Source organism: Microtus oregoni, unplaced genomic scaffold (assembly GCF_018167655.1).
Source record: "Microtus oregoni isolate MIOR12 unplaced genomic scaffold, Mior012 000138F_ref0000102, whole genome shotgun sequence".
Classification (NCBI taxonomy): Eukaryota; Metazoa; Chordata; class Mammalia; order Rodentia; family Cricetidae; genus Microtus; species Microtus oregoni.
Window position 1 is genome coordinate 1,247,644 of NW_024544788.1, and position 72,089 is coordinate 1,319,732.

At 42.1% G+C, this 72,089-nt stretch overlaps 1 protein-coding gene across 1 annotated transcript; it reads left to right on the forward strand.

Annotated features, from left to right (window-relative positions):
• Window positions 1-18,308: 18,308 nt before the first annotated feature.
• On the forward strand, window positions 18,309-26,411 carry LOC121444698 (paired mesoderm homeobox protein 1-like). Its single transcript, XM_041646603.1, has 3 exons — window positions 18,309-18,724; window positions 19,864-19,909; window positions 26,316-26,411. Exons 1-3 carry the CDS (start codon window positions 18,309-18,311, stop codon window positions 26,409-26,411), a joined length of 558 nt encoding a protein of 185 aa, XP_041502537.1.
• Window positions 26,412-72,089: the final 45,678 nt, after the last annotated feature.

The following is a 72,089-nucleotide window of genomic DNA, read 5'->3' on the forward strand; positions in this document are numbered from 1 at the left end:
TCCTCAGATGACCCACATTGGAGCACCGAACTGAGCTCCCAAGGTCCAAATGAGGAGCAGAAGGAGGGAGAACATGAGTAAGGAAGTCAGGACTGCGAGGGTTGTGCCCACCCACTGAGACATTGGGGGTGATCTATTGGGAGCTCACTAAGGCCAGCTGGACTGGGACTGAAAAAGCATGGGATAAAACTGGACTCTCTGAACATGGTGGACAATGAGGGCTGCTGAGAAGCCAAGGACAATGGCACTGGGTTTTGATCCTACTTCATGTTCTGGCTTTGTGGGAGCCTAGCCAGTTTGGATGCTCACCTTCCTAGACCTGGATGGAGAGGGGAGGACCTAGGACTTACCACAGTGCCTGGAACCCTGACTGCTTTTCGTACTGGAGAGGGAGGGAGAGAAGAGTGGGGGAGGGGGAGAGGAGTGGGAAGAGGCGGAGGGAAATGGGAGGCTGGGAGGACGCGGAAATTTTTTTCAATAAAAAAAATTTACTGAAGAGTCCTTGAGATCCATCCAAGTTGTCATATCCATCACTAATTTGTTTTTTTTTAGTTGCTGAGTAGTTTCCATGGTGTGTTCATATCATATTTACATTATTATATTTGAGTGAGTTCTTTATCAATAGTATATAGTTGGATCATATTTTAACAGATTCAATAGTTTATTTGTGTATTTGAGTATATTTTATACAATATCTTTTCTGTTGTTATTTTTATTTAAAAATTCTTTATAAATTGTATATTGTTTGAACAACTGTACAGTTCTACTTTATTATTTTGTATATTATATTCAATGTTTGTTTTATTTATGACATTACTCCACTGAGTGTAGAAGCTGTACTCCTACATTGAATAACTTCCAATTTTCAGTGATCTCATCCTCTGATTAATCTGTCAACATTATAACTTTCTTTATAGGTTCACATTTGTCATTTCACATAATATATGGTACTTCAGACTTTTATTTCTTCAGTTTGAACTTTGCTCAGTCACATAATTTTCAACTATTTGTGAATTATTTATGTACTTATTATTTTAATTTTCGTTAATTATTTTATGGTAAGACCATATTTAGAATTTCAGTCAAGGTGGAGAGATTATTTAGACTGGTGTAAATTCTATCTTGATGAAACTTTGTGTGTGCTCTAAAAGATATGACTTTTGAATTATTGAGTATTCCATAAAAGTCGATTTTATCATGTTTTTGAAAGATAGCTTTAAAAAAAGAAACTGAGCTATTGGTTTAATTTAACTCTCTAAGATTCTGCAACTGCAAGACGTACAGTAACAATCAGACCCCGCCTACATACAGTAGAATACATTGTAATCCCGTGGTTTGACTCTATAAGCCTTGGATACTCTGCCCAGGGACTACAACTAGGGAGGGCTCTCAGTTGTAGTCCTGAGGTCATGAGCATACAGCACTAGTATTTATTTGATAAACCCTTTTCTTATTAAAATTTATTCATGGTCACAGTGAATCTCTGAGTGATCCCAGACCCACAAACTTTTGTTCAATTTTAACATGGTAGCTTCTATTTAATTCATTATATTTTCTTTTATTATTACTCCTTAGACGCCTGTATGTTTGTATACATTATACATATAATATGTAATATATGCAATACTTTATTGATTCTTTGGGAATTTCATGACATGCATCCCAATTCTGCTCATTTTCAAGTCGCTCTATATCCTCCCTTTACCTGTGTGGTATCCTACCGGAAAAGAAAATCAAAAAAATACCAAACCAACCAATGAACAAACCAACCAAACAAAAAACCCAACATCACTCCTCTGACTTTCCTGCCACTCCAATTATTTTAGTGGCCTTGGGAGCCCTGGTGTGTCATGCAGGAAACCTTTTTGTCCAATCAGAACCACCCAAAAACATTCATTGTGATTAGTTATTGATATGATTAAAGGTCTCTGGTATCTGGACCCTCACTGAAACTTCTCTGCAATATCCCGCAGCTGCCCCATGTCGTGGAGATCCTTCAGAACCAGTCCCTTTACAATTTCCAGAAGGTCCTAGATGGGAAGATGCTAGGGTGGGCAACTCAAAGCCCTGATTTGGTCCAGGGTGGTAGGCAACCTGGTCGGTCCTGGAACCTGGAGCTGCCCCCTCAGGTGATCCTTGGAGCCAGCTCTCCTACACCCATTCCATCAGGGTCAGCTGTTGCATGCCTGTGGTGAGGGGTGGAGCCATATCTCCTGAGTGCAGGGACCAGCCCTCCATGTCTGGACCACTGGGACCAGCTTGCCTGTGAGTGTCAGGGTCAGCTGTCTTGCCACAGCAAGTTTCAGGGTCAAGTTTGCCAGGGCTAGTGAAGGGCAGGCCTGGCTCAGCATGGCCCTTGGCTTTCATCATGCATGACCTTCTGTGGTAACATAGACCAAAGACATCATGACAGAGCCCAGATGCAGCAGGACCATGGATCCAGACATGGCCTTCTGCATCGTCTCTGGCTCAGATGTCACCATGGCACCTGTGGCAGCTCAGGTCACCCAGAACAGTAAGGCCCCAGCAGCAACAGGGCTCTCAGACGCCAACATGGTTTTAGGTAGCTAACCAGATCCTAGGCATCGGTACAACCCTTGTTGCCAACAAAAGCCATGGGCATTGACTCAGACCCTGGCTGCTGTAGGACCATGGACAGAGAGATAGCCCTAGGCTGCAGCTTAGGCCTTGATATCACCAGAGCCCGAGATGGTGACACAGGTCACTCAGATCAGTCATTGGCAGCCGCTTCCCCCTGGGAAACCAGCATGGCCTCACGTCGCAGACCAGACCCCAGACAACTTCATGGCCCTTGGTGCTAACAGGAGCCATGGATATCAACTCAGACCCTGCCTGCCATAGGGACACAGACATACACATGGCACTAAGCAGATACTTGGACCTGTATGACACCAAGGCCCTGGGTGGCAGCACACATTACTCAGATCAGCATGGCTCTGGAAGCTTGCAAACCAACAAGGTCCCAGATTGCAGCCCAGGCCCTGAGCATCCATGTGGCCTTTGGTGACAACACAGGAAATGGACTTCAACACAGACCCTGGCTGCAGTTCTGACATGGACCCAAATGGTCCTTGGCAGGAGGCACAAGTGGATGCCACTAAGACCCTAGGTAGAGGCAGAGGTATTCAAATTGGCATGGTTCCATCAGCAGCATGACCCAGGGACACCAACATGGCCTCAGGTGGTAGCCCAGACGCCAGGCATACACATAGCCTTCAGTGGTAGCAGGAGCCATGGACATCAACACAGAGACCCTGGCCACTCTCTCAGACATGTCCTTCAGCAGATTCTCAGTCCCTGATGTCACAATGGCACCGGTGGCAGTGCAGGACACTCAGATCAGTACAGCCCGTGAAGTGGCATGTTCTACCAACAGGTGAAAACAAAGACACAGGGCATTCAGTGGTCTTTGATGATGGCACAACCCATGCATGTCCACACAGTCCCTGCCCACAGTAGGACCATGGACCCACAGAACCTTGGTAGCAGCCCGGCAAGGTCTGGGTACCACCTCAAACCTGGGTGGTTAGCAGGACGCCCACAGCAGCCTGCTCCTCACCCCCTTCGCTCCTTCTGTTCTCCCTCTTTCTACAGCACATGAATCATTCTGATATGTTCCCTCCAATTTCTCCACCACACATTTGCTCATCACAGTGACCGTCTCCTGCCCATGAATGTCTTCAGCAGGTCCAGGAAGGCCTATGGGCAGCTTCCACCCACCTGAGCTGTTTTCAAAGAGGGGCAGAAACGGGAATGTATCCAGATTGGAGGGTAAGTAGGGAGGAACTGGGAGGAAGGAAAACCATAAACAGGTGTGACAAAAAATCTAATTTCTTTAAGAAAAAAAAAGTATTGGTACAATCCCCCAAATAAAAGTTTTCATCACCATCAATATCGTCTGTGCCAACTTCTCCTTAGCTTTCTTGTTTGCAGGATTACTTCTGAATCACTTGCTCAGAGGATCTACTAAGCCTGAATCAAGAAGGCTTATGTGACCAACTTTCTCCCAATCACCATGTATTAGGAATATTCATCTATGCATGAAACACTCATGACTTAAAATATTAAACTATGTAACTAGACTTTGTCATTCTGTTTAAATGGAATTTCCTGAAAAGTGTACATCTTATCCTACAAAATACCAGAAAGCATGCGGAGCTTATGTGTTTATTGTTAACATGAGTGTTCAATTTTAGTTAATCTTGGCAATGGGCACATGGGTCACCAATTAGCCATTTGGCTCCTGAATGAAGGATGATGCCATTCTAGGAAGAATCTTCCTTAAAGTCCCTAAGTATGATGATGTCTTCAACAGGAGGTGTGTTTCCTAACAGTAGGAGTGTTTCCCTCCTCTCTTTGGCTCTTCGGTTGGCGAACCACACCTAAAATCAGAGGGAGACAAGATTGTTTTAGCATTGGCTTCCACCCCCAGAGCCGAGGAAGAGACATCACTTTAAGGCACCTAACATGGAACTTCCTACTCAGCTCACAAAAGCAAGCCCCGGCTGTGTGTCAACCTCTGCAAACAGGGCCATGATTTTGTCTTTTTCCAGCAGTATATACACTTCAGTGGGGACTTCCACCCATGGTAAATCTGACCAGCATATTCTTTCATGTTATACAAAGTTCTCCAGCATCAGGATGAAGAATACTATCTCTGCTTCAGCGAGATTTCCAGAATCCTGCCCTGCACAATATTAATCTCTGTGTTGTAAGTGTTGTTCCTCCATACCTATCACTCCATGCCTCCTCTCAACCCTAATATAACTATTTGGCAATGTTTGGCTAGCCACACACAGAATCCCAGAAAAATTAACATTAATGGTTGTCACTATTAATTACCATCGTCCCTATTTAGGATCATTTTTTTCTATATTCAGTGTAGCACTTTTATCCATGATATTCAAGACACAAAATAGAAAGACGGGGACAATTAAAGAGTTAGAGTGGCAAGGAGTATTTCCATAGGAGGCTAAGTGTGTGGCCAGCTGGGGGTCCAAAATTGCATCACAGTGAAAACCATGTGCTGTGAATGTTGTCCACCTAGAGATGATGTACCTTTTATGTAGTGCTGTTTCAATTAAGATTAAAATAGAGTTAAAGACCGCTCAGTTTGTCAAGTGCTGTAATCTCAGCACTTGCGGGGGGGGGGGGGGGTGGAGGTAAGAGAATCCTGAATTCAAGGACAGCAAGGGTTACACAGAGAAACCCTGTGCCAAAAAACCAACATTCAAACAGGGAAAAAAGGAAATGAAATCGATTCATTGAAAAGTGCCTAGGACAAGGCTAGCTAATGCCTAAGGAAGGCTATAGATTGTCTGTCCAATTGCTTTGTTTGGATTCACTGACCTTCAGTTTTGCTTCAGGCACTTTCAGAGCTCTTGCAAGTTCTTCCCTGTGTAAAGACAACCATGGATGTTTATCATGCAGGGTTTTACATGCAATACAATGACATACATGAATTCTATGCCTTTAAAATATCACCGTCCTCCCTCACACTTGGCATTAACATTTATTCTCAGAGGCAGTCTCATTTTGAAATGAATTCATCTCCTGCAAAAGTTTCTAAATGGTAGAGACAAACAATTTTAACTATTGAAAATTAAAAATAAATGTCAAAGTCTATGCTGAGCAAAGTATGCTAAATTAAAAACAGCACTAGGGGAGGGGAAAGTGAAACCAAAAGGAGTTGATGGCTAGGTACACAGTCCCTGAAAAGATGAGGCGGTCACACAACAAACTATAAACACCTAGCACTCGTGAACTTGATGCTAGTAAGATGTTTGCGTCCACAAACTCTGGTCTCTATATTTCACAGAAATTAAAATATGACTCGGAATGAGAGGTGTTGACTATGGACATTTGCTTCATGTCAGCAGTACATGTTGGTACTGAGCTCGGGCTCCACACGGGGCATCCTCCTGTGCCCACCACAAAAGGAGAAGGCCCCTGTGACTTGGAGAGGGACGATAAGGAATACAGTTCCTCAAAGAACCAAAGGCACCTCAACATGAGCCAGAGGCCAGGGAGGTTGGGGAGCTCTTGGTCCAAACCACATACCTGGCAGCCAAATCTGGGTCCCGGGATTTTTTAAAGACGCGTTCCATTTTTCTGATCTGGCGCGGTGTGAAATGGAAGAGGTTTTGATGACCCTGGTGCCGCTGAGGAATCCTTGCCACACCAGCCTCTGAGGTGTTCAGTTCTTTCGTGTCTAGCTCCAAAGAAGAATCCGGGTGGCTACTGTTTTCTCTCACTTTGGCATCACTTTCCTTACGGTCCCTCTCGCTATCCTGGCCCTGGTTACTCTCATTGATTCTGAAATATAGGTGGCCGATGTGGCCTCCACTATGGCCACCATCTGCCTCCGTGGCCGCAACTGACGTGGAGGCCACAACTTCGTTCTCACAAACTATTTCGTCCTCATAATCTTCCGAGTATAATATTTATGCTCATAATAAAACTTCTTGGCCATAACTACAACTGTGGACCTCAAACAGCACTCGGGTCCCGGGAATGACTGACCTCGAGGTCTAGAATCTCGGCAGGGCTACCGACCAAACAAAGAGAGGACAGGAGCAGAGGATGACGTCAATGCGTCAATGTGCAGGTCCCCACATGCTCCCGAGTTCTCCAGGGTCCTCATGCACGACGTCCAGGCGCTCGCTTGCAGGAAGAATCTGTACACTCGCGAGCCCGTCACTCACTGCTGTCCTGACTGACTGCACTGGCCCTTCTGCCCACTTGCTGAGGTAAGTGCTGTCCATTTTAGCTCAGAAATGATGGTTGTGGCCCAAATGAGGAGAACCTGAGGGAGACTGATGGGGTTGTGAAAAGGTAGCATGGAGTTAAATATTGCTCCTAGGGCATGCTTCCAGAATGAGCTTTAATGCGTGTCCACATGCTGCCTGTTCCTCCTAGGTTTTAGGGAGGAGATGACGGGTGGATTGTGTGGAAGTGCAAGAGCATTTGGAATGGAGCATGGGACAGAGGCACACGCTTGACTCCAGAATGCTCGAGTGAACATGAAAAAATTTCTGTGACCCTCACCCGCCACCCAGCACTAGCGGCTCAGAGAATGGGTTTAGAACTAAGTGGACATGGTCAGATTTAGTGGCTGCTAGTTCAGGAGTGCCTGTTAGCACACTGAATGCTAGCCAGACATTGGTTTTCAAGTACAACATCAAGGTTTTGGGACTGGGTTGGAATAGAATTCTAGCTAACAACACTGACCAAATAAAACAAACGATGTGCTCATCCAAAAGAAAAATGATCTGCTTAAGAAGTTATTACATGGCCAGGCCATAGTGGCTGAGACAAACAGATCTCTGTGACTTCTAGGCCAGCCTGGGCTACAAAAGCTAGTTCCAGGACAGGCTTCAAAGCTATGGAGAAACCCAGTGTCAAAAAAACAAAGCAATACAAAACAAAAACAAACAAACAAAAAAAAAAACAAATAGAAAATAGAAGAGCTAGTTCCAGGACCTCTAGGACTGTTACACAAAGAAATCATGTTTCAAAAAGCCAAAATAATAATAATGATAATAATCACCTCAGATATTTTTTAATTTCTGTTAAATTTCAGGTATAATATTTGCATCAGCTCTTAACACCGAGGGTATTGATTTGGTTAGTTCCTTACTCCTGTTTGACTGAAGGTAAACACACAAATATTCAGGCAATATTTAGAATAATACTTGGCCTATGACATATAGCATGTGACACGTTTTCAACAAAAGAATAGGTGTCAGAGTTATTCAAGGTTGGAAGTTGGGGAGGTTCATTCCAGTCTTCCTGACAGATTCCTTAGGGTTTTCCTTGCTCTTAGAATTTTTGGGATCAGTAGTCATATACGTTTACACTGTATACACAATATAGATATAAAATGAATGGCTAAATCTGTTTACAGTTATAGAAAAGGGAATCATTTAAATTTTTTTCTTTCTCTTTATTTTTTTAGCATTAATGTCTTTATTACAGCTTGCAGTCCTTTATACAGGGGAAGAGGCTAAAATCTCTTTTTAAGTTAACATTTCCCTTTATTTTACATAGGGATCACAGTTTTTTTTTACTTCCTCTCCTCTCAACCTCTCGCCCTCCCTGACTCCCATCTATCCCCCTTCCCTTCTACCCACTGTTCCTCGGTCTCCATCCAGAAAGGTCCGGGCCTCCTGTGGACTTGCACATAGCAGGGCACATCAAGTTGAGGGAGGACCAAGCTCTTCTCCCTGTATAAAGGCTGGGTAAGGTAATCCAGCATGGGGAATAGGTTCCAGAAAGTCAGCTAAGCACCATGGACAGTTCCTGATCTCATAGCTAGGAACCTTACAAACAGAGCAAGCTACACAATTGTCCCACACATGCAGAGGGCCTAGGTCGGGTCCATGCAAGCTCCCTAACTGTGGGTCCAGAGCCCATGTGGACCCACGAGCTTAGATCAGCTGTGCCTTTGGTTCCTCCATCATGACCTTGACCTGACCCCCCTGGCTCATACAATCCCTTCTCCCTTCCTCAGGGGAACTCCCAGAGCTCAGCCCAGTGCCTGGTTGCAGATGTCTTTGAATCATTTCATGTTTTTTTTTCTCTTGGGAATCTCTGTGAATCATTAGATTTTTGAAAGAGGTTTCTTTTGAGTAAGTGCAAAGATGGAAGTCTTTATATCAATTACACCAAAGTTTTGCTAAAAATGCACAATGGGGGACTGGATAGATAGATGGTTCAGTGATCAAGAGCCCTTGCTGCTCTAATAGAGGACCCGAGTTCGGCTCCCAGAGCCCACATAAGAAAACTGACAACCACCTATTACTCTAGCTCCAGGGTATCCAGTGTCCTTATCTGGACACTGCAGACACCCACACATATGTACAAATACTTACACATGAACACACACACACATACACATAAATAAAACCTAAAATATATCTAAAAATGAGCTCAATCTTCCAAGAACTGGGAAAACCCTAGGGAATCTGTTAGGAAGGGGAGTCGTGACCCTTCCCCATTTCCTCCCATGGTTAGCTCAGGCACCGATTATTTTCCCGGAAAGGTGTCACATGCCTTATTCTGTGTGTTTATACAAGTTGATTACTTGACTGTGGATTTGGCAGAGTAGATGAAGAGACAGGGACCCTGAGTCTGCAGTATGCCAGTGCAGGAAGCTGGGGTCTTTCTGATGACATGGAAACATGGGATGATACTTGACATTTATACTTGGGCCTCAGAACAGTTTCCCCCTCTCACTGACTACCAAGCACTTTCTAGGAGACCTCAGGATTATAACTTCAGAGGAAGAAGAGAGTAGACGGCAAAGAAAGAAGCAGCATAAGAAAAAGAAAATGGGATGGGCAGTGCCAGCTTTGTCTAATAGGCAGCTAAATCCCAAAGCCTGAGCTCTACATATCTTGGGACCCTGAATGAAATGCTTCATTCACAGCTTCCAAAACCATGAATGGGGATAACATCAATGGCACAGGACTGGGATACCGTCAGGGTTAATGAATTACTTGCAGAATTTTGGCATCCTTTTACTTCAGTTTCACAAACCAGTGTACCAGCAACTACAGTTTCCTTCCCCTGGGAAGCACATCCTCAAAGCTCTTGATGTCTTCCCCAAAGCCTAGTAACTCGCTACCTAGATAGATTTTATATTAGCTTCCGTTTTCTGGCTTGGACCTTTTCTTCCTTGCACCTCCTTCCATTCAACAGTGGTGGAGGATGGACCTATGGATTCAGCCCTGTTGCTGCATCTTATTACACCTTATGATGTTTCTCTTTGGCTTGTGCTCAGGAGAGGCACTTAATATATGCAACGGAGTTCGGCCTCATCATTTTCATGGATATAATAAAACATGTAGTAGGCCACAAAGCAACTGTACCAATTGTGTCCAAGAGATGAATTCCTGGCAGAGTTACTGGCAGTGCACACACCTAGATAGAAGGACAAGGCAGAGGAAGAGTTGAAAGTCAGCCAGTTCTGTTGCAGGAGCCCTGCTCAGGTAACACCCAAGCTTTGGGAGTCAGCCTGCAACGGGAAGTGCCCTAATGGAACACAGATCAGGTCATATGCTGTGGGACACAGAGCTCATGCAGTGTGGGTATTGGTGGATACATGAAGCACCATGCTGAGGTCCACACGTGCACTGCAGAGTGGCAGACATCGCTCCCAATCAGAGTACCTTACCTGAATGACAGTCTCAGCACTAGGATAATACTTTCAGAGCTCTCGTCAGCATGGAAGCTGCTGACTTCTGTAGGACTGTAAATAGCCCAATGAAAGTGCCTTTACCAATTCATTGTCCCTCATGCTCAGCACTAATGGGATGTCTCCACCAATTCCCTCCCGTCAGAGCTCAGGGAACCCCATGGAAGAGGAGGTAGGAGGGGTGTGAGAGCCAGAGTGGATGGAGGACACCAGGATAAGTCCCTCTAAGTGGACTGAGCACAGCTCATAGAAACTCTCATGAGCAATGGAACATAATGGAAAGAGGAAGTGGCCAGAAGCACAGGTAACCTGGGGTCAGTCTAGAAGCCCTGGGACTTCATGCTTTCAGCTTGTGATTCCAGAGCTGGGAGAATATTTCCCTAATATTCCTAATGTTCCTAGTCCTTATGTTTGTGGGATAAGCACCAAGCTCATGGCCTGAGCAAGGGCTGTGCTCAGACCTTATTTCCCACTCCTTGGCTCATTTCATGCTTCTGACATCACACTTCTGAGTCTTGATATTTGTGTCCCCCTGCCTCCTGCCACTTTCCTTACCTCCCTTCACTCCATGAGGGTGCAGCCCTTTCTCCACCCTTCTCCTGAACATTCTCAGCTTCCTCTCTCTCTCTCTCTCTCTCTCAGGATGTGTCCTGCTCCCCCTGCTCTCCCTCACAGTCCTGTCTGTGCAGCCATGTCTATCACCTCAGACTCACTGGCATGTTCCTCCAATTTTACGACACAGTGCTCTTTTGTCTCACTGCTATCAATCTTGAGGTCATTGATGAAAGAAGCCTGACATCCAGACTCTCCTGAGTTCTTTAAGACTGGGCGTGGACTCTGAACTTATGAGTTTGTGTTTGCCTGGTGCAGGTTTAGCAAAGCTCACACTCAGTCAGTTGAGCCGTCCCACATAGGCTAGCACTGCCGATGTCTGCTCTGCCTCCACATCCTTGTGCACACCCAGCAGAAGGCTGCACAGCCTGGCCTTACTTTGTCAAAGTCTTATTATCTTTAGTCAACCGAATTCTTCCTTATTGAAAGGATTTCTGTGAATAGAGTTTCCAGACACTACTCTAACCCTCTCTTAAACTGTGAATTTCCACATTCCCAGGTTGCCATTGTTCTTAGATCTATTTCTGTTAGTTTATGTGTGTGACTGTTTGGGCTGCCTGTATGTATGTGTACTACGTTCCTTTCTAATGTCCGTGGAGCTCAGAAGAAGTTAGTGGATACCCTGGAAATGGGGCTCTAGACAGCTGTGACCCACCATGTTGGTAACAGTAACTGAACCTGGGTCTTCTGCAAGAGCACCAAGTACTCTTAAGCACTGCATCATCTCTCTACTCCCAACCAGGCTTCATTGTAGTGACAGTGACATCAGTTATATCCCTAAATGCATGATATAACAGAAGAAGAAGCTAAACTTCTGTTTTTTTTTCCACCGTCGGTGTCAGAGCCCTGGTCGCTCAGTGTTTAGGCCAAAGAGGACAATTCGCTACAAGCTGTGTTGACTTTGTCCCACCCTGAACCTGATCTCAGCTCCTTTTCCTATTTCTGCCTGGATGACCCTCCCCCCCGCCCCGCCCGGGAAAAGCCTCTCTTTCTACCGCTGGAGAATTCAGTCAATGTTTTCCTTTCATAGTTGTGATGTTAGAACTTCACCATCCCTGAGGTCCTAGGCCTCTCCTCTGGGACCCCAGGTACTCATACTTCCACGATGAGCCTTCACTCCTGACCTATATACTTGACATCGATCATGAATCATATTCCAGAAACCTTGCTTCAGGCAGCTTCTGTGAAGCTGGTCAGGGTGGACTTAACTCTGGAGTCTTAAGACAACTGGGAGGCTGGCTCTCCGAGGATGGGTTAGAATACTTAGATTCTTTTGATAGACTTCTCCTGGGAGCAAACTTTTTCCTCTTGTACCTTTACCTTGTGTGGGCATCAGTACCAGATTCCTTGTTCTTGGAAGCCTTTTTGGTGAAAAAGGGGTATTTTTGTTCTATGACATTGTAGGAGCGATCTCATCTAAATGGAACCCTATTCTTGAGCCCCTACTGACACGGACATACTTTCTGGCAGGATTTGTTGAAGGCAACGTGAACATTCATTGCAGAAATTGAGATATAGAAGTCGCCACATTGTATATACCAGGTTCTGTTCTCTGTTTCTGTCCCCTTTCCCCAGCTGGTCATCCTCAATCCATTTCTTTTCCGTTCTTGAACCTGTCAATGCTTCTTGTAAAGCCTTCCCTTCTCCATCTGCTCTACTCTTCCATACTATTTCCTTACCACATCAGATCCTGTGCTGTCTACACTCACTGGCCACATAGGCCATCTTTTTCTAAAGGGATTCATATTGTCTACAGCACTAGCATGAACCACTAATGGAAGAAATCCCACTGGCCAAATACAGAGTGTTTCATACCCTCAGATGGGCTTAGAAGACATTCAAATACAGCCTTAGTCCCTCACCTAATATATAGTCTACAGATTACAGAAAATTTCATATCAGCATCCAAGGAAATCTGTGTAGGTTTTTTTTTACAGATATTCATTGTGTGTGTGTGTGTGTGTGTGTGTGTGTTTGTGTATGTGTGTGTAAAGGAATGCTAGTGAACCATTGGCTTTTGTGTATGTATTTATATATGATTTAACACTTAGAAGGACATGTTTACGATCTGTCTCTCCAGTTATTTGTTTGTTTAGTAGCACAAAAATAATACATACTAGATAGTTCCTAAATGTGACTGCAAGTACTTATTGAGTGCGCCAACTCTCTTAAAGCATTTCCACTTACATTGGGTTAGAAATAAATAAGCCCTTACATAAATTAAATATTCACACATCTCACAGAAACAAGGAAAGCAAACTATATTTTTCTCAAGTACACATTTTCACTGTGTCTTGCAATGAGAACTTAAGGGTAGCTAACTAGGTGGGTATCAGAAAATATTTGAACTGGAGACTGTTGGCAGTACCCAGAAAACTACTGGCTTTTTCTGAAACAACAATTGTACTTCTGGCTCCTAAAATTCGTTGTGAAGTTGCCATGAGCACAAATAGGCAGCATCAAATATGTATTTGATAAGGGATGTGGAACTTTGAAGTAGACTGTGATGTCGTAGGTGCCAGATGAACCCAAATTCCCTGAGGTTCTCTTGAGGAAAAGCAGGTACATACAACTCAGATGAAAGTCACCTTTGCTTAGAATAGTGGTTCTCAACAAGTTTGACCCACTTGGGGTTGCTTCTCAGATATCCTGCATGTCAGATATTTACATTATAATTAATCACAATAACAAATTATAGTCATGAAGTAGCAACAAACAATTTTATGGTTGTAGGTCACCACCACATGGGTAGCTGTATAAAGGGTTGAACCATCAGGAAGGTTGAGAACCACGGCTTTAGAATCATATAGAAAGCTGTTCTCTCTGTGCCAGGTCAGATGGACCCAGTGCCATTGCAGTCAATGTCTACAACAATTCTGCCTGCAAATTCCTCAAATGAAGTGCTTGGGACATTCTGGATCATTGGCCAACATTGGCCTTTCCACAAATTTAGGTGTTCTGTGGCCTGGGATCGTTTTGTGAACACGGGGAATTGTATCCCCACCCCTGTGCCTTCTTCTGCTCCCCAAATGTCTTGTTCTGTAAATATGACCTGATTAGTTGCCCGGGAAGAACAACATACTCTCTTATATCCAAAATGTGTCAGAAACATGTATGTTTAACAAAGATGACAGGAGTTCCTTTGTGGCTTGCTCTGCTCTGTCCCCAGGTACGTGAAAGGTATAAGGGCCTATGGATCTCCAAGTATCATGTGACGTCACGGGGAGAGTGTCATGAGGATCATGAGAGGCTAAAGTGCACATTTCTGTCATTGTCTCTTGTTACTACAGTTCCTTAGCAGTGTCCTCTCTGGTTAAAGCATTCACTCCAGCAGAAAAGCTCTTTAAGGAGTAACCCATTGTGAGTAACTTCAGGGAGAGCCCCACACTGAATGGATCCAGTAGTCTCCGTACTCCCAAGAGTAGATAAATCTTAGAGACTGCTGGGAGTCAGTCTCAAACCAGCAGAGCAGTCTGGAAGGGACCAGTAGAACAGCTGAGCAGGAGCAGAGACCAGGTGAGCTGCCTGGAAGAGGCTTAGAGTAGCTGATCTGTCTGGAAAGACTGCAGCCTGCTGTCCTGTCTGTGGACTGCACAGTGTGGCTCAGGTTTCCAGATTTGGAGAGCCATCAGTCCTACCGTGGTAGGCTTTGGTGACAAAGCTGACTTGGAGTCATTTCTCTCCTGTAAGCAACCCCTCACCCATATTCCTGTAAGGAAGTCTGATAAATGCAATTTGTTCTCCAGGTGGACTCTGGTATTATTGTTCCTTCTGTCTGGGGCAGAATTTCTTTCTGCAGTAGTAAATGTGTGTTGTTTCCTTAGAAAAAGTGTGTTTTGCAATAGGAGATGAGAGTAAGATGTTGCTAGAGGCAAAAGGAGTAGGTGAAGCAGCAATACAGGAGGCCAGTCTAACTGATAATCAGACAGTCGTCTAGGGTCCTAAGACACAAAGCTCAGGCTTTGGAGCTGGGCACCATGTGCCACCTCCCACTGTCAAGCATCTCCTTGCTTCACAGCAGCCTGCCCATTCCACTCCTTTTATGCCCATTTTTCTGTGCTCCGCCCTCTCTTCCTTCTCAGAGGTTAGAATCCAGTTATTACCTTGCAGTGAGTGAAAAGGGAAGGTGAGTGTGTCCTGTTCTGCTGATGCTCACACGATGCACATATTAGGGGCTTTTCTGTGTGAGGCATCACCCTTGAAGACCTCAGCTTCTGGCATTAGCAGGATGCAGGCTCAGAGACTCTGCATTTTATTTTTATAGTTCAAATCTACAAAAGAACTCTTCTTTATAAAAACACACAGTATATTAAAAAGGCTCTAATACAACTTCAGGAAGGATAGTATTGTCTTCAGAGTGGATATTCTACCCTTTCTCCTATTAGGGTGTTTAGGGGGAATTTTATGGGATATACTTAGGTCAAGAATTCTTGGGGGAAACTGCTCTAATTTACGAATCTCTATAGTGTATGTGTGGTGCAATATTCAGTAACCTGAATATTCAAAAAATATGTTTATTTTTGAGACATGGTTTCTCTGTAGTTTTTGGAGCTTTCTCTGTATCTTGCCCTTGCAGACTAGGCTGGCCTTTAATTCACAGATATTCACCTGCCTCTAACTTTCAAGTGCTGGTATTGAAGATGTTTGCCATCTTATCTGGGTAAAGGTATTCTTAATGTTGTTTGAAGATTTTGATCAAGCATACTGTTATTGGATCCGGACTGTACCTCACTCCTTATACATAAAAATAAAGCCATGGGGGTGTTTTTCTGCAACGATTCCGTGTTAAAGATGCTTGCTGGCAAGCCTGATTGTTGTAAGGGGGGATGCTTGTTCTTCTAGGCTGCCCAGCTTGCTTAGCCCGGAAATAACCACACAGAAACTGTATTAATTAAATCACTGATATGTACATTAACTCTAACTTCTCATTGGCTAACTCTTACATATTAATTTAACCCACTTCTATTGATCTGTGTATCACCATGAGGTCTTGGCCTACCAGCAAAGTTACAGCCCATCTATTTCTGGGGGCAGTTCCATGGCGTTTCTCTCACTCTGCATTCTCCCTCCCAGCATTCAGTTCTGTCTTCCCTGCCTACCTAAATACTGCACTATCAAAATGCCAAGGGAGTTTCTTTGTTTATTTACCAATGAAAGGAGCACATAAACAGAAGGATCTCCTGCACCACAGATGACCTGAACCTGATCTCTGGAAAGTGCATGATGGAAAGAGAGAACTGATTTTCCCAAGTTGTCTTCTGACATCCAAACATGTGCTGTGACATGCACAAAATGGTAAAGGTCCATACTCACATAACAAATAAATTCAACAATTAGGAGGAATCCTAATTTACTTAGCTACTAACTCTACGGGTATTTGACAATGATTTTGTGTTTACAGATGTTGATTTTCACATTTATAAGTCAAAATAATTGCACTACAACTTCCTTAGGAATCTTGCTAGCTGTCCTGATATCACAGCGCTCTAGGGTTCTACAATTAAAGGGAAGAAAGAAAAAGATTGCATTTGTGTGATTAGAGTGCACAGACAACTAAATGGCTAAGAGATTTTGTTGTTCTTTCAGAGGAGCAGAGTACAGTTCTCAGGACCAACCTTGGTAACCATCTATCTATAAGTTGAGCTTCAGGAGAGCCAATGCTCCCTGTAGGCACCCAAAGTACAAGCACACAAAATAATAATGATCTTTTATTTAAAAAAATAAATTAGATCAATTATAGGCACATTAGTTCTAATTTCTCATTTGCTAACTCTTACATACTAATTTAACCACTTCTATTGATCTGTGTATCACCATGAGGTCTTGCCCTACAAGCATTTCTTTAGATTTCTTAATCTGTACCTTTAATAAATTTAATATTAATTTTTAGATTTGTTTATTTATCACATGTACAGTGTTCTCCCTGCATGCATGCCTTCATGCCAGAAGAGGGCACCAGATCTCAATATAGACGGTTGTGATCCACCATGTGGTTCATGGGAATTGAACTCAGGACATCTAGAAGAACAGGCAGTGCCCTTAACCTTTAAGCCATCCCCTTAATATTAATTTTTAAAAGCAATGTTAAACTCTAGTTTTCTTTTTATTAATTAATTATTTTCCCAATCACATTTCCTCTCCATTCTTTCTCTCTTCCCAGACCCTTCTACTAACCTGCCTCTTCCCCCCCATCCACTTCTTCTCTTTTCAGAAAAGAGCGGGTCTCCCATGTATATCAGCCATCTGTGGCATATCAAGTTGCAGTAAGACTAGGCACCTCATTTCCTACTAAGTTTGCGTAAGGCAATACAGTAGGAGGATAAGGTTCCCAAAGCAGATCACAGGGTCAGAGACATCCCTACTGTTAGGAGTCCCACCAGAAGACCAAGACCATAATTTACACAACTGTAAAACATGGGTAGAGGGCCTAGGTCAGTCCCTTGCAAGCTCTCTGGATGGCAGCCGAGTCTCTGTGATCCCCTCTGGACTTGGTTAGTAAATTCTGTGGTTTCTCTTTTGGTGCCCTTGGCCTCTCTGTGTCCCACAATCCTTTCTCCACCTCTTCCACAGGATTTTCTGAGCTTCACCAGTGTTTATAGTTCTGCATCTGTTTCCATCAGTCTCTGGGTGAAGGACTACATTTTCTTATTGAGATCCTCTTGATATTTTCCAACATCTCAGCACACTGAGGAAATTTCTTTGAGAATATTAATTGTTTGAATGGAAGCTAGCCTGAGGTTATTTCACTTTTGTATACTTACTGTATATATGGTGCTTTCTCAGCTCAATACTGTTACAGAGCACTCTCAGCTTCAGGAGTTTGCTGGCACTGTGAAAAGGGCAGAGACCCACACAGTGTCAGCCTAGTCAGACATGAGAAGTACTGGGCAGGACATCGTACAGTGACTCTGATGGAGATTCCCAATCAACCATCTGGAGCATTTTCATTGTTTCAATGGTGACGTCAAGTGTTTTGCAGCGACTTGTCCCCCCAGAATGCTACATAAACTCCACTTCACAAGCATGACACTCCTGCAGGTAGAGGACAGTGTTGATGTGCCTTCAGTGTCCTCTCAAGGAAACTGGCACAAACACTAGCTGACATAACCATGTCCACTTAATTCCCAGATCTTGCAGTGTGCACCCAGTGAGATACAGAAGCTAGAGTTCTCCAGGGGTTCACCCAGAGGCCATGTGCTCGGTGTAAATGCATGTCCTCATCCCTACTTGTGCACCTGCAACAGCTTTCTTTCTCTTCCACTCCATTCCTCGAGGCTTTGGTGTACTTGGTTGGATCCATGTTAGATCCATTCTGCACATGCTCCCTAGAGCCACCTTCAGTGGGCACGTATCTCCTATAGGGTTTGTGTGATGGAAAGAGGACAGATGTGAATCTTGCTAAAACCCACATGCTGCAAAGTCATTTCAATCCACAAAGCATTTATGGAGATGACACTACTCTCTTTTAGGTCTCATCATGGCTTTCCAATCCCAACATGTGGAACCCAATGTCTACACACTGTATGAAAATGAAATTGAGGGGAGCCTTGATTTTGAACACGGGGCCACTGCAGCAACAGAAAGTGTCATCTATGGTGAAGGTTCTCTAAAAGGTTCCGACAAACCAAAGAACCAGGGCATCCCACACTACAAGGATGATGTGACCCACGTTGCTAATTTCAACTACGTTGGTGATGACATCAGGCATGAGAGCCATGGGAGCCACCAAGGTTACAGAAACCCACAGTTGAAGGAGCAAGAGAATGTGGCTGCTGGCAGAGTGCCCCAGGTCCGGCGCACAAGGCCAAGGATCCAGTTTGGTCTCACACCCAGGCAGCTGAATGAGTTGGAAGATGTTTTTGAAAAAACTAAGTACCCTGATGAGATCATAAGGTATGTCACTTGTTTCAATAGCTGTTCCAGCTCCCATCCATCAGCATCTCATTAGGAGGTGTGTTCTTCACACTATGAGCCCTGTCTGCTATGAGCCTCAAGCATGAAGTCTCTGTTTAGTTGCTGAGTATGGGAAGTATGTTTTAAGATGTCAAAGTCAACATCTATATCTGTATCTATATCTATATTTATCTATTTGTCTATCTATCTATCTATCTATCTATCTATCTATCTATCTATCTATCTATCTAGTGTTGGTTGATGCCTCTCAATTTCTTCTTTAAGTTTTCTTTTTGTTTTTTTTTCATCCTCCTTCTTATCCTCTTCTTCTTCATGGCCCCCGTTTTATAATGGGAATTGTACTCAAGATGTTCTATTGGGAACTCACCAAGGCCAGCTGGCCTTGGTCTGATAAAGCCTAGGATAAAACCGGACTCGCTGAACATAGCGGACAATGAGGACTACTGAGAACTCAAGAACAATGGCAATGGGTTTTTGATCCTACTGCACGTACTGGCTTTGTGGGAGCCTAGGCAGTTTGAATGCTCAACTTATTAGACCTGGATGGAGGTGGGTGGTCCTTGGACTTCCCACAGGTCAGGTAACCCTGATTGCTCGTTGGGCTGACGAAGGAGGGGGACTTGATTGGGGGAGGAGGAGGGAAATGGGAGGCGGTGGCGAAGAAGATACAGAAATCTTTAATAAATAAGTAAATTAATAAATAAAAAAGACCTAGTGGTTTCTAAGTAATCCCTCTACTACTATAGCATATCCACCTTATGTCAATTAATGTGGTTATTTATTTATTTCGTTTCTTGAGACAGGGTTTCTCTGTAGCTTTGGAGCCTGTCCTGGAGCTAGCTCTTGTAGAACAGGCTGGACTCGAACTCACAGAGATTTCCCTGCCTCTGCCTCCTGAGTGCTGGGATTAAAGGTGTGTGCCACCACCGCCCTGCTCAATGTGGTTATTTTTATAAAATAAAATAGAGATCATTGAAAAGCCGCTTTCATACTTTAGGTCTCACCTTCTCTACATAGTTTTGTGTTGGCCTGTGATGAATTTCCAGAAGTCTATTCATCTTGCCAAGCTGAAATGCTGTATTTCACTAACAGCTCCAATTTCCATCTTCTTCTCTCAGAAAGGACCTTGCAAAGCGCTTGTTCCTGGGAGAATCCAGAGTGCAGGTCAGTAAATCCGAAAAGACTTTGGGCAGGGCACTCTGCTTCAGGACATGGTCCATGTTCTTGTACCCAATATGAAAAGCATGCGTGGGTGAGAGGTGTCCTTGTCTGGGTTATGATAGTAACTGAGCACTGAGTGTTGAAGTTTTCCAGAGTTAAAATGGAACGGGCAGCCATTAAGTCTTTTCCCATTATTGGAGACATTGTAGTCTCTTAATTGAAAAAAAAAACTAAAAAATGCACACAATTTTTTAGCATTTTTATTTTATTTAATTGTCTTTATTGAGCTTTATATTTTTCTCTGCTCCCCTCCCTTTTCCCTTCTCCCAGTCTCTCTGTCCTGTGACCCCCACACTCCCAGTTTACTTACGAGATCTTGTCTTTTCCTACCTCCTAAGTAGATCCATTTATGCCTGTCTCAGGGTCCTCTTTGTTGTCTTGGTTTCCCGGTATTGCTGGTTTTCTTTGCTTTATGTGTTAAAACCACTTATGAGTGAGTAAATATTATATTTGTCTTTCTGTTTCTGAGTTACATCACCCAATATGGTGTTTTCTAGATCTATCCATTTGCCTGCAAATTTCAAGAAGTCATTTTTTTTTTACTGTTGTGCACATGTACTTTTTCTTCATCCATTCTTTGACTGAAGGCCATCTAGGTTGTTTCCAGGCTCTCGCTCTTATGAATAATGCTGCTATGAACATATTTGAGCTGGTGTTCTTGTGGTGTGATTGAGTGTTTGGGGGTATATAACCAACAGTAGTATTGCTGGGCGTGGAGGTGGATTGTTTCCTTGTTTTCAGTGAAATCGCCATACTTACTTCCAAAGTGGCTGTACAAGTTTACACTCCCACCACCAATGCAGGAGTGTTCCCTTTACCCCAAATACTCCCCAGAATAAGTTGTCATCTGTGTTTTGATCATGGCCATTCTTATAGGTGTAAGATGGGACACAGAGTTGTTTTGATTTGCATTTCTCAGATGACTAAAGATGTTGAACATTTCCTCAAATGTCTTTCAGCCATTTGAGATTCACAGAACACTTATAATCAGTATGGGAACATCATATATATAGAGAGCATTGAGTATTATATGGTCATGCATATAGGAAAACATAAATGTTTACTGGTATGTGTACAGTGATTAATACTGAAGTCCGGACACTCAGGTCATTTCAGGGTACTTATATGTACTGTTGTAGTAGGACTCTAAGTGACCTTGGGGACATTCTAATTGATGTAGCAAGCAGTAGGAGAAAAACAGGGCTCTGTTTCAACAAAGAAACACTTAGTTATAAGTGTGGATTAAGTAAGGCCAGAGAGATATTCAGTGTTTCATAACTTATCTGTGTTTAATTTGTCCAAGAGTCATGTGGGAAGACACTCACAAGTGCAAATGGTTGGCCCTCCACCTTTGTAAGTGTGTGGAAAGCCGATGTAGAAAGCAGCAAAGTTGAACCTTCATGTTCCCCCATGCTGTGTTTAGATTATCTAAAAACAATGCAAAATTGTCATGTCAGTGTTATGACATGTATGGGGCTGACAGCTTTAAAGAGTTAATTTTGTTACAATTAAACAAAAGAATAACATTGAGCTCATTTAAGTTAATCGAGTAAAGAGAACGGGATCAGGTGAAGTTATAGAATGTCAAAATGCAGGTTGGTAATGAGGAGAGGGCCCGAAGGATAAAGCTCTTGCCACATGAGTCTGAAGATCTGAGTTGGGACCCTCAGCATAAAGTTTAGCAGGTGTCAGCTCACACTGTAGTCAGAATCTCTTATTCAGGAGGCAGAGACTGCGGATCCTTAGGGAGACCTAGATTAGGTCCGTCGCTGAGCTGAGGTTCATGGACAACCCTGCCAGTGTAAATCAGGTGGGGAGCAAGCTAGGAAGATGCTTGACTCTGACCTTGGTCCTCTGCATGCACGAGTGTGCATTTGCACATAGATACACATGCAGATCAGACACCTTTGCAAATTTTTATGTGTTTGCAAATACATAAAAAGCAAAGGTGCCAAGCCACGGTCAAGTGTGTCTTCTGTTGACTAACTTGAAATCTGAAAGTATTCCTTTTCTTTAAAGGAGACTATGTTGAACATGTGGGTTTTTTGGAATGTGGAAAAAGATAGAGCTCACTTGAAGAAAGAGCTGTAGCTATCTTATTTTCAAATGAATTTCTTTCCTCCAGACATTAAAGACTAATGTTTAGATCATGGGATAAAAGCTGAGGCCATGAGCCCAGAGAAACTGACTGCTCCATAGCAAATGAGAAAGGGGAAAAGCAATGCAGAGTGCTATTCATGCTAACTTCCTTCAGCATGGATCAGGGCAGTCTTGATGTAAGCAAATTCCCTACCTGCAGCAGTAGCTTGTGCAGAATAGCATTCCTGCCTAGGAGCCCCTGATGACTGACATCCTAACACCACAACGTGTAAACTACAGTAGGACCAGGCTCAGGTTGGAGAAACTGGGAGAGAATAGGGAGATTCCCCCAGGATGGAGAGAAAGAGTGATTGGATAAGAAAAGCTGAAGGAGTGAGGAATTCTCCTGCTTTCAAGCTTACAGGACCCTGTACTTCCGCTCCAGAGAGACAGAGGTGCTGCAGCCCCAGAGACTGATGTGAGGCAGCTCTAGAGAGACTGATGATGCACTACATCTCTAGAGAGACTGATGGACTATCAGTCCAGAGCCATTTGTACTGCAGCTCTAGAGGGACTGATGATGCACTGCATCTCCAGAGAGGTCGATGAACTGCAAGTCCAGAGAGTCTGATCAAGTGCAGTTCTAGAGGCTGATGCACTCCTGCTCTAGAGAGGCAGATTCAATGCAGCTCCAGAAAAGCTGATGCACTGTAGCTCCAGAGAGGCTGATGCAATTCAGCTCCAGAAAGGCTGAAGCACTGCAGCTCTAGAGGCTGATTTCACTGCAGCTCCAGAGAAGCTTATGAACTGCAGCTATCTAGCCTGATTCACTGCTGCTCCAGAGAGGACAATTTACTGCCGCTCTAGGGGCTGATGCACTACAGCTCCAAAGAGGCTGATGCACTGTCATTAGAGAAACTGATGCACTGCAGGATTAGAGAGGCTGATGCATTGCAGCTCTAGAGGCTCATTCACTTCAGCTCTAGATGTCAAGCACTGCAGCTCTAGAGGTTGAAGCACTGCAGCTCCAGAAAGGCCAATATACTGAAACTCTGGAGGATGATGACCTGCAGATCCAGAGAGGCTAATGTACTGCAGCTCTAGAGGTTAATGCAGTGTAGCTACCGAGAGGCTGATGCATGGAAGTTCTAGAGGTGCTGATGCACTGTAGCTCTAGAGATGCTGATGTACTGCAGCTCCAGAGAGACTGATGTACTGAAGCTCTAGAGGCTGAAGCACTGAAGATCCAGAGAGTCTGATTCACTGCCATTCCAGAATCTGATGCATTGCAGGATTAAAGAGGCTGATGCACTGTAGCTCTAGAGGTTTATTCACTTAAGCTCTAGATGTCATGTATTAAGGAAGAGGCGGTTTTGTTAACTGCTCTCCACATTGTTACAGATCACATTCCTGACTGGAGGTTCAGCCTAAAAACGTTGGATGTCCTGGTATAAGAACAGAGCCCAGGATGCTCTTCATGTTGACAAGAAGTAGGGCATCACTATCAAGCTTCAACTCTTACTGAGACCACAGCTTTTGTTCTGAGCCCAGAAAAATTTAGAGGGCATGGAAGAGGGGGAGGGCAAAAGTCCATAGGTGACAGTAACCTACCCTTATTACCTACATGATGGAAGCAGGGAGTCCCAAGATATCTGAATGAATTGTCTGAATTGGCTCATTTCCCTAATCCTATAGATGACAACATCACATCTCTGTGCAGGCCTCCCTTGGAGTAGTGTTAGCTCTAATAACACTTTGGGAAGGATGTTTGTTTGTTTGTTTGTTTGAGCTGGGGATAGGCTGTGACTTTGCACACTCTTTTGGCAAGTGTGATACCTTGTAATCACCCCACCTCCTTAAGGTGCTGGAGCAATAAGAAGCCATCCATCTATAAATGGTGAGCTGAAATCATGAGAGTAAAGCAGTTCACCTGGGAGAAATTATGTGTTTAGATAAGAAAAATATGTCAGAGGAGATCCAGAAACACTGGAACAGAAGGAGAAGATGCTGGAAGGACAAAAAAGAGAAGGAATGAGGAGGAGGAAGAGCATGAGGCAAAGGAGGAGATAGGGAGAGAAGGAGACTGTTTTCTGACAGTGAGGGGAAGTAGGAAGCAGGTATCCCAGTATCCTAAGTGGTGAATCTCACAGCACCCCTTGTCCTTCCTGACATGGGCGTCTTGTGTGGAGCCCCACTGGGAGTTAGGATTGAGGTGTCTGTACAAGGCAGTACAATCAAGTATATTGTTGAAGTGTGTTGTGTTGACTTCATTTTGGTTTTTGACCTTTTGTACAGAAAATAGATTTTTGTTCCTTTAGAGTCATCCAGCACCTTTGGATATTCCAGTTTTTCTGCTTGTTCTTCTGCTTTGATTTCTGAGCCTTGAAGGGAGGAGGTTATGAACACATTCCAATTAGGATAGAGCACTCCATAGTTGTGAGCAGAGATGACCACTTAAACGGTCTATAGCTAATGGAAAGTCTTTATTCCAGCTGACTAGGATGACACCCATGCATCTGGGCACCGAGGCGTGGACACAGCTGTCCAGAACATGGGGGTTTTAGGGCATCTTAAAACCTAGATGTCCTAGCATCTAGCTCAGCAGATGCAGATGCCTTTGCAGAAGTAAGCAGTTTGAATCAAGCTGTTTACTGAAGCTAAGATTAACAGTAAGCTGGGGGAGGGGTTCATTCAAACAGGTAGTTTAACCACAGCTAAGTTTGCTGGAACATTCCTAATCTTTGGTCCCTAGAATAGACCTAATTAAGTTCCCGTGGGATTCTCCATCACAGAGATCAAATTCTATTTCTACCTGAAAAGGCCTCAACAAGAATAGAAGATGAAGGGACCTCTTCCCTGGCTTAACCTGTCACATTTCCCACTAGGTCGAGGGCATGAGTCAAATCATTGACTCATCCTGTTCTAGGAGGACATAGTTGTTTCTAGGGACCAGTAACTTAAATGAGTTTATTTTCTGTTTGAGGCAGTTGGCCATGCAGGTGAAGATGCAGGGTTCCACCGTTAGTCTGATAAGGACAAGAATCAATGGTCCAGTTAATGCTGACACTAAGCTATAGGGATCCAGTCACCAGAGGCTGATAACAATGTCCTGATATATGTCTTCTTTCTTTTCTTCCTTTGAGCTTTTCTCTCTCCCTTTCTTTTCCTCTTCCCTTTCTCTTATCTTCTGCTTTCTTTCTTCTTTCTATCGACTATTCTTTTCCCCTCACTTACCCTTTCCACCTTCTTTTCCTCATCATCTCCCAGTCCTTTTTCTTCTACTTATTTAAAATCAGTTACTCATGTATGCAATCCAGGGCAAGGGCAGACCATTCCCAACACCTCATCTTCCATCTTCACTCTCCTCTCTTAGACCAATAGGTTGCAGAATTTTAGGAAGCCTGCTGGAAACCAGACTTGGCCCAGGCATTGGCCCATCACTTCGCAGCAGCTTCCTTTCCTGTGCATAGGAGATAAGAGGCCTCTATGGGAAGACACAGAAACCTCCACAGTCACCCAGCAAGGGCCTTGCATTTTTGTAGATCTTTCATGGATAAAAGAGTACAGGGTCACAGTAAAAGAAATTAGTAATATATTCAGCTTTCTGGCTCTTCAACTTAGATCAGAAATCTTGGGATCATCTCAAACAATCAAATTTGAATAATCTATGGCAGTTGTTTCAGCTGTTCCTGCACCTATTTAAACAGAACCAGAAATGGAACGTGTTGTGCCTTTTTTAACATAGATTCAAGGCCAAATATGAGCTCTCCCATCTTCTCTATTATAGGCATATATCATGAGGATTACATAGACAAGAATTCATGCAGTGGGGTGTGACTTTCCAGAGAGTCAGAGGAGATATCATTATTCTAAGCAGTAGTTCAAGTAATCCAGATAATTCAAGGGCATGATGATGTACATTGTCCTTGGCAGAGAGTGTGTAGATAGTAATCCCTGAAAACCTTTTGGTATCTGGTCTTCTCCATAACCTGATTTACTGATCCCCGTTCTCTTTCTTAGAGCCATATTTCCCATTTCATTGAAAGGACATAAGACAGGAAAGGTACTAGCTAATGAATTTCCCATTTCCGGTTGTTCTGAATTCCGACTTCCAGGGCTGGGGTTGCATAGGATTTTGTGTGTCCTTGGTTAGAAAAGTCTGGTCAATCTAAAGCCTCACTGGCATTACTGTTACACAGAGTTGTGTTTTCCTCTTGTGATACTGACTGTTGAATACACTAAAGCCATCTCTTTCACCATGTTATTGCAGAGCTGGTTTAAGAAAAGAAGAGCCCAATACAGGAAACATCAGCAGTCTGAGATTCTCCAGTGTGCATCTGCTGATGGCCAGGACACCTTGCAGTAAAGCTTTTGTAGGAGTCCTGAAGCATCATCCTGTCCAGGCCCCAGATGAAGACAGGATCTTCAGGTTTCACTGACACCTTCTGATGGCTGTGACACCTTATCCCTTCAGCAATAAAGAGTTGTGTATTCAAAATATTTCATGTCCTTTTTGGGGGTCAGTAAGGTGTGTATGTCCATTATTGATAAAATATTTAACAGAAGATAAAAGGAAGGGATCAAACCCTGAGTCATCTTTACTACTCCACAAGTCACAAAAGTTTCTCAAGACCGACGGCAATCCTTGCTCAGACATATATTCTTCTCTCTTGTCACACTGTACCATCCTCACCTTAACTTGACCCTGTGGGAACAAACACCTAAGAACAGGAACAGGACAAGTCCCCAGTCAGTAGACTGTTCATGACAAAAACAGAGTTTCCCCCAAATCTACGAGTTAATTCTTGTACTGAAACAAATACAAAAAGACTACTTTCTGAGCATTCATCAGAGGGGAGTGTGACCAGTTACTTAGGCTGCCCCCAGGTCTGATCTCTGTCCCTCCTTTCTGGTATAGTTATGGTACTAGGAGTCCTCCTGAAACAGATCCAACTTTTTCATAGGAAACACAAGAGGCCATCCCATGCCCATTAGAAAGAGGCTTCCTCTGTGTTCCCACACCTAGCCCGAAATGCACAAGAGGTATATTGATCGATTCCTCCCAGGTCAGGCAGGAGAGGAGAAGGATTCTTAGTAGATGCACAAGGCCAGGTTAGGGGTAAACATAAGATGCAGGCTTCAGAGCATGCAGGGAGCAATGGGCTATGTTAGCCCAAGGGTGATTGGAGGAGAGGCAGTGTGGAGAGCCTATAGAGAGGGTTATGCCTGAGTTCCAGCAGGGAGGACACATCAGGGTGGCATTAATATGGTGGTGTATGTCGTGGAGTTAGAACACATGACCTGTGAGAAAGTGGCCAAGTCATGATCTGGTTTTGATGCTGTGACTACTTGTGACATATGACAGACTCTAGAAAAGGTGGTGTAGCAGGGTTTGTTAAAGTCTCTTTCTAAACTGAGTAATGGTAACGTGGGAATCTAGACTTTGCAATAGAAAAGATGGGTAAACAGGACTGTGTACTGAGGACAGACATACAGAAGTCTGGTGTGACAGAGGATGGGCAGATAGACTGGTTGTAGTACAGCCTTGTATTAGGAAAGTTGTGGATTGCAGAAACACTGTGGAAAGATGGAGGATGTGAATTCCCACAGAAAGAGTGTCCAGAGGACAGATACCGTGTGTACTGGGTGTTTTTGTGGGTCATTTTGACACAGGCTAGACTCATTAGAGAGAAAGGAGCCCCAGTTGAGGAAATGCCTTCATGATGTCCAACTCAAAGTCATTTTCTCAATTATTCATCAACAGGCAAGAGCCGAGCTTACAGTATAAGGTGCCCTTCTTGGACTGGTGGTTCTGGGTTCTATAAGAAAGCAGACTGAGTAAGCCATGGGAAGCAAGCCAGTAAGCAGCTCTCCTCCATAGCCTCCTCATAAGATCCTGTGTCTGTGAACCTTCCCTGTTTGAGTTCCTGTTCTGACTTCCTTGAGTGATGAACAGCAATGCTGAAGTGTACATAAAATAAAACCCTTCCTCCCCAACTTTCATTTTTCATGGTGTTTTGTCCCAGTGACAGAAACCCTGAGACAACATCCTTCTACTCAAAGAGGAACTGGGAACTCTGGTGCTGGGATTATAAGCACCCAGATGGATGCTTGATTAGGGACATGTACAGGACCTAGAAGAAAGGTAGATTCAGGCCAGAGGTGGGGTGTGTGTGAGGTTCAGTAGGTGACAAAGCCTCCCTGGGGTGTACTACCACAGAATGCAGTCAGGCTCTTATTATAGTCCTGAGAAACTGACAGTGCCTGGCCACACAAAGTAGGCCTGTGGATCAGAGCCCTACAAATGCAGAGGAAGATTCCTCTGTAGAGACCTTAGAACAGTGAGGAAGGGGCCCATTGCTCCTAACCAGGTCCTGGTGTGGGGCCAGGGAGAGCACCTGCAGCTTCACATTCCAGGAGAGGAGGGCACATATGTGTCTAATATACACATGAGGAGATGACCCCATTGGGATCTGTGTTCTTATCCCATGACTGTCATTCCCACAACAAAACATTCCAAACCAACACACATCTCTTGGGGCCAAACAAATCCCAGAATAAGGGCATAGAAAGATGGCACAGCGAATATGTGATGATGTGGGATTCCCCTCTGTATGTTGTAAATATCATTGGTTAAAAAGAAACTGCTTTGGGCCTCTAGTAAGTTATATGGAAACAGAGCTAGGTGGGGAAAACAAAACTGAATGCTGGGAGAAAGAAGAGCAAAGCCAGAGAGAAGCTATGTAGCTCCTCCAGCGATGCATTCCAGAAATTTAGCTGTTAATCCAAAGCCACGTGGTGATACACAGATTAATAGAGATGGGTTAGATAAGGATATGAGTTAGCCACAAATATGCTCTGGCTATTGGCTACACAGCATTGCAAATAATATGGTTTCTGTAAGATTATTTCTGGGCTGAGCAGTCAGGAGACACACAGGTGGCCTTCTTTCAACACCTATGGACCAGTCATGCTCTTTCATGGTACATTTTTCAGAACCTATGGTGTCTTGCATTGTAGCGGCGTAAACGAATGCAGGCAGATTGTAAAGAATATATACAGCTTTAATGAAGAAATAGACTTCCAGGACCAAGGTTCCCTCGGAGCACAGGAAGCAGGAGTGTGCGGGCTCCCACGTGCCAGATTTATAAGTAAACTTTCACCCGAGGCAAGCCCGCCCCCTAAGGGGCTGGCTTAACCCTACATTGCATCTTCCTGTAACTCCAGCTCCAGGGAAGAGGACATCCTCCTCTGGCCTATACAGGCCCCTGCATGCATACATGTAAAGACTCATACACATTATGAAAAATAACATAAGATTTCAAAGAGAAGGCCCAGATTGACAATTCTAGGCAACAGATTTTCATCCATGGGTCTTTGTGTACCAGGATCCCTCCAGCTCCTGCCACCATCAGCAGGTGCCCAGTGCACCATGGTTTTGATGTATGTATCTGGACAGGGTCACGGCTGCTGTGGAAGTTCAGAAAGTAATTCAATTCTTTTGTTTAATTTCAGCTCAAAATTCCACATTACACAACATTCTAGCAAGGAAATTGATGCAACAGGATTGTAAAATAGCTGGACACATTACTTTCATATTCAGGTGTGGAGAGAGGGGAGTGCATTTGTGCCTACTACTTGGCTTCACTGAAGGAAATTTATTCAGTTGTATACAGTTCAATATGCCCTAGCTAGGGAATGGTGTCTCCAAGGTGGGGCAGATCCTCCTATAACAACTAACTCAGACAATCTTCCTCAGATCATCCAGTGTAGATAATCTCTCGTTGAGACTACCTTCCTAGGATATTGTACTTTGTCTTAAGATGACAATTAAGGCAAACTATCCTAGAAGGTCAAGGTGCCTGTCACCAAGATAGCAGACTTGAAATTTATCCCCAGGATTTAGACGGTGGAGGAAAAATCAGCCCCTGCAAACTATCCTATTCTCTCCACACTGGGAAGGGGGAGGTCCCTATAAATGAGCGACAATAATAAAATAGTAATGACTAATAATGCTACTCCACACTACAATTCATGTGCTGCATGACAGAGCTTGCCTCGTTTGCACCAGGTCCTGATTTAATGTCTAGTCCCTCAAGAAAGTTGAAATATTGCCATTGGCAGGAACAGGTTTCAAACGTTAAAGAAGGCATCAAGGAAAAGTAACAATGTTTCTGATGTTCACAGAAGCTGTATCTGCCTCTAGCCCCAAGCTTTGTTAAGACCCACACAGCAGCAAAGCATAGGGTCTGCCTTGATTCAAGAGATCAGAATTCCAGCAGGTTACCTTCCTTCCAATTTGATCTAGGCCAGCTCAAATCCGCTTCAGACAGTGTCTCACTATCCTTCTTTCCCTAGATGTTGGGCTCAGAGTTTGACTCTCACAGATTTACTGAGATGAAATCTTTCCTCTGTTCTCCCAGCTCGATGTGATCTCCTGAGCACTGAGCACTGCTAACACAGGGGTCCAAGACAGGAGACCGTCCAGTGAGAGTCACTGAGGTTTCGGGGCTATGTGGGCCTGAACCTTCTTTCTGGCCCAACCTAACCTAAATGTGCAGCAGTTACTCCTGAGATTTAAACAGTCCACCATACAGGTTTGGAAGCTCATTAAGCAAGGTAATAACTCAAAATAACTTCAAGAACTTCCCCAAACTGACCAGATTCACTAGCACCATCCCTTCTAGAGTAAATAATGAAAGCAGAAAGTCCCTTTCAGAGAAACAAAAGCCGAATTGCTAAGAAGACTCTCAGAGAGCTGGGCACGATGGCACATGCCTTTCTGTAATTCCAGCACTCAGCAGGCAGAGGCAGGTGAATCTCTGTGAGTCGAGACCAGCCTGGTTCAAGAGCAAGCTCCAGGACTGGTTTCAAAGATACAGAGTAACCCTATCTTGAAAGACAACAACAACAAAAAACTCTCAGAGAACAAAAGGGACAAACAACACTAAGACCAGACCAAGTGTCTGGAAGAAACAAAGGTCAGGCTAGCTACCTGGAAGGGGTTTTGACAAACTGATCAACTGAGCCACCTGGAGAGGACAGGTCCAACCTGCTGAGCTGCCCGTGGGCTGTGCAGATTGCTCCAGGTTTCCAGGCTCCTGTGAGCTGTCTGTCACCTGTGCTGGTATGGGCTTTGGTGGTACACTTATTTTTGAGTCATTTCTGCTCCTATAACTAACCCCTCTCTCATATCCCTGCACCCCAGTAAAACCCACTGGCCCACCAATTTGGTCTTCAGTGGCATCTGTACTTTGTTCTATCATGGGCTCTCTATCTGGGATGAGGAGATGAGTGTGTTTCACCGCCCCAGGAAAAGACTTGTTACACAGCACATGCAGGTACCTTGAGGGCACCTCAAGAAAACATCTCCTCAGATAACTGACTGGATGACGTCAGGGCTGCCCAGAGGAGAGATGCTTCCTGTGATTAAGTACTTGTTTGTGCAAATTCTGCACTCCCTCTTTGTTGTAAAGAGGAGAGGTGGGCTGCATACCAGGCACCAGGCCGCCCGCATGGCTAGCTTTTGTCCCGAAATAATTACACAGAAACTGTATTCTTTTAAACAATGTCTGCCCCATTAGTTCCAGCCTCTTATTGGCTAGGTCTTACATATTGATCTAACCCATTTCTAATAATCTGTGTAACTCACGAGGTGGCTTACCAGGGAAGATCTTAACCTGCATCTGTCTGGAGTGGGAGAATCATGGTGACTGCCTGACTCAGCTTCTTTCTCCCAGCATTCTGTTCTGTGTAATCTGCCTACCTAATTTTCTGTCCTGTCAGGCCAAGCAGTTTTCTTTATTAGTTAACCAATGAAAACAACAGAGAGAAAGATGACCGTCCTCCATCACCTCTTGTATTCCCATTTTTGGATTTTCTTCAGTTAAAATTCAACCTTGAGTTTCAATGACATGGGGCCTTTCTGTATGATTCTGTGCCCTCTCTGTATGTGTGTATTCCCCTTTACCTCCAGGCTGCAGAATTCACAAAGAAGATGGTGGTGGGAATGTAAATGACTTCTTCCCTGCACATTTCTTCCCAGAATGATGGTATTGCATTTGTTCTGTCTGCTTTTGATTTTAGTGAACACCTTTATTTTTCTTAAACATTGACAGTTGTTACTTTGTGTGCCTACAACTGCAGAGAGATTGAGAAGAATCTAGTTGATAGAAAAAAATCATTTTTCTGTTCCTGAAATGTTGAAGTGTGAAAAACAATAAGTCATTGAAGGGACATGCTAGATAGTGAGGCAAATTTTTGCTGCAAAAAGAAATTCTTTTAAATGTTGCTTTCGTGTTTATTTTATTTTATGTGTATGAACGCCTTGCCTGCGCACATGTATGTATGCCATCTGTGTGTGTAGTACCTATGAAAGTCAGAAGGGGTGGTGTGTCCCTCAGGAAGTGAAGTTACAGATTGATGCTAGCCACCACGTGAGTGCTGACCCCAGCTCTTCTTGAAGAACTGCCAATATTCTTTTAAACTAAGTCACCATTCCATGCTCCTACATAATTCTTTTAGCATAAATATGTCTCCAATACTGTATGGAGAATACATATCAGACAGGAACTTGTGTCTACACTGGCATGAGCCAGCGGCACCACATTGGAGAACCCGAGGCAGTTGGCCTAGAGTACAAGGTCACCCTGGTCTAAATCCCAAGGCTCAGACTCAACACCATGCATTTCGTGTTTACCTCTATTTTACATATACCTTAATGGTTCTCTAGTGGAGCTACAATTGTAAAAATGATGTAATTATTTGATTTACAATGAGCTTAAACAGTTGTCCTGCTTGGAAATAGTCTGTGGATACTTACCTGTGATTCAAGAGGGTTTCAAAAGAAAAAAACAACACATCGAGCCCTACTGATACATATATGCATGCACACAGGTAGCACACAAAAGACAGGTAGAAACACTTGTGCTGTCCACAGCCTTTTGTGCCCTGGGTCCTTTTCACCTTCAGGGACATCAGTTGCTGTGCTGAGGATGATGGGATCTATTCCTCAGCAAGGACCTCAGGAGATGCATGGGGAATGGACAGATCTAGGACAAAGGTTTCCCACAGCTAAATTACACCCATACCTAGAATCTGCTCCCAGGCCCCAAGACCTGGTGGAAAACCTGCTGAATAATCATGTTTCTGTTTACAGAGGTTTTCTGCTTTGGGAACATGGTAAGTTCTGGAGTGAAGAGAAAACTTACATTCTCAGACGGGACAAAAATGTCCATTTTTTTTTACCTCAGGACTTGCTCTTGTATTGGGCTTAGCATCCTGGAAAAGATGTCCTGCTCTTGTCACAGAGACCAGAACATTCTGTAACATCAAACTGAACCCATAGGAAAACCGCTCCTTCTGTAGCTCGAGGTTACACATGGAATTCTCCTGAGGTGTGTGCATTCCAGGGTAGGGAAGACTAGAGAGGGTATATAGAGATATCTGGGCTTCAGAACCACACAGAGCTGACCCGTCTGGACCATTATCCTGTACCAGTTTGCCCAAAGAACACCCCAGTGACACCCTAGTATATAGAAACACAGAAATGGTTTGATCTTGGAAATCTAGAAGCCTGCATGAATTTGACTATACAGAAGTTCCAAGAGAAGCCAGCCCCATGAAGTGCCAAACCATGGAGAAACCTGCAGTGGGCCTGGAGCAAGACAGCTGACTGCATGGCACCCACAGAAGCAGGCCTAAGAGCTAAGCCAGAGGTATTTGTCTCTCCCTGAAGGGCTAGATGTGCTACAACAAGTCCAAGAGGGGCAAAGACAAATCTCCTGCTTGGAGACCAGACAGCCTCAGGAGGTTTCCTGTTTTAGTCATGCCCTTCCTCCCCAGTCATGTGGCACATTACCTGAGCCACACAGCAAACAGTGACATCCTCAGGTACAGCATCAGAGAACAAATGCCTCTCTGCATTATTCCTTTTGCAGCCCCCATTAGAGCCTGCCAGCGAAAGACTGTACTTACAGGTGAGTGGAACTAAATGAAGATCCTGTACCTGGGCTGGGCCGGGTTCTGAATGTCCAGCGCCTTTTCCCACTTCTAGTGATTCTGAGCCCTTGGCGTCCCCTCTGACTCCATGGATGGGAAGCCTGAACAGGAAGAGAAGCTGCCAGTGTTGCTGAACTCCAAAGCCTAGTTTTCCTGTCTTTGTCCTGCTGCAGTTCAGGGGTGTGATCATCCATGGGAGGGTGTGCCCCATACTTTCCCATGGGTACCTCTTCTCTCAGTGTCCTTACCCCATCTCCTTGGACAGAGGAGAAAACAGCGCTGAGGGGTCAGGAAGAAGGTGGAGAGGGTCTTAAGTGTTTACATCCTTCCTCATCTCGCTTTTAGAAAATCCCCCTCCCCCAAGTTCCAGGGGTTCAGAAGGAAATACAAACCAAAGCAGAGGGGATGAGACAGCTGAAGCAGAAATGCAGCAAATATGCTGCATCGTCATCATAGGTGGAATGGGAGCTCTGTGCACTAGTAGTGTATCCCAGTGCAGTGAACCCTGTTTCATAAGGAGAACAGCTTGGAGGTGATAGGGGACTGCCAGTAGTGATATACAGGTCCTTGTCCCAACAGCTTCAGTTATTGGTCACTGTCATCCGCCAAGTTTCCTTCTGCCTTGTGGCATGGGCTTCCTGGGCAGCAGATCACCCTGCCCGAGTTTCCCTGGATTGCCAAGTGTTCTCTGTCCCTCACTGTGACTTTCGCAGGTCTGAAGGTGGCCTGGGACATGATTTTAGGAATCTTGTTCTCTTTTCCTCCTGCATCCTATTGTTCCCATAGTTTCCTTGTCACCTGCCTGTCCCTGCTTTTTTCTCTTGATTAACAGAAATAAATCTTCTAAATCTCCATTTAAGCCCCAGGACAAGAAGAGGGACTGAACAGAAAAAAACCTTCCAGGACAGTGTCCACCATTGAGATTGGGCAAGTGCAGAAGAGAGGATACACAGAAAATTCCTCGGAGGCCTTTGCCTAGGAGCAAGTCTCTGCTATTTAATCTCTGAACTCCATGAAATTTAATCATGCAAAGAAGCCAGAAGATCATTCAGGCAGGGGGTACATTAGAGTAGCAGACACCACTAAAAATAGTGGAAAGCTGGAAGGCACCTGAAAGAAAACTCAACTTGAAAACTGAATACATTATTGGATGTGAGACATCATTTTTATGTGTAGTCACATGGTCGTGTGCACGGATACACATTGTTGGTGTGAGTTCATGTATATGTATGCTTCATGGATGTGGAGAGGAAGGGCAGCCTTTAGTATCATGCTTCAGGTGCAGTCCACATTGAAAAGGTTTTATTGAAAATAGATTCTTCTCTCATACACTACATCCTGACCACAGATTCTCCTTCCTCCACTCCCTAACTCTTTGACGTCATGTGTCCCCCAGATCAATAACCTCCATTTCCTCTTCAGAGAAGAGCAGGCCTCTAAGACAGAAAAGCCAGATGGGATATAACAAGATATAGTAAGACTAGGCAAAAGCCGTCATACACATGATGGACAAGACAACCCAACAAAAGGAAAACATTCACAAAAGCAGGTCAAACAGTTTTCCACTCATAGGAGCCCCATCAAGAACACCAAGCTAACACCCACAACAGTCACACAGAGGATCTTTTACAGACCCTTGCAGGTCCTATGCTTGCTGTTTTGGTCTCCATGAGCCCCCATGAGCCATGCTTAGTTGATTCAATGAGCCATCTTCTCCTGGTGTTGTCCATCTTATCTGAGAGTCCACATTCTTTTCAGACAGGGTTTCTTACAGGCCTCCTGCTGTGTTTCCTTCTCAGCTTGCTGTGTGATTTTGGAAACGTCACTTGACCTCTCTGTTTTATTCTCCTCATGCATAAGATGGGTGTATGAAGGCATCATTCTCATGCCTGGCTACATGATACTAGTCAGGGCTTCAGCCAGGCTTGCTGCTCCATCCCCTAATATGCCTTGACACTCTGACAAGGCTGGCCATTACCTGTTCACTGGATATACCCTTATAGCTCTCAAGCAGAGCTACATGTACAGACTAAAGCTAATTGTGAGCTTTCCATGTGTTTCACTTCTGGAAACACCGGATGCAGGTGCAGTAGATAGGTCTACACACATCTGTCCACCGTAATTATGACCCTTTCCCTGTTGCCCATCACCTGCCTTTGGTGATCAAGTGCTGTCTCTTGGCCCTTGTTACTCTAAAATCCAAGTAGATTCATTTCCTTTGACTTATTCTCTTGAGACCCCTGACTTCTACTGGGAAGTGTGACATGTGGGCAAGAGCCACGTTGGTGCTCTTCAGTCATGGGGATTCACAAGTCTGCTTTCTGCAGTATTCCAGAAGAACAATCCTCTGGGTCTTCCCTGCATGCAGACCTCTGTTATAGGCCAGACTGATGCCAGCATTCCAATTTCCCTCCACCGTTGATTCCCTTTATCAACATGGAGTAAGCCATGCTCATTCACAGTGGCCATCTCCTTACACTTGTTTCTAAATCAATGAATAAACACCAGCGCCTTCTCTTAAGGATTTGTTTCTTTTCCTGTGTCTGAGTGTTTTGTGTGTAGGTGTGTGTGCCATGTGTCTACCTTGTGTCTGTGGAGATCAGAAGAGGGTGTCAAATCCCTTGGGACTTGAGCTTAACTGGAGCTAAAGATCGCTGTAAATCTCCATGTGGGTAGTGGAAACAAGCCTGTGTCCTCTGCAAGAGCAGTCAGTGCTGTTAACCTCCGAGCCATCTCTCCAGTCCATACTATCATTTACAAAGATGTGCAAACTGCGACATGAAATCCAGGACAATTGCTCAAGGACCATTGATGATTCCTTTACTTTGATGTAGGCATCACGGGCACTACAATGCACAGGCAGTTAAGCCACATTAAAGAATGTAGATTAAAAGGAGTGGGTTAATTTAAGTTGTAAGTGCGAGTTAGAAACAAGCCTAAGCTATTGGCTGGGGTTTCATAATTAATAATAATTCTCAGTGTTGTGATTCAGGAGCTAGCAGCAGAGACAGAAAAATCTTCCTCCACCTAGCTGCCTTTTCTGTTTCTTCTCAGTACTGTCATACTGGACCAGAGCAGTGAGGATGAGGATGCTGATATTAGAGAGGCCGACAGCTGCTGTCCTCAAACTGTGGGCTACGACTCCTTTGGGGACCAAAAGCCTTTTCACAGAGGTTGACTGTGGAAGACCATTGAAAAATACAGATATTGGTATAACGATTCATAATAGTATAAACTGACAGTTATAAAGAAGAAATGGAGTAATTTTATGGTTGGGGGTCACAACATGAAGAACTATATTATAAAGGGTCACAGTCTTAGGAAGGTTGAGAAGCCCTGATCAAACACATATATAGTCAGTTCCTGTTTCTCAACTCCAGTTCCTTATTAGAACCGTACTTACTTTAACTATGTGTGTGGGCATGACATACCTGAACATGTGGAAGAATAAGGAAATCTGGGAGTCTGTTCTCTCCTTCCCTCATGTGAGGACCAGGGGTTGGGATCTCATCTTCAGGAGTGCCATCGGGTCCTTCCAAGCACTAAGTGATCTCCCCAGGCTGCACTAGGGGTTCTTTTTCTTTTATTTTTCTCTTTTCACAATTAATTTTTACCCCAGCCTGACCACATTGTCCTTTCCTTCCCTATTCTCCTTCCCTCCTCTCCTCCCAGTCCCTCCCCTCATCATCCCCCTCTTTCCCTTCAGAAAAGGGTCGGCCTCCCATGTATATTACCAGCATTGGCATAACAAAACTAGGGGGTCCTTCAAACAACCTTTAATGGTTGACAAGATGAGGTCACTTCTAAACAGTTCTCTATGAAAAATGACAAAATGAGAATTTGCTGGACGAGGCCGTTATATGGCCCAGGCTCTGCCCTGACCCTCAAATACCAACATGACCTCAGGTGTTGGCCCAGATTACAGACTCTGCACTGCCCTTGGTGGCAACAGGAGCCACAGACATCAACACAGTCCCCCACAGCTATGTTAGGGCCTTGACCAAGATATTGCCCTAAAAGTTGTATCAATAGCCAAAATGCCCTAAACTGAGTTAAAAACATGTATATTTACACTCTGACAAGGTAACTCGCATAGGTGCACAAATATTGTAAACAGAAATAACAAATATAATTTGAACTTGTATCAACGTACAAAAACTATAGCAATGTAAATTATACTTATATCATAGCTTACAAGTATTCACACTATTAGCCACTATTATTATACCTGCCTTTTTCTTGAACAAACTTATTTCCACCCCAACCCTCTACCTGATACAAGCAACAAACAAAAACCCCAAATTTGTGTTCTCAACCCAGAGGACAAACATTTTTGGGAGAGGAGGCTTTGTCCTCAGAACTGCTTCCGGCTGTCATAGGAGCAATGTTCCATTTATGGGATTCTGCAAAAGTAAAGTGATGGTTAAATTTCAAAATTAATGTCTAGTATAGTATGTAGTCGACAGGGTTTTTTCCAAAGTTCTTATTTGCAGTTTTGGCTAAAACATCATGATTAGGTGTGCCATTTAAGCAGCTGGTACCCAGACAACTGGTCTTACAGTAGCGCTATCACCATGACAATGTCATCTCAACCAGGTGGAATTGTTGCTAGGGGCACCTTCATCTTCCTGGCAACTACAAAGATTACCGTAGGAAAAAAATCTGTAGGAAAATCTATTGTTCATCCTGGAAAACTTAAACAGTATTAATAGAGCCTTACATTTAATAAAGAATATGATATAGACAAAATAGACATGGAGAAAGTAAAATTTTTCCTAAAGTCTTCCTTCTGTCCCATACCAGATGGATCCCGATATGAGACAGAAACTCTGAATGTTCCTTTTAACAACAGGCTCGGATTTGGAGAAGTACAGAGCCATTGTCCAACTACAAAATTATATATATATATATATATATATATATATATATATGTATATATATGTATATATATATGTGTGTGTGTATCCATTACCTAATATCATAAACCATATTTTTTATGATAATCCTTATTGGATAGTTATTTTTTTAATAGGGTGAGAATTTTTATAAGTAGGCACTGGGAAGGCTAATTTTATCTATCCTTATCTTGTAAAGGTATAGTAAAGAAGCAATGCTTTAAATCAATAATTATGAAAGTCACTCCCTTTGGGAACAGAGAAGGAAGTGGTAGTGGGGAGGAATTGGGAGGAGTAGGGGGAAGGGAACGCATAATCAGGTATGACAAAAAATCTAATTTCTTTAAGAATTAAAAAAGTATTGGTACAATCCCCCAAATAAAAGTTTTCATCACCATCAATATGGTCTGTGCCACCTTCTCCTTAGATTTCTTGTTTGCAGGATTACTTCTGAATCACTTGCTCAGAGGATCTACTAAGCCTGAATCAAGAAGGCTCCTGTGACCTACTTTCTCCCAATCACCATGTATTGGGAATATTCATGTATGCAAGCAACACTCATGACTTAAAATGCTAATCTGTGTAACTAGACCTTGTTGTTCTGTTTAAATGGAATTTCCTGAAAAGTGTACATCCTATCCTACAAAATACCAGAAAGCATGCAGAGCTTATGTGTTTATTGTTAACATGAGTGTTCAATTTTAGTTAATCTTGGCAATGGGCGCATGGGTCACCAATTAGCCATTTGGCTCCTGAACGAAGGATGATGCCATTCTAGGAAGAATCTTCCTCAGTGTCCCACAGCATGATGATGTCTTCAATAGGAGGTGTTGTCTATATCAGTACGCGTTTTTCCTTCCTGTCTTTCACTCTCCGTTTGGCGAACCACTCCTAAAATCAGAAGGAGACAAGATTGTTTTAGCATTGGCTTCCACACCCAGAGCCAAGAGAGAGACATCACTTTAAGGCACCTAACATGGAACTTCCTATTCAGCTCACAAAAGCAAGCCCTGGCTGTGTGTCAACCTCTGCAAACAGGGCCATGATTTTGTCTTTTTCCAGCAGTATATACACTTCAGTGGGTACTTCCACCCATGGTAAATCTGACCAGCATATTCTTTCATGTTATACAAAGTTCTCCAGCATCAGGATGAAGAATACTATCTCTGCTTCAGCGAGATTTCCAGAATCCTGCCCTGCACAATATTAATCTCTGTGTTGTAAGTGTTGTTCCTCCATACCTATCACTCCATGCCTCCTCTCAACCCTAATATAACTATTTGGCAATGTGTTTGACTAGATACAACACAGAATCCCAGAAAGATTAACATTAATGGTTGTCACTATTAATACCATCGTCTCAAGTTAGGATCACTTTTTTCTTTATGCAGTGTAGCACTTTTAACCCTGACATTCCAGACACAAAATAGAAAGACGGGGACAATTAAAGAATGAAAGGGGCAAGGAGTATTTCCATAGGAGGTTAAGTGTCTGGCCAGCTGGGGGTCCAAAATTGCATCACAATGAAAACCATGTGCTATGAATTTTGTCCACCTAGAGATGATGTCCCTTTTATGTAGAGCTGTTTCAGTTAAGGTTAAAATAGAGTTAAAGACAGATCAGTTTGTCAAGTGCTGTAATCTCAGCACTTGGGGGGTGGAGGTGGAGGTGGAGGTAAAAGAACCATGAGTTCAAGGACAGCAAGGGTTACACAGAGAAACCCTGTGCCAAAAACCAACATTCAAACAGGGAAAAAAGGAAATGAAATCGATTCATTGAAAAGTGCCTAGGACAAGGCTAGCTAATGCCTAAGGAAGGCTATAGATTGTCTGTCCAATTGCTTTGTTTGGATTCACTGACCTTCAGTTTTGCTTCAGGCACTTTCAGAGCTCTTGCAAGTTCTTTCCTGTGTAAAGACAACCATGGATGTTTATCATGCAGGGTTTTACATGCAATACAATGACATACATGAATTCTATGCCTTTAAAATATCACCGTCCTCCCTCACACTTGGCATTAACATTCATTCTCAGAGGCAGTCTTACTTTTGAAATGAATTCATCTCCTGCAAAAGTTTCTAAATGATAGAGACAAATAATTTTAACAAAGTATCAAAAATTAAAATAAATATCAAAGTCTCTGCTGAGCAAAGTATGCTAATTTGAAAACAGTACTAGGGGCCAGGTGGTGGTGGTACATGCCTTCAATCCCAGCACTTGGGATGCAAAGGCAGCAGATCACTGTGAGTTTGAGACCAGACTGGTCTACAGAACGTAGTTCCAAGATAGGCTCCAAAATCTACAGAAAAAACATGTCTCAAAGACCCCCCCAACCAAAAAAGACAAAGAAAACTAAACAAAAGAAAAAACAGAACAAAAAGACAGCACTAGGCTGGGGGAAAGAGAAACCAAAAGGAGTTGATGGCTAGGTACACAGTCCCTGAAAAGATGAGCAGACTACTGGTGAGGAGGTCACCCAACAAACTAGAAAACCCTAGTACTCTTGAACTTGATGCTAGTAAGTTGTTTGGGCCCACAAATATCTATATTTCACAGAAATTAAAATATGACTCTGAATGAGACGTGTCGACTATGGACATTTGCTTCATGTCAGCACTACATGTTGGTATTGAGCTCGGGCTCCACACGGGGCATCCTCCTGTGCCCACCACCAAAGGAGAAGGCCCCTGTGACTTGGAGATGAGCAACAGGGAATACAGGGCCTCAAAGAACCAAAGGCACCTCAACATGAGCCAGAGGCCAGGGATGTTGGGGAGCTCTTGGTCCAAACCACATACCTGGCAGCCAAATTTGGGTACTGGGATATTTTAAAGAAGCTTTCCATTTCCCTGATCTGGAGCGGTGTGAAATGGAAGTGGTTTGGATGACCCCTGTGCCTCCGACGAATCCTTGCCACACCAGCCTCTGAGGTGTTCAGTTCTTTCGTGTCTAGCTCCAAAGAAGAATCCGGGTGGCTACTGTTTTCTCTCACTTTGGCATCACTTTCCTTACGGTCCCTCTCGCTATCCTGGCCCTGGTTACTCTCATTGATTCTGAAATATAGGTGGCCTATGTGGCCTCCACTATGGCCACCATCTGCCTCCGTGGCCGCAACTGACGTGGAGGCCACAACTTCGTTCTCACAAACTATTTCGTCCTCATAATCTTCCGAGTATAATATTTATGCTCATAATAAAACTTCTTGGCCATAACTACAACTGTGGACCTCAAACAGCACTCGGGTCCCGGGAATGACTGACCTCGAGGTCTAGAATCTCGGCAGGGCTACCGACCAAACAAAGAGAGGACAGGAGCAGAGGATGACGTCAATGCGTCAATGTGCAGGTCCCCACATGCTCCCGAGTTCTCCAGGGTCCTCATGCACGACGTCCAGGCGCTCGCTTGCAGGAAGAAGCTGTACACTCGCGAGCCCGTCACTCACTGCTGTCCTGACTGACTGCACTGGCCCTTCTGCCCACTTGCTGAGGTAAGTGCTGTCCATTTTAGCTCACAAATGATGGTTGTGGCCCAAATGAGGAGAACCTGAGGGAGACTGATGGGGTTGTGAAAAGGTAGCATGGAGTTAAATCTTGTTCCTAGGGCATGCTTCCAGAATGAGTTTTAATGTGTATCAGCATGCTGCCTGTTCCTCCTAGGTTTTAGGGAGGAGATGACGGGTGGATTGTGTGGAAGTGCAAGAGCATTTGGAATGGAGCATGGGACAGAGGCACACGCTTGACTCCAGGATGCTCGAGTGAACATGTAAAAATTTCTGTGACCTCACCTGCCACCCAGCACTAGCGGCTCAGAAAAATGGGTTTAGAACTAAGTGGACATGGTCAGATTTAGTGGCTGCTAGTTCAGGAGTGCCTGTTAGCACACTGAATGCTAGCCAGACATTGCATTTCAAGTACAACATCAAAGTTTTGGGACTGGGTTGGAATAGAATTCTAGCTAATGACACTGTCCAATTAAAACAAACGATGTGCTCATCCAAAAGAAAAATGATCTGCTTAAGAAGTTATTACATGGCTGGGTAATAGTGGCTGAGACAAACATCTCTGAGTTCTAGGCTAGCCTAGGCTACAAGAGCTAGTTCCGGGACAGGCTTCAAAGCTATGGAGAAACCCTGTCTCAAAAAACAAACAAACAAAAAAAAAACAAAAAAAAGGAAAAAAAAGAGCTAGTTCCAGGACCTCTAGGACTGTTACACAAAGAAATCATGTCCCAAAAAGCCAAAATAATAATAATGATAATAATTACCTCAGATATTTTTTAATTTCTGTTAAATTTCAGGTGTAATATTTGCATTAGCTCTTAACACTGAGCGTATTGATTTGGTCAGTTCCTTTCTCCTGTTTGACTGAAGGTAAATATACAAATATGTAGGCAACATTTATAATAATAATAATAATAATAATAATAATAATAATACAGCATGTGACACATTTTCAACAAAAGAATAGGTGTCAGAGTTATTCAAGGTTGGAAGTTGGGGAGGTTCATTCCAGTCTTCCTGACAGATTCCTTAGGGTTTTCCTTGCTCTTAGAATTTTTGAGATCAGTAGTCATATAGGTTTGCACTGTATACACAATATAGATGTAAAATGAATGGCTAAATCTGTTTACAGTTATAAAATAAGGAATCATTTGATATTTTCTTTTTCTTTTTTTTTTAACCATTGGTGTCTTTATTACGGCATAATGCAGTACTTTATAAAGGGAAGAAGCTAAAATCTCTTTTTAAATTAACATTTCCCTTTATTTTACATAGGGATCACAGTTTTTTCCTTCCTCTCCTCTCAACCTCTCCACCTCCCTGACTCCCATCTATCCGTCTTTCCTTCTACCCACTGTTCCTTGGTCTCCATCCAGAAAGGTGCGGGCCTCCCATGGACTTGAACATAGCAGGGCACATCAAGTTGAGGGAGGACCAAGCTCTTCCCCCTGTATAAAGGCTGGGTAAGGTAATCCAGCATGGGGAATAGGTTCCCAAAAGTCAGCTAATCATCAGGGACAGGTCCTGATCTCATAGCTAGGAACCTTACAAACAGAGCAAGCTACACAATTTTCCCACACCTGCAGAGGGCCTAGGTCGGGTCCATGCAAGCTCCCTAACTGTGGGTCCAGAGCCCATGTGGACCCACGAGCTTAGATCAGCTGTGCCTTTGGTTCCTCCGTTATTACCTTGACTCCCTGGCTCATAAAATCCCTTCTCCCTTCCTCAGGGGGACTCCCAGAGCTCAGCCCAGTGCTTGGCTGCAAATGTCTTTGAATCATTTGATTTTTTTCTCTAGTGAATCTCTGTAAATCATTAGATTTTTGAGAGAGGTTTCTTTTGAGTAAGTGCAACGATGGTAGTCTTTAAATTGACTACACCAAAATTTTGCTAAAAACACACAATGAAGGACTGGATAGAGAGATGGTTCAGTGATCAAGGTCCCTTGCTGCTCTAGTAGAGGACCAGAGTTGGGCTCCCAGAGCCCACATAAGAAAGCTCACAACCACCTATAACTCTCGCTCCAGGGCATCCAGGGAATCTCTCAGGAAGAAGGGTAGTGACACTTCCCTATTTCCTATGGTGGTTAACTCAGGCACCGATTATTTTCCCGGAAAGGTGTCACATGCCTTATTCTGTGTGTTTATACAAGTTGATTACTTGACTGTGGATTTGGCAGAGTAGATGAAGAGACAGGGACCCTGAGTCTGCAGTATGCCAGTGAGGAAGCTGGGGTCTTTCTGATGACATGGAAACATGGGATGATACTTGACATTTATACTTGGGCCTCAGAACAGTTTCCCCCTCTCACTGACTACCAAGCCCTTTCTAGGAGACCTCTGGATTGTAACTACAGAGGAAGAAGAGAGTAGACGACAAAGAAAGAAGCAGCATAAGAAAAAGAAAATGGGATGGGCAGTGCCAGCTTTGTCTAATAGGAAGCTAAATCCCAAAGCCTGAGCTCTACATATCTTGGGACCCTGAATGAAATGCTTCATTCACAGCTTCCAAAACCATGAATGGGGATAACATCAATGGCACAGGACTGGGATACCGTCCGGGTTCATGAATTACTTGCAGAATTTTGGCATCCTTTTACTTCAGCTTCACAAACCAGTGTACCAGCAACTACAGTTTCCTTCCCCTGGGAAGCACATCCTCAAAGCTCTTGATGTCTTCCCCAAAGCCTAGTAACTCGCCACCTAGTTAGATTTTATATTAGCTTCCATTTTCTGGCTTGGACCTTTTCTTCCTTGCACCTCCTTCCATTCAACAGTGGTGGAGGATGGGCCTATGGATTCAGCCCTGTTGCTGCACCTTATTACACCTTATGATGTTTCTCTTTGGCTTGTGCTCAGGAGAGGCACTTAATATGTGCAACGGAGTTCAGCCTCATCACTTTCATGGATATAATAAAACGTGTAGTAGGCCACAATAGCAACTGTACCAAGTGTGTCAAAGAGATGACTTCCTGGCAGAGTTACTGGCGGTGCACACACCTAGAGCAGCTAGATAGAAGGACAAGGCAGAGGAAGCATTGAAAGTCAGCCAGTTCCATTGCAGGAGCCCTGCTCAGGTAACACCCAAGCTTTGGGAGTCAGCCTGCAACGGGAAGTGCCCTAATGGAACACAGATCAGGTCATATGCTGTGGGACACAGAGCTCATGTAGTGTGGGTATTGGTGAAAGCATCAAGCACCGTGCTGGCATCCACACGTGCACTGCAGAGTGGCAGACATCGCTCCCAATCAGAGTACCTTACATGAATGACAGTCTCAGCACTAGGATAATACTTTCAGAGCTCTCGTCAGCATGGAAGCTGCTGACTTCTGTAGTACTGTAAATAGCCCAATGAAAGTGATTTACCAATTCATTGTCCCTCATACTCAGCACTAATGGGATGTCTCCACCAAATCCCTCCCGTCAGAGCTCAGGGAACCCCATGGAAGAGGAGGTAGGAGGGGTGTGAGAGCCAGAGGGGATGGAAGACACCAGGATAACAAGTCCCTCTAAGTGGACTGAGCACAGCTCATAGGAAGTCTCATGAGACTGCGACAGCAAGTTCATGGCCTACAGTGTCTCTGCTATTCCTCTACATATAAACTATAACTTTCAGTTTAGTGTTTTTATGGGACTCCTGAGTGTGAGAACAAATGGTATCTGACTCCTGGGCTCTTTTCCTTCTGTTAGTTTGCCTTGTCCAACTTCGATGTGATAAACCTTTTTAGCATATTTTATTTTATTTCATTAAAAAGGAAAGATAATGTACTATAGGCCAATCTGGTGAGGGTACTCTCTCAGTTCAAGTTTCCTTTTCCAAAATGACTCTAGCTTGTGTCAAGCTGACATAAAACTAGCCAGCACAGCAGTGAAGACTGTTGTTTATCTGTATTGCATTCATTTATATTACACAAGGATTTTTAAATTCTGTTTGTTTGTGTGAGAAAAGATCTCATTATGGATTGCTTTCTGACCTGGAATTTCCTACATCTACCAGGAGATCCTCAAATATGTAGTGGTATTGTTGCGATCGCTTTCTTAATGCTGGGATTATAGGTATGTGATACCATGCCCAACAATGTTGACTATTTCTTATAGAAGTATAAAATATTAGACTTGAGTTTATATATGAAAATTAGAATTACAATTAAATTCCCGATATAGTTGGAATGACCAGAGTCATTATTGAGTGCACCAACTCTCTTAAAGGATTTCCCCTTGCATTGGGTAGGAAATAAATAATACCTTACATAAATTAAATATTCACACATCTCACAGAAACAAGGAAAGCAAACTATATTTTCTCAAGTACACATTTTTACTGTGTTTTGCAATGAGAACTGATGAGTAGTTAACTAGGTGTGAATTAGAAAACATTTGAACTGGAGATTGTCGGTAGTACCCAGAAAACTAGTGGCTTCTTCTGAAACAACAACAGTACTTGTGGCTCCTAATCTTGTTTTGAATGTGCCATGAGCACAAATAGGCAGCATCAAATATGTATTTGATTAGGGACGTGGAACTTTGAAGTGGACTGTGTTGTTGTAGGGTCCAGATGCACCCAAATTCCCTGAGGTTAGCTTGAGGAAACCAGGTACATACAACTCATATAAAATCTACCTTTGCTTAGAATAGTGGTTCTCAACAAGTTGTGACCCACTTCGGGTTGCTTCTCAGATATCCTGCATGTCAGACACTTACATTATAATTCACAACAATAACAAATTACAGTCATGAAGTAGCAAGAAAAAATTTTATGTTTGTAGGTCAACCACCACATGGGGAACTGTACAAATGGTTGAATCTTTAGGAAGGTTGAGAACCACTGCTTTAGAATCATATAGAAAGCTGTTCTCTCTGTGCCAGGTCAGATGGACTTAGTGGCATTGCAATCAACGTCTACAACAATTCTGCCTGCAAATTCCTCAAATGAAGTCCTTGGGACATTGTGGGTCATTGGCCAACATTGGCCTCTCCACATGTTTAGGTGTTCTGTGGCCTGGGATCGTTTTGTGAACATGGGGAAGTGTATTCCTACCCCTGTGCGTTCTTCTGCTCCCCAACTGTCTTGTTCTGTAATTATGACCTGATTAGTTGCCCGGGAACAACAACAAACTCTCTTATATCCAAAATGTGTCAGAAACATGTATGTTTAACAAAGATGACAGGAGTTCCTTTGTGGCTTGCTCTGCTCTGTCCCCAGGTACGTGAAAGGTATAAGGGCCTATGGATTTCCAAGCATCATGTGACGTCACGGGGAGAGTGTCATGAGGATCATGAGAGGCTAAAGTGCACATTTCTGTCATTGTCTCTCGTTTTTGCAGTTCCTTAGCAGTGTCCTCTCTGGTTAAAGCATTCACTCCAGCAGAAAAGCTCTTTAAGGAGTAACCCATTGTGAGTAACTTCAGGGAGAGCCCCACACTGAATGGATCCAGTAGTCTCCGTACTCCCAAGAGTAGATAAATCTTAGAGACTGCTGGGAGTCAGTCTCAAACCAGCAGAGCAGTCTGGAAGGGACCAGTAGAACAGCTGAGCAGGAGCAGAGACCAGGTGAGCTGCCTGGAAGAGGCTTAGAGGAGCTGATCTGTCTGGAAAGACTGCAGCCTGCTGTCCTGTCTGTGGACTGCACAGTGTGGCTCAGGTTTCCAGATTTGGAGAGCCATCAGTCCTACCGTGGTAGGCTTTGGTGACAAAGCTGACTTGGAGTCATTTCTCTCCTGTAAGCAACCCCTCACCCATATTCCTGTAAGAAAGTCTGATAAATGCAATTTGTTCTCCAGGTGGACTCTGGTATTATTGTTCCTTCTGTCTGGGGCAGAATTTCTTTCTGCAGTAGTAAATGTGTGTTGTTTCCTTAGAAAAAGTGTGTTTTGCAATAGGAGATGAGAGTAAGATGTTGCTAGAGGCAAAAGGAGTAGGTGAAGCAGCAATACAGGAGGCCAGTCTAACTGATAATCAGACAGTCGTCTAGGGTCCTAAGACACAAAGCTCAGGCTTTGGAGCTGGGCACCATGTGCCACCTCCCACTGTCAAGCATCTCCTTGCTTCACAGCAGCCTGCCCTTTCCACTCCTTTTATGCCCATTCTTCTGTCTTTCCCCCTCTCTTCCCTCTCAAAGGTTAGAATCCAAGGATTTCCTAGCAGTGAGTGAAAAGGGAAGGTGAGTGTGTCCTGTTCTGCTGATGCTCACACGATGCACATATCAGGGGCTTTTCTGTGTGAGGCATCACACTTGAAGACCTCAGCTTCTGACATTAGCAGGATTCAGACTCAGAGACTCTGCTTTTTATTTTTATGGTTCAAATCTACAAAAGAACTCATCTGTATAAAAACACACAGTATATTAAAAAGGCTCTAATACAACTTCAGGAAGGATAGTATTGTCTTCAGAGTGGATATTCTACCCTTTCTCTTGATAGGGTATTTAGGAGGGATTTGATGGGATATACTCAGGTCACGAATTCTTGGGGGAAATTGTTATGATTTATAAACCCCTATAGTGTATGTAGGGCTCAATGTTCAGTAAATTGAATATTCTAAAGATTTTTTTTGAGACATGGTTTCTCTGTAGTTTTTGGAGCTTGCTCTGGATCTTGCTCTTGCAGACTAGACTGGCCTTGAATTTAAAGATATTTAGCTGCCTCTTAGCCCCAAATGCTGGTAAAGAAAGGTTTGTGCCACCTTATCCGGGTAAAAGTATTTTTAATGTTGTTTGAAGATTTTGATCAAGCATACTGTTATGGGATCATAACTGTACCTCATTCCTTATACATAAAAATGAAGCCATGGAGGTGGTTTTCTGCAATGATTCAGTAGTAAAGATGCTTGCTGGCAAGCCTGATTGTTGTAAGGGGGATGCTTTTGTTTCTTGGCTGCCCAGCTTGCTTAGCCCAGAAGTAACCACACAGAAAAATGTATTAATTAAATCACTGATAGGCCCATTAGCTAACTTCTTATTTGCTACCTTTCTTTTTTTTTGTTTTTCTAGACATGGTTTCTCTGTAGCTTTGGAGCCTGTCCTGGAACTATTTCTAGTAGACCAGGCTGGCCTTGAAATCACAGAGATCTGCCTGCCTCTGCCTCCCCTGTGCTGGGATTAAAGTTATATGCCACCACTGGCCAGCATTACTGGTTAAGTCTTATATTAATTTAATCCATTTCTATTAATCTGTGTATTACCATGAGGTATTGGCCTACCATCAAAGGTACAGCACATCTATTTCTGGTGGCAGTTCCATGGCGTTTCTCTCACTCTGCTTTCTTCCTCCCAGCATTCAGTTGTGTCTTCCTTGCCTACCTAAGTACTGTCCTATCAAAATGCCAAGGGTTTCTTTATTCCTTTACGTATGAAAAGAACATAAAAGCAGAACGATCTCCTGCACCACCAGATGGCCTGATCTCTGGGATGTTCATGATGGAAAGAGAGAACTGATTTTCCCAAGTTGTCTTCTGACATCCAAACATGTGCTGTGACATGCACAAAATGGTATAGGTCCATACTCACATAAGAAATAAATTCAACAATTAGAAGGAATCCGAATTTACTTAGCTACTAACTCTACAGGTATTTGACAATGATTTTGTGTTTACAGATGTTGATTTTCACATTTATTTATAAGTCAAAATATTTGCGCTACAACTTCCTTAGGAATCTTACTAGCTGTCCTGATGTCACAGTGCTCTAGGATTCTACAGTTAAAAGGAAGTTGTTTTGATTTGATTTGCATTTCTCTGATGGCTAAGGATGTTGAGCATTTCCCTAAGTGTCTTTCAACCATTTTAGATTTCTCTGTTGAGAATTTTCTTTTCATGTCTGTACTCCGTTTTTTATGGGATTATAGGGTCTAAGTAAGTATGGCTGCTATATATTGATAGCTTATTGCTTTTTTAAGATAAGGAAGTATCTTTACATCCTAGTTTATGACATTTTTCTAGTTATTCATAATTGGTACTGTATTCAGTGATATATTTTTATTTGCACACTTTGGTTAAGAATGTTTTTTTATTTGTATCAACGTGTTCATTCATATTGACATATTCGATTGGTAAACTGTCCTTTCATATTACCAAGTAGCTCTCATGTTAATGGTTGTTTTCAAAACCACATCTTCTTGAGTAAATTCTTTTTCTTATAATATTTATATGCCCTTGAAAGATAAATTATTCTGCTTTATTGATTTTACTTCATACAAAGTATTTTCAAGACTACTAAATGGTTATTTTGACATTTAGTTATAGTATTTGCCTAAAATTATAGTATTTAATTATTTTGAGTAGTATCTGTATCTGCTTCCCCTTTAACTATGTTCTTATTCTCCTATAATGTTCACTGTTTATGTTTTGGCAAGTCTAGATGGATATCAGTCTACCATATTAATCTTTTTAGAGATAAAAGTATTTCTACCATGCACTCATCCTCTGTACTGTGAGCAAGACTCAAATTAAATGCTTTTTAAAATAGTTTGTCTTGGTCATGGTGTCTCTTCAGAGTAATACAAACATATACATCATCCTTAGCACCTAGGGAAATGTTAATTCAAATAAACTTTGAGATTTTGTCTCAGCTCAGTCTAAGTCTGAATGGTTAAGATGAAGAAAACAACCGACAAACGACGCTGGAGGGGTTAGAGGGAAAGAGGAATAGTCATAACTGTTGATGAGAATGCAAATTTATGCAGCCACTCTGAATATCAGTATGAAGAATCCTCAAAAAACAAAATTAAATCTATTATATTCTCTAACGATGCCCCGTGTTCTCATAGGGCCAAATGCATGTCATCCTACTCCACAGATACTTCTACTGTGCTTTTAAGTTGAAATAAAAGTTAGTGTACAGATCATTCATCAATTTTTTTGAGAAGTTTTTATAAAACAATAAATTTCTTTCCAAGTACTCGTTTAACTCCCAGCTTTGGCATTACTCAGTGAGTTCTGGAGCAGTGGTGTGCACTTGAGACATTTTCTGGCTTTTAAAACAGAATTCAGATTACCTCGCCAGGATTTGTCTAGCTTCTATCATATATAATCCATTTTAATTTCATATTTTTCCTATCAATTCTTCCTTTTAGAAAATATTTTCTCTATTTTTTGTTTTGTCTCCAGATCTTTATCTCCCTCCATTTATTTCTCTTCCATCTTCTCTCCTACTGTTGCTTCTTCCTCCTACTCTTCTATTTTCCTTGTGAACTATGAAAATTAATGAGTTAAGGCAAATGAAATGTATGTTATAGGGATCCTATCACCTGGAAAGGGTATAAAACTAAGAAAAATTTGACCACCAAAATGGCTCAGTGGATAAGGGTACATTCCAGGAAGCATGGTAATCTATCAAGTTCAATCTCCCAGACTAACATGGTAGACAGGAGCCATATCCTGCAAGCATTGCTACAACTCCATATGCACACCATAGCATACATATATCCATACCTATGCACATATTAACAATTAATAAATCAATGTGTTTAAAATTTTTAAATGAAGCAGGACAGCCAGAGCTACATAGTAAGACCTTATCCCCCCTAAAAACAATAAATATTTTAATGAGAAAAATAGTATAAGCAAGCAAAAAATAATGGTGTATTGAGGGATGATACATTGATGAGAGAATGGTTAAACAGATGGGGGAAAACAGGAAAAGCATTGTAATAGAAAGAAACAAGTTCAGCTTTTGCCTTATAAAGAAATTTATCAAACTTGACAGTATAAGGAGACAAGGATAGTGTCTGGTAGTAATGACAAAATGTAAAGATTTATTAAAAGTTTGTCCTGTATTGTCTTGTGTTATAAGAGCTTTTCCTGTATTATTTGTTTGGTTGTCACCCAACATTTACAAAGCTATTTTCACATCAATACTTAATATTTAATTTTGGGTAAGAAATATCAAGCAATTCTTTTCCTTGGCCATAATAAAAACTTTTGTGCAAAGATAATTAAAAAGAATAAATAGAAAAGTAAAAATGGAGATAATTGAGTGTACATAGTTATTTCTGTTAATATTAAACATGGAAGGTCCTAACAAGGTTTCTAAAGCAATATACAGAATTATGACACTTAGTTTGTAGTGTTCCCATATTATTTAAAATGAGAGAGAACTTGTAACTATTACAAATCTAGCTTGAATTTCAGGTAAGTGATAAAAACTAAGATTGCAGAAGTAAGTTAATCTTTGCATCAGAAGAAGGACTCAGATAAGTGTCATTGCTTGCTCCGTGTTTCTGTAGAAGAATACTACACAGTGGGTATTTTATAAGAAAAGAAATTTATTTTTCACCATTATGTAGGCTACAAAGTCCAATACCCAGGAAGTATCATGTTTTGAAAGTGTCATACTACGTTGGAAGGCAGGAAGAGAGGAGAGAACAAAAGACCAAGAGAATAAGAGTGAACAAAATGCTGATAACTAATGCATTTATGATGGCATTGTCATCCTGAACTAATCACCTTTTATTTCGCCCTGTGTTCCAACACTATGTATCTCAATCCATATCATGAGACCCTATAATAGAGAAAATATAAGAAGAGTTAAAGATGACTAGCATTCATACAAGCACATCCATGGAGAAGATGTTGATGAATCTGATTTGATGGCCTAGTTTGTGTAGGTCAAACAATAGTGAGATTATATGCTGACTAGGAGGAAGCATATGGTCTAATAGGGCTGACAGAAGAATTATGTTTCCTAAGGATTTCATAGAACAACTAGTCTCATACTAACAATTCCTGAAGATTGCTGTTATTTATAAAGAGGACGTTAACTACTGTGCATTAGAATTCCTTTATTTGATTCTATTTTAATATTCAGTTAGCCTTCATTTTCTGTTTAATATAAAGCTGACACAGATCATGGATTTGAAGGAAATAACTCAGGAACTAGAAGAACTGTTACCATATTTAGTCATGTTGTTGACTATGATGTTTCCAAGTTTGCTCCAATATAAACTGACAGGGTACCTTGCCCACTAAAACTTATTAGTAATATTGGTGTAATACTGCAAATTGTTATAAAAATAATGACCCATATAAGAGACTCTGATGACAGGATTATGTGTACATGAAATGCATTGCAGTTATGTGAATTAATAATAAACTGCTACTTGGAACTTTTTGCCGTAATATTAAAGGACTTTAAAGTATGTGAGTATTCTGACATTTTCCCATCATGGTTCCTGCAAAATTATGTCCAAACTGGGGCACAGTCGATAGTGAAAGTCAATACTAACAAGTTATATGCTTACCCAACAACATTGTCATACATACACAATTATTGTTTCATTGTTTAGATGCTTACAGTTTATTTAATAAAGCTCAAGAAAGTTCAAACAGTAATTGTAGTTATATGCAGCAGTTTAGGAAAGTATAAGAACAATATTCACGTATCTGGGAATTTTATTTTACTGTCCTCCTTCAGTTCAAGTTGAAACAGAGCATGTAAAGCTATTTAAATGCTCTTTTATCTGTACTTACCTCACCTTCCTTCTCAGATCTCCTTTACCTTAAAATGTATATCCAGGACTTTTGTGTATTTATTATGTCCTTTGTGTATAAAACTGACATGTTTGGGGTCTGGCTTATGTGAGTCCTTTCACATTTCTGAACTTTGAGTAGCTCATGTGAGAATCTGATTCGTCTCTGAGCTTCCCAGGAGCTCAACAAGTGCTAGATGTTATGTTCTTTTTGTTTACAAGAATGAGGAACAATATACAATTGAGCTTGATTGTTCCTTTAAGCAGAAAGCATATTTTTCTCATTTCACTTCTTCTCTCGTGAATGTATATACACATATGCACACACGGACATACATCATTCATCAGCTAGAGAAACAACATCAAGAAGATAAAAGAAGGTAGCAGAAAATGATGCAGGGTTGATGATGTTATATAAAAGTAGAGAATGGAAGGAGGAAAGAAGGGACAGGGAGAGAGGACAGGGAGGGAAGCAAGAAGGAGGAAGTCAGAAGGTGAGGTGAATGAGGCAGTGAATAAGGCAGGCCAGTAAGCAGCCAGCACTATCATACATACTCATGATAGCTACTCATCACAAATAGACTGTGAAAGCAAAAAAAAATGCCTTTTAAAGTCACTTCTATGTTACATTTTCAACTGGTAAGAAGTTTTATAATATGCAATCAATCAATAATTTGCAAGATCATTAAACTCTTACAATAAAAAGAAAGAAGCCATTAGGTCTCATATATATTCACAGTGGCAAGTCTCAAAAATAAATTATAATGAAAGCTGATTTCTACACACCGAGATCCCTGAACTAGAATCCAGAAGACAATTCTCATCAAGGTCCACCCCCCAACCCCCGCCTGGATTACAGATGTGCTTGGGCAAGTTAAACCACAGATTTATTTAGTTCAAAATGATTTTATTTCTTTTTCTATCTTAATCACAAGGCACAAGAAAGAATATACAATAATATGACTTGCTCGACTAGGTAAGGGTCTTTCATTACTTGAATTCAGACTTGTTTTCCATCGTCATTTGATTGGAACTTATCAATGCACTCTATTGAGCCTTGAACTGTCAACTCAAAGGCAGAGAAGCATTTCTATGTTGAAGCATATTCAATACAAAGCATGAAAGTCTAGATAGGGCAGAGTTGGAAGCAAGGAAATGTAACCTTAACTCTGGAGTGCATAACTGGGAAAGAAGATTATAGGAAAATGCTTTAAACTAAGTTTCAAGATCACTAAAATTTGTACTTGATTTGTTCATTGTCTACATGCACTACTCCAAAAGAGCACTGAATATGCCAGACATAGATATCATGCTAGGGAATAACAACTTAATTTATTTATTGTTCTAAAACAATCTTTTCTTATTTTTTATACCAATACTACTCCCTCTGTTTCTTCTGCTCCCACCCCCAATTTCTACCCACCCAAAAGTCCCATTAACACCTCAGAGACGGTAAGCCTTCTCACGGGAAGTCAACAAAGTCTGATACATCACTTTGATGCAGGATCAAGGCCCTCCCCCTGTATCTAGTGTGAGCAAGATATCCATCCCTCCAAAGAAATTTGGTTTCAAAAAGCCAGTACATGCAGTAGGGTTAAATCCTAGTCTCACTGCCAGTGGACGCACAGTCTGCCCAAGCCATATACCTGTCAGTCACATTCCGACGACCTGGTTTGGTCCAATGTAGGTACTCCCAGCTTTCATCCTGGAGTCAGTGAGCTCCCACTAGCTCAGGTAAGCGGTCTCTGTGGGTTTACCCACCATGGTCTTGACTCCATTGCCTGTATACTCTCTTCTGCCTTTCTTCTACTGGACTTCATGAGATTGGCTCAATGTTTAGCTTTGGATCTCATCATCTTCTTCCATCAGTGGTTGAATGAAAATTCTATCATGGTAATTAGGGTGGTCAACAATCTGATTACAGAGGCAGGCCAGTTCAGACACCCTCTCCACTAGTACTAGGAGTCTTTGCTGGGCTGTTGTTAAGGATTCCTGAGAATTTTTCTGGCACCAGATTTCTCTCTAACCACAATTTTGTTACCTGTATATATTTCATTCATTGATCTCCATCTCTGTCCTTCCCTCATCTCGACCATCCCATTCCTTCATTTCTCCTTGCCCTCCCCTTCTTCCCTCTCCTTCCTCCTCCTCCAACCTTTCTTCCCCCAATGCTCCCAATTTTCTCAGGGGCTATTTTCTATTTCCCCTTCCCAGGGGTATCCATGCACACATCTCTTAGGATTTTCCTTCTTAATTTGTTGTTGACAGATGATTCTATCTTGCTGAGTCCCACAGCCATTCAGTTCCAAAGAGCACTCAGAGGTTTATATTAATTAGGAACTCTTTGGCCTATTAGCTCACACTTATTATTAGCTAGCTTTTACATCTTATATTGACTCTTAATTCTTATGTATGTTTAGCCCACATGGTTTGGTACCTTTTCTCAATAAGGCATTCTCATCTTGTTTCTTCTGCCTCTAGCTGATAAATCACTCTGCCTTTCCCCTTTCCATAATTCTCTTAGTCTAGTAGCCTCACCTATACTTCCTACCTAGCTACAGGACTGTCTGTGTTTTATTAAACTAATATGAGTGACAAATCTTTATAATCTGTAAGAATATTATCCCACAGCATTCCCCCTTTTTTTTAAAAAAAAAAGCTCTGAATTTGATCTCATTTGTTTAGCTTTAGCATATATGTTGAAGGTACAAGTTGCAGTCTATAGGTATGGGTGGCCTCAGGCCAGTGACAAGTCCTATCAGGCCAGTCACAAGGAAGTTGAATTTTCATCATCTGGAGCTTTGCAGAGATGGAGAGTTTGAAAGCTTGGTCAAAACTTTCTGGAATTAAAAGGGAAGAGTCCTTTTTCTCTGACAGTATAGAAAGTCTCAATTATGAGGAAATGGTTTTCTTTGTGTTTTTTTTATACTCTTTTTTTTGAGAAAAGGAAAAAAACAATTTTCTGCCTCCTCCCAGCCTCCCATTTTCCTCCCCCTCCTCCCACCCTTCTCCCCCACCCTTCTCCCCCTCCTCCCACCCTTCTCCCCTTCCCCCCACTCCTCTCCCCCTCCCTCTCCAGTCCAAAAAGCAGTCAGGGTTCCCTGTCCTGTGGTAAGTCCTAGGTCCTCCCCCCCTCTGTCCATATCTGGGAAGGTGAACATCCAAACTGGCTAGGCTCCCACAAAGCCAGCACATTAAGTAGGATCAAAACCCCGTGCCATGGTCCTTGGACTCTCATCAGCCCTCATTGTTCGCCATGTTCAGAGAGTCCGGTTTTTTCCCATGCTTTTTCAGTCACAGTCCAGCTGGCCTTGGTGAGCTCCCAATAGATCAGCTCCACTGTCTCAGTGGGTCGGTGCACCCCTCGTGGTCCCGACTTCTTTGCTCGTGTTCTCACTCCTTCTGCTCCTCATTGGGACCTTGGGAGCTCAGTCCAGTGCTCCAGTGTGGGTCTCTGTCTCTATCTCCGTCCATCACCAGATGAAGGTTCTTTGGTGATATGCAAGATATTCGTCAGTATTTGCTATAGGATAGGGTCATTTCAGGTTCCATATCATCAGCTGCCCAAGGAACTAACTGGGGACATCGCCTTGGGCTCCTGGGAGCCACTCTAGGTTCAAGTCTCTTGCCTACTCTAAAGTGGCTCCCTTAACTAAGAATTGTGGTTCAGTGCTCCCCTATCCAACCTTCCTTTTTCCCAATCCTCCTGTTTCCCCAAGTTCCCCCCATCCTCCCCTTCTCCCTTTTCTCTCCCCATCTCCCCTTACCCCCATCCCACCCCACCCCCAAGATCCCAATTTTCTCCCCGGCAATTTTGTCTACTTCCCATAGCCAAGAGGATAACTATATGTTTTTTCTTTGGTTCACCTTCTTACTTAGCTTCTTTAGGTTACCAATTGTAGATTCCATGACCCTTATTTATTGCTAGAAACCAATTATGAGTGAGTACATCCCATGTTCATTTTTTTGGGTCTGGGTTAACTCACTCAGGATAGTGTCTTCTATTTCCATCCATTTGCATGCAAAATTCGAGAAGTCATTTTTTTTTTTACCACAGCAGTACTCTAATGTGTATATATTCCATACTTTCTTCATCCATTCTTTCATTGAAGGGCATCTAGGTTGTTTCCAGTTTCTGGCTATTACAAATAATACTGCTCTGAACATAGTTGAACAAATGTTCTTGTCATATGATAGGTCATCAGTGGTATTGCTGGGTCCAGGGGTAGGTTGATCCCGAATTTCCTGAGAAACCGAAACACAGATTTCCAAAGTGGTTGCACAAGATTGCATTCCCACCAGCAATGGATGAGGGTACCCCTTCAAACTCAGGAACACGACAAGGCTGTCCACTCTCTCCATACCTCTTCAATATAGTGCTTGAAATTCTAGCAATAGCAATAAGACAACATAAGGGGATCAAGGGGATTTGAATTGGAAAGGAAGAAGTGAAACTTTTGTTATTTGCTGATGATATGATAGTGTACATAAGCCACCCCAAAAACTCCACCAAAGAACTTTTACAGCTGATAAACACCTTTAGTAATGTGGCAGGATACAAGATCAAATCCAAAAAATCAGTCGCCCTCTTATACAAAAAGGACATGGAAGCAGAGAGGGAAATCAGAGAAGCTTCACCTTTCATGATAGCCACAAACAGTATAAAATATCTTGGGGTAACGCTAACCAACGAAGTGAAAGATCTATGTGACAAGAACTTTAAGGCATTGAAGAAAGAAATTTAGGAGGATACCAGATAATGGAAGGACCTCCCTTGCTCTTGGATTGGGAGGATCAACATAGTAAAAATGGCAATTCTACCATGAAGGCATAAGTCACAAACAATGCCACACCAATTTGGGATTATGATTATTAGGGTGGTATTTATTTAAAGGGGAAAAAACTTACAGATCACTGTCCCAGGCAACAGCCCTCTATACAACCAGGAAAGGAGTCTAGTCGCCGGCGGAGCAGGAAGTGAAGAGAGGAGAGGGAAGTGGCCGCTTTTTTAAAGGGAGAGAAACCACGCCCCAATGGGCTGGTACCTCAGCGGTGATAGGCTGGAGGAGTGGGAGGACCTCCCGCAACACCTCCACCTTTTGTTTAAATAAGAGAGTTCTAAACCTACTATGAAATTATATACAATAAGTACAAATATCCTATGCCAACTAGCTTATGTCTTGTATAATAAATAACTTGGCCAAGTCATGAGAGAAAGTAACTACATTTATATAGTCTTCAACCCCATTAAAGATCTGAGAAGGGAAATAATGTTACCTGGGTAATTAGGAAGTTCAGTAAAACAACTTCCAAAACATGCAACAAATCACAGAGACAACTGGCTACCTGGGCAATCACCCAAAATCACGTTAGCAGCGTTGAAGCAACCAACTTTGGCTAAGGCCTAACATAACTGACATACCATTTTCAAAGGCAAGCAACTTTTCAAAACTAGCTTACCCTGTCTTGGCAGGATATGACAGCCCTGTTTTATCCATTGATGCACGCTCTGTATCTTTGTCAGTTGTTGAGGTATGGGCATTTCTTTGCCCCAAGGTCAGTTCTGCCAAAAAGAAGGCTCCAGGTGGAGTGTCTTTGGTGCTCAACATTCTCTCGGGAATTGAGTGGTGTTGCCAGGAGCAATTGTGTCTCACTACCACAAAACTCTGAGTTAGATTAAAGGCCATTTTCTACAGCTCTTTGAAGAAGTTGAAGATTATCTATCTATACTGAGTATAATCTCTATATATCTAAAGAACCTGATTAGTCTATTATAAATGACAAACTTAGATGACTATTAGTCTATATAATTCTCAATATCTATCTAACTTAAAGACTAAGACAATAAACGACTGTGAAACAAATGAGGACAATCACCTCCAAATATAAACAATGTACAAATATACATTGCAGTAGGTAAATATATATTAATACACAATCATTATTTAAGTATCTTAATCAGAGGTAGAAATGTACACTGCAATATGGTAAATATATACAATATATATTTATATATATCAATACAATATATGTCAATACATAAAAATGTTTTAAACAGAGGTAGAAACATGCATGCGTACAATAGTCAATATAATTTAACTTTGTATCAATATACAAGAATCTATACCAATGTATTTGTCTAAAAACAGTAACTCACAATTAAAATCTATTATCCCATCATCCCTCTTTTTTTTTTTCAAAATGATCCCTGAGCATATAAAATTCCTCCCCCAACCCTCAATCGTATACTAATTATAATCAACCCCTAAATGATGTCCCTAAACCCAAGAGCAAACTTTACTGGGAGAGGGGACGTCGTCCTCTAGAATTACTTCTAGCTGTCATGGGGGCGACGTTCTTTCTGGGGGATCCTGTGAAAGTAAAATGATGGTTAACTTTCAAGATCAATGTCTTTTAAAATTGCCAATAGTCTCTGAGTATTTTGTGCAGGTCTGGCCAAAATGTTGTATAAGATGTGCACCATTTCAGCTAACCAAGTTGGAACTGTCTTGTGCAGCTGGTACCAAAAGCAGGTCTTGTAGTAGTGCTATCAGTATCATGACGTCATATCAACCAGGTGGAGTTGTTATTATGGGGCCCCATTTTCTTCCTGGAAACTTCAAATGTCACTTCAGGAAAAACTCATTGTTCATTATGAAAAACTTAAACATTAATCACATAGACATATATATATATATATATATATATATATATATATATTCAATGAAAGACATGATAGATATATTCAATGAAAAGTATGATAGATATGAAGAAAAGCAAAGATGTTTTCTAAACTCATATTTCTTTCTGTCCCATATCATGGCTCTTGACATGAGACAGAAACTCCAGAAACTCTGGGTTTTTCTCTTACTAACAGGCTTGGAATTGGAGAGGGACTGAGCCAGAGTCCAACTTCAAAACCAGCTTTATAAATTTAGAAATATGGTTTAATATTACTTACACAACCCATTCAGTTGTCTTGATATTTCCTATTTTGCCGGTATTTTTCCATCTGTCAGCATCCAAACATCCAGGGTCCCTTGAATTTCTCAAAGATGAGTGTTTTCCTGTGGAGATAAGAACAGAACCCTGCCCCCATTCTATATGTTTTTCTTACCACCTGTATGAATATCATCGTTGTGGATGAGTTGTCATTTCTCCTTTCCAAGAGGTTTCTCCTCTTCAAATCGAAACTTTATTAATTTTGATGGTATCCACAATTTTTCTTCTCCTGTGGAAACAAGAGCAAAACCCCTTCCCCAACATAGCACATCTCCTGGCTTCCACTGAGAGGTCAGCACATCTTTGAAATAAATCGGTTGATTTAGTTCAGCAGACTTTTCCATTATCCAATGTCTTTCTGCTGCCATCGTTCCTTTCTCATTAGCGTTAAGAAAATTCAAGGTTAATAAAGCATTATGTAATCTATTTCTGGGGGTATTTTCGGTCCCTTTCTGTTTGTTCAGCATATCCTTTATAGTACGATTTGATCTTTCTATAACTGCCTGACCTGTAGGATTATTTGGTATACCTGTAATGTGTTTTATATTATAATAATCAAAAAAGCGTTTCATTTTCTTAGATACATATGCTGGACCATTATCTGTCTTTATTTGCGCAGGTATACCCATGATGGCCATAACTTCCAATAAATGTGTGATTACTGAATCAGCCTTTTCTGAGCTCAGGGCAGTAGCACATTGAAAACCTGAATACGTGTCTATGGTGTGGTGTACATATTTTAATTTACCAAATTCCATAAAGTGGAACACATCCATCTGCCAGATTTCATTTCTCTTAGTACCCTTTGGGTTACTCCCTGCAGGCAACGGTGTTTGATTATAGAAAGAACAAGTAGGACTTCTCTTTATAATGTCCTTAGCTTGTTGCCAAGTAATGGAAAATTCTTTCTTTAGGCCTTTACTATTGACATGATGCTTTTTATGAAATTCCGAGGCCTGCAACACACTTCCAATCAATAATTGATCAATCTCAGCATTGCCTTGGGCTAGAGGACCAGGCAGACCTGTATGGGACCGGATGTGTGTTATGTACATCGGACAAAGCCTGTTCCTGATTATGTCTTGTACCTGGTTAAACAATGAAGTCAACTCTGTGTCATCTGGTATAAATTCAGCGGTTTCAATATGCAAGATAACTCTTTCTGCATATTGTGAATCTGTAACTATATTAAGAGGTTCTTTAAAATCCCTTAGCACCATAAGAATGGCATATAATTCTGCCTTCTGGACAGAATTATAAGGGCTTTGTTCCACCTTAATCAATTCATCTGACTTGTAACCTGCTTTCCCTGATTTATTTGCATCAGTATAGAACGTACGGGCTCCAGTTATTGGAGCATCACGTACAATTCTAGGAAGAATCCAAGAAGTTCTTTTTATGAGATTAAGTCTATCACTTTTGGGATAGTTGCTATTAATTTCTCCCAAAAAGTTAGCACAAGCTCTTTGCCACGGTTCATTGTCTTCCCATAACTTTTTTATTTCTTCAGTAGTAAAAGGCACTATAATTTCTGCTGGGTCTATACCTGCTAGTTGACGAAGTCTCAGCTTACCTTTTATAATTCAGAGACTTTTTCCACATAAGTTTTTAATTTTTTACTTGGTTTATTAGGTATAAATATCCACTCTAAAATAATATCTTCCCTCTGCATTAGAATCCCTGTAGGAGAAGTTCTGGAAGGCAGTATGACTAGGATGCAGCTAAGATTTGGGTTCACCCTATCCACATGTGCCTCCTGTAATTTTTCCTCAATCATTGTCAGTTCCTTTTCTGCTTCAGCTGTCAGTTCTCTTGGACTATTCAAATCTTTATCACCATCTAAGGTTTTGTTTAAATGAACTATTAGATCAGGTGTTATCCCAACAGCTGGTCGTAGACTGGAAATGTCTCCTAACAATCTTTGGAAGTCATTAAGTGTCTTTAACCGGTCTCTCTTAATTTGTGCCTTTTGCGTTTTAATTTTCTCTAATCCTATTCTGTAACCTAGGTAATTAATAGAATTTCCTCTTTGAATCTTTTCAGGGGCAATATGTAATCCCCACCTAGGCAAGACTTTCTTTACTTCTTCAAACATCCTTTCTAAAGTATCTTTATTTGAATCAGATAACAAGATGTCATCCATGTAATGATAAATGATGGACTTGGGGAATTGTTTACGAATTATTTCCAATGGCTTACTTACAAAATATTGGCACAGTGTAGGACTATTGAGCATACCCTGTGGGAGTACAGTCCATTGATATCTCCTATTAGGCTGAGAATTATTATAAGTAGGCACTGTGAAGGCAAATTTTTCTCTATCCTTTTCTTGTAACGGTATAGTGAAAAAACAATCTTTCAAATCAATAACTATAAGAGGCCATCCTTTTGCTAACAGAGAAGGCAAAGGAATTCCAGATTGTAGTGGGCCCACAGGTTGAATTACTTTGTTGACAGCTCTTAGATCTGTCACCATTCTCCATTTACCAGATTTCTTTTTTACAACAAACACAGGAGAATTCCAAGGGCTGGTTGATTCTTCAATATGGTGAGCATCTAGTTGCTCTTGCACCAGCTGTTCCAATGCCTGTAGTTTATCTTCAGCTAGAGGCCATTGTTTGGTCCATATTGGCTTCTCAGTTAGCCATATTAAAGGTAGGGCTGTTGGTACCTCTAAAGGTTTGGTATTTGCTGTATGTTCTTGTACAGCCTGAATGGCTGGTGACCTTTTCCCATAATACCTCATCATATCCTTCCCAGAATTATGAGTTCCTGGAAATACAGGAATGTTAATCTGGGTATCCCATTGCTGTAGCAGGTCACGGCCCCATAAATTTATGGCAATATTGGCTATATATGGCCTTAGTCTTCCTATTTGCCCTTCGGACCCTATGCATTCAACCCATCTTGTGCTTTGTTTTACACGAGATAGGGTTCCAATTCCCAGGAACTGAACATCTACCTCTTGAAGAGGCCAATTCGGATGCCAAGATTCTGGGGTAATGATACTTACATCCGCACCTGTGTCTAATAAGCCTTCAATAAAAGTGCCATTTATACAGACTCTTAGCTTTGGTCTTTGATCATTAATAGAAGTCTGCCAAAATATATGTTTACTCTGTCCTACTGGGTTTTTTGACTCATCCACCACACGTAATTCATTATTTAGACCAGTATTACTTTTTACAGCACAAATTGGAGCTTTTAATTTTCTTGGTGAGGCACGTTCTCCACTGTGACTGGGAATGACTGGGCCACTGTTGGCTTGGGGGCCTGCGAGAGGCCCCCCAAGGAGTTTCCCAATGATATCGGATTGCCCCGTCTGTCTGTTGTTGACCTACATTCGTTGGACCAATGTCGGCCTTTACCGCATCTCCTACATATACCTGAAGGCCGAGGTCTCCTATTTTTGTCACTGCCAGAAGAGACATTATTCCTAGAAATTCTTTGCCTGCAATCCCTTTGCAAATGTCCTAATTTACCACAATTAAAACACCTGGCAGTTTGACGTCTCCTCGTTGCTTTGGAAATCACTTCTCCTACCCAAGATTCGTCATTATAGCTAAATGTCTCAACATTCATCGTATGCTGAATCCATTCATCCATAGGTGCTGATCTAGACTTTAAAGGCCCAATTATCTTTTTGCATTCTATGTTTGCATTCTCAAAAGCTAGAGATTCAAGAAGTATTCGTCTAGCTTCTGGGTCTGTTACCCCTATGTCCAGAGCCTTAATCTTTGCAAAAAGTCAATAAAGGGTTCTCTCTGTCCCTGCCTAATTCTGGTATATGATTCAACCCTTTTTGCTGGATCTTGTATCCTATTCCAAGCATTTAAAGCTGCTTGGTGACATAGACACAGTACTTCATCGTCATAAAGAGCTTGGACCTGTGGATCAGCATATTCTCCTGCACCAAGAATTTGATCTTGGGAAACCTCAATACCTTTTGCTCTTCCTTGCTGTTCCATATGTTTGGATTCTTCTCTGAAATAAATTCCAAACATCAAGGAAGGTCCATTATCTAAAACTGCAGATACTAACTGATGGAAATCATGGGGAGTAGCTTTAGCATTAGAAGCCCAAGTCCTTATTATTTCCTTTACATATGCATTGTGAAAGCCAAAATTAACAACAGCTTGCTTAATTTCTTTCAGATCATTCATTGCTATTGGCGTCCATCTAGCTTCTCTGACTCCCTTTGAGCCTTTAGAAGTTGATGCTTTTTCAGAATTAAGTATGACGCTAAAACCTTGGGTAAGCCAGTTCTAATAGCTGGTGGAGGCATTGTATCCTGTCCTTGTGCCTCCTTACTCTGTTCACCAGCTGCAATAATTTCCCCAATCTTTTCAAATCTTTTTATCATTGTCTCTCTTAAATCCTGAATCTCCTGACCTGTATATATTTCCAGTGATTTCACTGAGGTATCAATTTTTTGGTTCCCATTCTGCACCTGTGATTCCAAAGCTTTAATTTTTTCCTTCAAAGATAACATGTCCTCCTTAAACTTTTCTTGTATATCATGTAGATTCCCATCTTGGAGGTACATTCTGTCTGTTACCTTATCAAAACTTTGTGATAAAGTCTGAAGGTCAAATTCAACAGCCTGAACCCTTTCAGGTAACTTTCTAATACCCTTGGATATGGAATCAATTTTGTCTGTCATAGTATCCACTTGTTCAGATAACCTCTGATTTTCAATAATTTTAATCCTGTCCATTAGTTGTTTATTATTAGTTCGTAAAGATTCTATAATTCTTAGGAGTGCCATATTCTTCTGTTCATTATTAGTTTGTAAAGATTCTATCGTTTTTAGGAGTGCCATATTCTTCTGTTCATTATTAGTACGTAAAGATTCAATCGTTCTTAGGAGTGCCATATTCTTCTGTTCATTATTAGTACGTAAAGATTCAATCATTCTTAGGAGTGCCATATTCTTCCTTAATGATAGAATATGGAAAAGAAAACTGAAGCCTAGTAACAAGCAAATTAAGGTATCCCCATAATCATATAAACCTTGTATGATGTAATTCATTGTATTAGTAAATATAAATTTACTAATCCATTGTATTAGTGAAAACAAAGCAGTAAAATTTGCGTTAGAAACGAAAACTGCAATATTACCTATTATCCAGCAGGTGGCGCTGTTGCAGAGTCGCGGTGAAAACATGGTCCTGTTTCAGTGCCTTAGTAGATGTTAAAAACTGGAAAATGCAAGTTTCTCAACAAAGTAAATGTAATTAAATCAATTCCTGAGACGGAACCAGAAACCCAGAATCCAGGGGTAGAGAAGAGCAATCTGGAAGCCGCTTATGCCTCCACGTGACAGTCATCCTGAGGGATTGCAGCTTTCAGCAACTGCGTGCTCTGGTTCGTGCCACTTAAGAGCTGTACTTGCAAGGGAGATTTAAAAATGACTCAGAAAAGAGCAAACCACGCGGGCAGAGACTATGCGGGCCTGTGTAGTTTAAATCCACGTGGGGAGTCCAAGGCCACCGCTGCAAGGCACAGGAGGCTGCTGAGGGAGGGAGGGCTCCCGCCTAGCCAAACTCGCAGCTGCCAAGCCGAACTTGTGGCCGCCAAGCCGAACTCACGGCTGCGAGCGGGGAAAGGAGAGGTTCTGAAACCAAACGTTGGGTGCCAAAATGAAGGCGTAAGTCACAAACAATGCCACACCAATTTGGGATTATGACTATTAGGGTGGTATTTATTTAAAGGGGAAAAAACTTACAGATCACTGTCCCAGGCAACAGTCCTATACACAACCAGGAAAGGAGTCTAGTCGCCGGCAGAGCAGGAAGTGAAGAGAGAGGAGAGGGAAGTGGCCGCTTTTTTAAAGGGAGAGAAACCACGCCCCAATGGGCTGGTACCTCAGCGGTGATAGGCTGGAGGAGTGGGAGGACCTCCCGCAACATCAGCAAAGGCAATTTATAGATTCAATGCAATCCCCATCAGGGTCCCATCAAAATTCTTCACGGATCTTGAGAGGAAAATAATCAACTTTATATGGAAAAACAAAAAACCCAGGATAGCCAAAACAATCCTATACAATAAAGGAGATTCTGGAGGCATTACCATCCCTGACTTCAAACTCTATTACAGAGCTACAGTGATGAAAACAGTATGGTACTGGCATAAAAACAGAGAAGTCGACCAATGGAATCGTATAGAAGACCCGAATTTTAACCCACAAACCTATGAACACCATTTTCGATAAAGGAGCTAAAAGCATACAATGGAAGAAAGAAAGCATCTTCAACAAATGGTGCTGGCATAACTGGATGTCAACCTGTAGAAGAATGTAAATAGACCCATATCTATCACCATGCACAAAACTCAAGTCCAAATGGATTAAAGGCCTCAATATCAGTCAGAATACACCGAACCTGATAGAAGAGAAAGAGGGAAGTACCCTACAACAGATGGGGACTGGAGATCGCTTCCTATGTATAACCCCAGCAGCACAGACATTAAGGGCAAAATTGAATAAATGGGACCTACTAAAACTGAGAAGCTTCTGTAAAGCAAAGGACACTGTCACTAAGACAAAAAGGCAACCTACTGACTGCGAGAAGATCTTCACCAACCCTGCAACAGACAAAGGTCTGATCTCCAAAATACATAGAGAGCTCAAGAAACTAGACTTTAAAATGCTAATTAACCCAATTAAAAAATGGGGCACTGAACTGAACAGAGAATTCTCAACAGAAGAAGTTCAAATGGCCAAAAGACACTTAAGGTCATGCTCAACCTCCTTAGCAATCAGGGAAATGCAAATCAAAACAACTTTGAGATATCATCTTACACCTGTCAGAATGGCTAAAATAAAAAACTCCAATGATAGCCTTTGCTGGAGAGGAGATGGGTTTTTAAAAGTTCAGTTCTACACTCTATGTGTCAGCCTTGACCCCCCAGTCATGTTGACAGCCAATGGTCCACTCCACATGTGTCATCTTAAATGCTTCTGGAAGAATATATAGAGTGATTTGCTTAGCCCTAGAACTACTCTGTACCCAATAATTTGTTTCTGTGGCTTTTACTGACTCATGTATATAGTGAGGGAACTCCCAAATTAGTTTTCCTATGTGCCTTTTATGGCTTGAGAGAGGGCCCTGACCTTGTGGAAAAGTGTCTTAATACAGTGTAACTTAGTAGACTAGATCTCTATGGTAAGGCTCCAAGACCTATATATTACAAAAGTGGCCAGGATAGAACTCAGTTATCTTGAAGTATTGTGACATGTTGTTTGCTACTGTGGGATAATGCTCTTGTATCCTGTAAATATTTGTCATTTGTGTTGGTTTAATAAAATGCTCATTGGCCAGAAGCCAGGCAGGTAGTATAAGCAGGGTGAATAGACTAGGAGAATTCTGGGAAGAGGAAAAGCTCAGTCTGCAGTCACCACCCAAATGCTGAGAAAACAAGATGAGAATGCTGCACTGAGTAAGGTACCAAACCATGTGGCTAAACATAGATAAGAATTATGGGTTAATTTAAGCTATAAGAGCCAGCTAGGAATATGTTTGAGCTGTTGGCCAAACAATGTTGTAATTAATATGGCTTTGTGTGATTATTTGGGTCTGGGTGACCAAGAAATGAATTTGCAGTGTCTATTTGCAATTTGCTGCCCTCTCTATATGCAATTCTCTATTTCTCTCTATACCTTTCTTTATCTCTCTATCATTCTGTCATCTCTCTATCATCTCTATACTCCATCATTTCTTTCTCTATTATATCATCTATTCCTCTATCATCTGTCATCTCTTTCGCTATCATCTCTCTGTAATCTATTTCTCTATCATCTCAATTATCTCTCTGTCATCTCTTTCTCTATCATCTCTTTTTCTGCCATATCTCTATCATCTATTATCTCTATCTCTATCCTTCATCATTTCTTTCTCTAGTCTATCTATCATCCATTTCTCTATCACCTCTCTACCATCTCTTCTATTTCTTTATCATGTCTCTATCATCTCTTTCTCATCATCTTTTCCTCTATTATCTCTCTGTCATCTCTTCCTCTATCATCTCTTTATCTTCTCTTTCTCTATCATCTCTCTATCATCTCTTTCTCTATTATTTCTTTCTCTATCCTCCATAATTACTTTCTCTAGTCTATCATCCCTTTCTCTATCATCTCTTCCTCTATTATCTTTCTGTCATCTCTTCCTCTATCATCTCTTCCTCTATCATCTCTTTCTCTATTATCTCTCTATCATCTCTTTTGCTATTATCTCTTTATTACCTTTGTCTCTATCATCTCTCTATCATCTCTTTTTTATTATCTCTTTATTACCTCTTTTTCTGTCATCTCTTTCTCTATCATCTCTTCTTTTATCATCTCTCTGTCATCTTTCTCTCTATCATCTCTTTCTCTATCATCTCTATCCTCCATAATTTCTTTCTCTAGTCTATCATCTCTATCTCTATCTTCTCTCTGTGATCTCTTTCTCTATCATATCTCTGTCATCTTTTCCTCTATCATCTCTTCCTCTATCATCTCTTCTTCTATCATCTTTCTCTATCATCTCTCTATTATCTCTTTCTCTATTATCTATTTATTACCTCTTTCTCTATCATCTTTTTCTCTATTATCTCTTCCTTTATCATCTCTCTATCATCTTTTTCTCTATCATCTCTGTCCTTCATAATTTCTTTCTCTAGTCTATCATCTCTTTCTCTATCATCTCTCTATGATCTCTTTCTCTATCTTCTCTTTCTCCATCATATATCTCTATCATCCCTTTCTCTTTCATCTCTCCCTCTATTATCTCTCTGTCATCTCTTTTCTATCATCTCTTTGTCTTTTCTTCCTCTATCATCTCTTCCTCTATTATCTATCTGTCCTCTCTTCTTCTATCTTCTCTTTCTCTATTTTCTCTTTCTCTATCATCTCTATCATCTCTTTCTCTATTATTTCTTTCTCTATTCTCCATAATTTCTTTCTTTAGTCTATCATCCCCTTCTCTATCATCTCTTCCTCTATTATCTTTCTGTCATCTCTTCCTCTATCATCTCTTCCTCTATCTTCTCTTCCTCTATCATCTCTTTATCATCTCTCTATCATCTCTTTCTTTATTATCTCTTTTTTTATTTTTTTAACTTTTTTTATTGAGAAAAGAGAAAAAAAACAAATTTCCTCCTCCTCCGAGCCTCACATTTCCCTCCCCCTCCTCCCACCCTTCTACCCCTCCCCCCACTTCTCTCCCCCTCCCTCTCCAGCCCAAAGAGCAGTCAGACTTCCCTGCCCTGTGGTAAGTCCTAGGTCCCCCCCCCTCCATGCATTTCTAGGAAGGTGAACATCCAAACTGGCTAGGCTCCCACAAAGCCAGCACATTACGTAGGTTCAAAACCCCGTGCCATTGTCCTTGGGTTCTCATCAGCCCTCATTGTTCGCCATGCTCAGAGAGTCCAGTTTTATCCCATGCTTTTTCAGTCACAGTCCAGCTGGCCTTGGTGAGCTCCCAATAGATCAGCTCCACTGTCTCAGTGGGTGAGTGCTCCCCTCGTGGTCCCGACTTCTTTGCTCATGTTCTCCCTCCTTCTGCTCCTCATCGGGACCTTGGGAGCTCAGTCCAGTGCTCCAGTGTGGGTCTCTGTCTGTCTCCATCCATCACCAGATGAAGGTTCTATGCAAGATATTCGTCAGTATTGCTCTAGGATAGGGTCATTTCAGGTTCCCCATCCTCAGCTGCCCAAGGAACTAACTGGGGACCTCGGCTTGGGTATCTGGGAGCCACTCTAGGTTCAAGTCTCTTGCCAACTCTAAGGTGGCTCCCTTAACTAAGAACCGTGCTTCCGTGCTCCCCCATCCAACCTTCCTTCATCCCAATCCTCCCCCTTTCCCAAGCTCCCCCCCATTCTCCCCCTCTCCCCCCTCTCTCCCCATTTCCCCTTACCCTCATCCCACCCCACCCCCAAGATCTCAATTTTCTCCCCGGCAATTTTGTCTACTTCCCATAGCCAAGAGGACAACTATATGCTTTTCCTTTGGTTCACCTTCTTACTTAGCTTCTTTGGGATCCCCAAGTGTAGACTCTGTGACCCTTGTTTATGGCTAGAAACCAATTATGATTGAGTACATCCCATGTTCATCTTTTTGGCTCTGGGATACCTCACTCAGGATAGTGTCTTCTATTTCCATCCATTTGCATGCAAAATTTGAGAAGTCATTGTTTTTTAACGCAGCATAGTACTCTAATATGTAGATATTCCACACTTTCTTCATCCATTCTTCCATTGAAGGGCATCTAGGTTGTTTCCAGGTTCTGGCTATTACAAATAATACTGCTATGAACATAGTTGAACAGATGTTCTTTTCATGTGATAGGGCATCTCTTGGGTATATTCCCAGGAGTGGTATTGCTGGGTCCAGGGGTAAGTTGATCCCGAATTTCCTGAGAAACCAAAACACCGATTTCCAAAGTGGTTGGACAAGATTGCATTCCCACCAGCAATGGATGAGTGTTCCCCTTCCTCCACAGCCTCTCCAGCAAAGGCTATCATTGGAGTTTTTTATTTTAGCCATTCTGACAGGTGTAAGATGATATCTCAAAGTTGTTTTGATTTGCATTTCCCTGATTGTTAAGGAGGTTGAGCATGACCTTAAGTGTCTTTTGGCCATTTGAACTTCCTCTGCTGAGAATTCTCTGTTCAGTTCAGTGCCCCATTTTTTTAATTGGGTTAATTAGCATTTTAAAGTCTAGTTTCTTGAGTTCTCTATATATTTTGGAGATCAGACCTTTGTCTGTTGCGGGGTTGGTGAAGATCTTCTCCCAGTCAGTAGGTTGCCTATTTGTCTTGGTGACAGTGTCCTTTGCTTTACAGAAGCTTCTCAGTTTTAGTAGGTCCCATTTATTCAATGTTGCCCTTAAAGTCTGTGCTGTTGGGGTTACACATAGGAAGAGATCTCCTGTGCCCATCTGTTGTACGGTATTTCTCAATTTCTCTTCTATCAGGTTCAGTGTGTTCGGGCTGATAATGAGGTCTTTAATCCATTTGGACTTGAGTTTTGTGCATGGTGATAGATATGGGTCTATTTTCATTCTTCTACAGGTTGACATCCAGTTATGCCAGCACCGTTTGTTAAAAATGCTTTCTTTCTTCCATTGTATACTTTTGGCTCCTTTATCAAAAATGAGGTGTTCATAGGTTTGTGGGTTAAAATTCGGGTCTTCTATACGATTCCATT

Coding starts and splice junctions, on each gene's coding strand:
- LOC121444698 (XM_041646603.1), top strand. CDS start 18,309: ATGGCTTTCCAATCCCAACATGTGGAACCCAATGTCTACACACTGTAT. Junction 18,725..19,863: donor TACCCTGATGAGATCATAAG/GTATGTCACTTG, acceptor TTCTTCTCTCAG/AAAGGACCTTGCAAAGCGCT. Junction 19,910..26,315: donor TGGGAGAATCCAGAGTGCAG/GTCAGTAAATCC, acceptor ATGTTATTGCAG/AGCTGGTTTAAGAAAAGAAG.